This window comes from Sander vitreus, chromosome 24 (assembly GCF_031162955.1).
Source record: "Sander vitreus isolate 19-12246 chromosome 24, sanVit1, whole genome shotgun sequence".
Classification (NCBI taxonomy): Eukaryota; Metazoa; Chordata; class Actinopteri; order Perciformes; family Percidae; genus Sander; species Sander vitreus.
The window spans coordinates 12,770,477-12,824,068 of NC_135878.1; the positions used below are offsets into that span (position 1 = coordinate 12,770,477).

A 53,592-nucleotide genomic window follows, 5' to 3' on the forward strand; every position below is an offset into this window, starting at 1 on the left:
GTGAAAACGCCCTTAATTAGCTTTGTATCAACTCATTTGGCTTGAATGTTCATTAATATAAAAAAAGTTACGCACTAAAGCTTTAAGGATATTAATTCTCCCTATGAGCGATATGGGAAGGAAGCACCATCTGTCTATAGAGGAGCCAATCAAGTTTACCATAGGAGCATAATTAACCTCAGCAGTATCTCTAATGTTTGATACTTTCTTTATGCCTGGATATGTAAAGCATTCTACTATGTTGAATTGAGAAACGCGTCCAGTGTTGTTTTTTTCCTCTGATTTAAATAACATTAGTATTTTTTTATTTTCTTTATTTACTTTATATTCTGAAAGCTACGGTGGCCGACAGGGGCAAACGCCCTGCAACTTAAGAAAACACATCCAAATAGACAAAACACAAGCAAATTAAGAAAACAACTTCATTCATTTGACAACACATGCGCTGCAAATAAAAAACGATGCAAAAAAAAAATAAAGCAATTCTATGTTCCTGTTGACCTATTGATACATCAGTTATGTTTTTATAGGATCGTATGTATGTAGTATTTCTGTACCCCGGCTTCATCTGTGCCATGTGTTTTCCAAGGCAGGAGTAACTGTGTAAAAAATAAAATTGCCTCAGCCCTAAAACCGTTGAGAAAATGTTCTTAAATAAAAACGTATAAAGTAGACCATCTTCAAAATTTTACTTGTTACACAAGCACATTCCCTATCATTTGCCCCGATTAAACAACTGCCACCTTCCAGTTTTTAATTATATTGCCCCTCCTGCCTACTATGACCAAATAATGGATTCACACACATTTGTTAGCCTCATTAATTTTAAGGCAATTCGTTTATTATACAGTTATGATATACAATCATTATATACCACTAGAAAACACTATATTCATATAAATAGATTAGTCTTTGTGGAAATAGATTTTTTCTTCTCCGTTATTTCTTAGCCTTAACTGGCAAAACACAGTGTATCACAGATCACATCAGATAATCTGTAATATATCTGGTTGTTTTGCACTCGTTGACCACCAGGTGGCATTGTGAGCAAATGAAGACTTGAGAAATGAACCCTTTTGTTAACCACTGGGCTGAAAAAGCTTTAATGCTTCATGAGGCTTTATCTCTCAGGAAATAACTTGGGTGCACAATTCAAGTGACTAAGCTGTGCCACTACCACTGCAGCTGAGACAAGGGGTGTTTGTCAATCTCAAGAATGCAAAGAATGGACTTGTGTTCTTGGGGAGAACGTTCTTGCTGGTTGTTCTTGGAAGAATTAACCCGCAAGTTCACAAGCACAGAAAACGCTGTTAACAGTTAGAGACGATGCAGTCTTCCGGTTATTGCTCAACACCCCCAGCACAGAGGCTACCTGCAGGGCTCCAAAATAACAGTTACAAATAAAAACAACAATATAACCACTTTGTATTAAAATAATCCCCGGACAAGAAAACCTCATAATGCTACAACTATTGCAAAAATATTGAAAATTAAAACTTATTGAGCTTTAGTTTTATTTGTTATGGTTTAGCTCAAACACCCCTTACTTATTCAAAAGAGTGGGACGCGATCACTACTATTATTAGTGTATTAGTTTAAGTCAGTTTAAATAAAAAAATAAGTAGGCCTATGCACTGGTGTGCCCTATGTGTTCCTATTAGTGTTATGTGGAATTATTATTTCTATATTATTGTAGTGCACTGTATATGCCCAGGGACAACAGATGGAAATTATCAATTACAATTATAAAGGTTGGTGTCTCCCCTTTAGTCTACATAACATGTCATAGCATGTTACCACTTTATGTACAACTGTTAATTTATCATACAGACTGAAACTCAACTTCTAATAAATCAGAAAACAAATACACCAAAAAATTAAAAACAATTAAAATCAAAAACTAAATACTAAATCTAATGTGTAGCCTATGGCATAATTTAAACAAATCTCCCGAAGAGAAACGGGTAATTCTCTCCCCCGCCTCTGCCTGCTGCACTGCGTACGTGTGTGTGTGTGTGTGTGCGCGTGTGGAGTTCAACTCCGAAAAGGCAGTTAACCACAGGTTCCCGTTAATCCTATGATGGACATGTGTTGTGATATTTAAACAAACGATCAGTCAACGGCGAAACAAAAGCCTCTTATTTACGAGACCGGACTGAGAGACTTCCGGCTTACAGCGGGGTCTCCGAGCGTGACCGTCCGAGCGACAAGCTAGCAGCCCCGGTAGGTGCAAGCTGGCTGCCGCGTCACTTTATGGAGCTTCTCAACTCCGAAAACTTTGGAGCAAATTGTCAAAATCTAAACCGTTCATTTCTTGCCTTAAATGTTCTCAGAAGTGAATTTAGTGATGAATAAGATGGCGGAAATTGTTAAAATTGTCCCATTTTTGGTCTGTCTATGTACCAGAACCCCGACCCTCACTGAATGCCGAAATGAATGTTGGGACAATTACGTGTCAAATTGTCTGCTGGTGGACCATCCGTAATAAATGCAGACATGCATTTTTGGGATGAATACAAATCATACTGACCACATTTCCCCAAAATTCATATACAAAAGTACGTTGTATGTTTGTGTTGGGATGCGGTGCTCTGCTCACATTAAACATTATTTTCATCATTTTCATGACGTCAAAAAACAAACCACTTCAATCAAAAATACTTCGTAAAACTCTTAATAAACTACTAAAATACTCATGTCAACAGAATTTCTTTAAACTAAATAAAAACGGTTTATGTATCTATATATTCATTGTTAAACCGAGGAATGACACTGATTCAAGAGTGTTTGACAAAGATTAATGATGAAACAAAGTAGTAAAAGAAATCATAGTGACAACTTAAAGCGGTTTCATAACATAACAAAAAATAAACAAAGAGTGCAATAAATGAATTAAACCATTTTTCTCATAATTTCTCAAATAAATCTAAAAATCTCTTGGCCTCGAACCGCCGGTACTCCTTTTCCGCCTCCTCCCGGAGGAACTGGAGGACAGCACCCCGCGTTGTCCTTCACTTCTTGCTGGGACGGGGACCGGCAGAGGTGGATGGCTCATCATCTACCTCAGTGGTGAAGACACTACTTGGGCCAGGCTGTTCAGTGTCCTCTTCCTCCTCATGTGCCTGGCTACAAGTAGCAGCTTCAGCTCAGGGCGATGATGAGCCATCAGCACTGGAGGCCACGTCAGCCAGCAGCTCAACGTTTCTCCCGACACATGAGTCCATCAGGACCGGAACCGGAAGGTAACGCAGTGTGAGAGTGTAGAGGGAGAGAAGACAGACGGAGGAAAACAGTATTATTTCGAGAAAAAGTTTGTACTATTTGCTTAGTTTTTTGTTTCTTATTAGCCCCCTGGTAGCCTTTAGTCTCTAGAAAGAGCCAGCATCTATGCAAATCTATGTACCTGTGCGTGGAGGACCGCACATTTTCTACGAGTAGTAAACATTAGCTTCAGGCTAACGCCAGCTCCATGGCTACCTCCACACCTGGTGAGTCCCCATTTCCCCACAGGATTTCCTCGTTGCTTGAAAATGCAAACAAAGAAATTTCTGACCTTAGGGAAGAAGTTTGTCGGCTCTCAGAGGACTTAAAAACCAAAGATGCCTTGTTAACAGCCTACCTGGACTTTGCTCAAAATCAATCACTCCAAATCACAACTCTCTCGGCGGCTTTCCAGGATACTGCGCTTTGGGACCCATCCGCCTGCCCACATCCATCTTCTTGCTCGACACCGGCCATCAGGCCATCCTGGACTAAAGTGGTTTGTGGCCGAAAGAGAGCCTTGGGTAGGGCTCCATCGCCTCCTGCCCTCAGCCTCTCCAGACGCTTCGATGCCCTGTCGAAGCCGAATGTTCCCCCGGTAACGACCGATGTGGTTACCCAGGCTTGCCCCGCTTCAAAGCCGACTGACCAGCTGTCGTCACGAGAGAGTTCTGAGGGATGTGGTAGTCAGACGGTCCGATGGCATCCCTTGCCTGAACCGGCCAAATGACAACGTTCCTCAAAAACAATCTCCCCCACCGAATGGTAAGCAATATTCCTCTTCTTTTCCTTGTCCATCTGAAACCGATACTGCCTGTTTTGTTCCTGCCACCGGCCATTCACGCCCCCCTCCTCGTCCGCTCTTGCCCCCAACCACAATAATTATTGGTGACTCCATCACCCGGGATATACGGTTTTTTAATGCTGTCACACACTGCTTTCCTGGAGCCAAAGTTGCAGACATCCTGGCTAAAGCTGTGGACCTAATACCCTCACTCCCGACCTACTAAACGCATCGTGGTCCATTGTGGACACAACGACATGTCCTATCAGCAGAGTGAGCGCACAAAGAAAGACTTTGGTACTCTCATTGAAGCTTTAAAAAGCACTGGGAAGAAGATTTTTATTTCGGGCCCACTTCCATCTCGAGGTCGCGGAGTATGCCTTTTTAGCAGACTACTCATCCTCAACACCTGGCTCCAGCATACATGCAACATCCACAAGATAGGTTTTATTGACAATTTTAATCTGTTTTGGGAACGTGGCTCCCTGTTCAGCAGGGACGGGATTCATTCCAATAGACGCAGCAGCCAGATGCTATGTGAGAATGTGCGGCACGCCGTGCAGACCAAGACCTGGGTGCAGACCCAGACCTTAGATTGACTGTCTGCACCCGCACAAGCGCACTTCCCAGTCTCACTCTCCCATAAGCTCTCACTCCTTTACAAATAACTCTGCTAACCCACAGACCAGCTATATCATTCCAGTAAGAATCAATAATATCAGTAATCACAGGTACAGTGCTACACGCTCCTCTGTGCTTCCTTTGGAGCAGCCACCCATTCATAATCCCATAACTACTGTGTCTGTCCCCCGACTGAGATCGGTAAAATCAAACGTAAACCAACGAGGTGCTATACTTAACAACCTAATTGGAATTAAAACAACCACTGCAACAATAGAACAGAATAGGAGAATCAAATGTGGACTATTAAATATTAGATCTCTGTCTTCTAAAGCAATATTGGTAAACGATTTGATATCAGATAATCAAATTGATCTATTCTGTCTTACTGAAACATGGCTGGGACATGAAGAATATGTTAGTCTAAATGAAGCCACTCCTCCCAGTCATATTAATATTCAAATTTCTCAAGGCTCAGGCCGAGGAGGGGGAGTTGCAGCCATATTTGACTCAAACCTGTTAATCAATCCTAAACCTAAACTTAATTATAACTTATTATTATTGTTCTTAATCTTCAACATTCAATATGGAAAACATTACAGCCAATTATATTTGTTGTTGTTTACCGAGCGCCTGGCCTGTATTCTGAATTTTTATCTGAATTCTCAGAGGTTTTGTCATTTGTAGTCCTAAAATCAGATAAAATAATTATTGTAGGTGATTTTAATATTCATGTGGACGTTGACAGCAATAGCCTTAGTACTGCCTTCAACTCACTACTAGATTCAATTGGTTTCAGTCAGAGTGTGCATAAGGCCACGCACTGTTTTAACCACACACTCGACCTTGTGCTGTCATATGGCATCAAAATTGAAGATTTAATAGTATTTCCACAGAATTCCTTATTATCAGACCATTTTTTAATAACTTTCGAATTCTTACTACCCGACTATACAAAATTAAATAAAACCTACACTAGATGCCTATCTGACAGTGCTATAGCTAAATTTAAGGAAAATATTCCAACAGCATTTAACTCAATGTTGTGCTTTAATATAACAGCGTACCTTTATGTTAACTTTAGTCCCTCCCAAATTGATGATTTTGTAGACGGTGCTACGGCCTGCCTGCGGACGACTTTAGACTCTGTTGCTCCCCTCAAAAAGAAGATGATGAAGTAAAGGAAACTAGCACCTTGGTATAACTCCCAAACTCGCAAATTAAAACAAATCTCACGAAAACTTGAACGTAAATGGCGTTCCACCAAATTGGAAGAATCTCGTTTAGTTTGGCAAGACAGTATGAAAACATATAGGAAGGCCCTCAGAAATGCCGGATAAGACTATTACTCATTATTGATAGAAGAAAATAAGAACAACCCAAGGTTTCTTTTCAGCACTGTAGCCAGGCTGACTGACAGCCACAGCTCTACTGAGCCATCTATTCCCCTAGCTCTTAGTAGTGAGGACTTAATGAATTTCTTTAATGATACAATTATAACAATTAGGGATGGAATTCATCATCTTTTGCCCTTAACTTCTAACGGTTCACTTTTGAATGCAGGAGTGCTAGAAAGAACGACAGGACCTGACATATACTTAGACTGCTTTTTTCCTATAGACCTTCAACAATTAATGCTAAAGGTCTCTTCAGCAAAGCCATCTACCGGTCTATTAGACTCCATCCCAACGAGGCTACTTAATCATATCTAGTAATGAAGTGTTACACGTGGTTAACACTTCATTACTAGATATGATCAATATGTCTTTATTAACAGGTTATGTACCGCAGTCATTTAAAGTAGCTGTGATAAAACCTCTGAAAAAACCCACCCTCGATCCTGAGGTCTTAGCCAACTATAGACCTATACAGTGGGGCAAAAAAGTATTTAGTCAGCCACCAATTGTGCAAGTTCTCCCACTTAAAAAGATGAGAGAGGCCTGTAATTTTCATCATAGGTACACTTCAACTATGAGAGACAAAATGAGAAAAACAAATCCAGAAAATCACATTGTAGGATTTTTAATGAATTTATTTGCAAATTATAGTGGAAAATAAGTATTTGGTCAATAACAAAAGTTCATCTCAATACTTTGTTATATACCCTTTGTTGGCAATGACAGAGGTCAAATGTTTTCTGTAAGTCTTCACAAGGTTTTCACACACTGTTGCTGGTATTTTGGCCCATTCCTCCATGCAGATCTCCTCTAGAGCAGTGATGTTTTGGAGCTGTCGCTGGGCAACACAGACTTTAAACTCCCTCCAAAGATTTTCTATGGGGTTGAGATCTGGAGACTGGCTAGGCCACTCCAGGACCTTGAAATGCTTCTTACGAAGCCACTCCTTCGTTGCCCGAGCGGTGTGTTTGGGATCATTGTCATGCTGAAAGACCCAGCCACGTTTCATCTTCAATGCCCTTGCTGATGGAAGGAGGTTTTCACTCAAAATCTCACGATACATGGCCCCATTCATTCTTTCCTTTACACGGATCAGTTGTCCTGGTCCCTTTGCAGAAAAACAGCCCCAAAGCATGATGTTTCCACCCCCATGCTTCACAGTAGGTATGGTGTTCTTTGGATGCTACTCAGCATTCTTTCCCCTCCAAACACGACGAGTTGAGTTTTTACCAAAAAGTTCTATTTTGGTTTCATCTGACCATATGACATTCTCCCAATCCTCTTCTGGATCATCCAAATGCTCTCTAGCAAATTCCAGACGGGCCTGGACATGTATTGGCTTAAGCAGGGGGACACGTCTGGCACTGCAGGATTTGAGTCCCTGGCGGCGTAGTGTGTTACTGATGGTAGCCTTTGTTACTTTGGTCCCAGCTCTCTGCAGGTCATTCACCAGGTCCCCCCGTGTGGTTCTGGGATTTTTGCTCACCGTTTTTGTGATCATTTTGACCCCACGGGGTGAGATCTTTTCTTCACACCAAGCTGCTTACCTATTGCAGATTCAGTCTTCCCAGCCTGGTGCAGGTCTACAATTTTGTTTCTGGTGTCCTTTGACAGCTCTTTGGTCTTGGCCATAGTGGAGTTTGGAGTGTGACTGTTTGAGGTTGTGGACAGGTGTCTTTTATACTGATAACAAGTTCAAACAGGTGCCATTAATACAGGTAATGAGTGGAGGACAAAGGAGCCTCTTAAAGAAGAAGTTACAGGTCTGTGAGAGCCAGAAATCTTGCTTGTTTGTTTGTGACCAAATACTTATTTCCCCAAGGAATTTGCAAATAAATTCATTAAAAATCCTACAATGTGATTTTCTGGATTTTTTTTCTCATTTTGTCTCTCATAGTTGAAGTGTACCTATGATGAAAATTACAGGCCTCTCTCATCTTTTTAAGTGGGAGAACTTGCACAATTGGTGGCTGACTAAATACTTTTTTGCCCCACTGTATCTAACCTTCCCTTTCTCTCCAAGATCCTTGAGAAAGTAGTCGCTAATCAGTTATGTGACTTTTTACATAGGAATAGTCTATTTGAGGACTTTCAGTCAGGATTTAGAAAGCATCATAGCACAGAGACGGCATTGGTGAAAATTACTAACGACCTAATTGCTGCTGACAAAGGACTTGTCTCCATACTTGTCTTATTAGATCTTAGTGCTGCATTCGACACTATTGACAATACCATCCTTTTACAGAGACTGGAACATTTAGTTGGCATTAAAGGAATCGCACTAAGCTGGTTTAAGTCCTATTTCTCTGATCGATCTCAATTTGTAAATATCAACGATAAATCCTCCAAGTACGCTAAAGTTAGCCATGGCGTTCCTCAAGGCTCAGTGCTTGGACCAATTCTTTTCTCCTTGTATATGCTTCCTCTAGGCAATATTATTAGGAAACACTCAATTAACTTTCACTGTTATGCGGATGACACCCAATTATACTTATCAACCAAGCCAGATCGAAACATTATGCCAAGATATAATTACTCTAGGTGGCATTGCCTGGGCAGCAGACGCTGGCTCTGGGGATGTGGAATGTCACCTCTCTGTGGGGGAAGGAGCCGGAACTTGTGCGGGAGGTGGAGCGCTACCGGTTAGATCTGGTGGGGCTTACCTCCACGCACAGTCTCGGTTCTGGAACCATACTCCTGGATAGGGGTTGGACTCTTTTCTTCTCCGGAGTTGCACAGGGTGTGAGGCGCCGGGCAGGTGTGGGGATACTCACAAGCCCCCGGCTGAGCGCCGCTACGTTGGAGTTTAACCCGGTGGACGAGAGGGTCGCCTCCCTACACCTGCGGGTTGTGGGGAGGAAAACTCTGACTGTTGTTTGTGCATATTCACCAAACAAGAGTTCGGAGTATTCAGCCTTCTTGGAGACCTTGAGTCATGCATGGGGCTCCAGTCGGGGACTCCATAGTTCTGCTGGGGGACTTCAACGCGCACGTGGGCAATGATGGAGACACATGGAGAGGCGTGATTGGGAGGAACGGCCTCCCTGATCTAAACCAGAGTGGTTGTTTGTTGTTGGACTTCTGTGCTAGTCATGGATTGTCTATAACAAACACCATGTTCGAACATAGGGATGCTCATAAGTGTACTTGGTACCAGAGCACCCTAGGCCAAAGGTCAATGATCGATTTTATAATCGTTTCACCGTATGTTTTGGACACTCGGGTGAAGAGAGGGGCGGAGCTTTCAACCTATCACCATCTGGTGGTGAGTTGGGTCAAGGGGTGGGGGAAGACTCTGGACAGACCTGGTAAGCCCAAACGGGTAGTGCGGGTAAATTGGGAACGTCTGGAGGAGGCCCCTGTCTGACAGACTTTCAACTCACACCTCCGGCGGAGCTTTTCGTGCATCCCTGTGGAGGCTGGGGGCATTGAACCCGAGTGGACAATGTTCAAAATTTCCATTGCTGAAGCTGCGGTGAGGAGCTGTGGTCTTAGGGTCTTAGGTGCCTCAAGGGGCGGTAACCCACGAACACCGTGGTGGACACCGGTGGTCAGGGAAGCCGTCCGACTGAAGAAGGAGTCTTTCCCGGATATGTTATCCCAGAGGACTCCGGAGGCAGTTGCAATGTACCGAAGGGCCTGAAGGGCTGCAGCCTCTGCCGTGAAAGAGGCAAAGCAGCGGGTGTGGGAGAAGTTCGGAGAAGACATGGAGAAGGACTTTTGGTCGGCACCAAGGTGCTTCTGGAATACCGTTCGCCACCTCAGGAGGGGGAAGCGAAGAACCATCCAAGCTGTGTACAGTAAGGATGGGACGCTGTTGACCTCAACTGAGGAGGTAATAGGGCAGTGGAAGGAGCACTTTGAGGAACTCCTAAATCCGACTAATACGCCCTCTATGGTAGAAGCAGAGCTGGAGGATGATGGGGGATTGTCGTCAATTTCCCTGGTGGAGGTTGCTGAGGTAGTTAAACAACTCCACAGTGGCAAAGCCCCAGGAATTGATGAGATCCGTCCAGAAATGCTTAAAGCTCTGGGTGTGGAGGGGTTGTCTTGGTTGACACGCCTCTTCAACATTGCGTGGAAGTCTGGGACGGTGCCTAAGGAGTGGCAGACCAGGGTGGTGGTTCCCCTTTTTATAAAGGGGGACCAGAGGGTGTGTGCCAATTACAGGGGTATCACACTTCTCAGCCTCCCCGGTAAAGTCTACTCCAAGGTGCTGGAAAGGAGGGTTCGGTCGATAGTCGAACCTCAGGTTGAAGAGGAACAAGGCGGATTCCGTCCTGGTCGTGGAACAACGGACCAGATCTTTACTCTCGCAAGGATCCTGGAGGGAGCCAGGGAGTATGCCCAACCGGTCTACATGTGTTTTGTGGATCTGGAGAAGGCATATGACCAGGTGCCCCGGGAGATACTGTGGGAGGTGCTGCGGGAGTACGGGGTGAGGAGGTCCCTTCTCAGGGCCATCCAATCTCTGTACGACCAAAGCGAGAGCTGTGTCCGGGTTCTCGGCAGTAAGTCGGACTCGTTTCAGGTGAGAGTTGGCCTCCGCCAGGGCTGCGCTTTGTCACCAATCCTGTTTGTAGTATTTATGGACAGGATATCGAGGCATAGTCGGGGTGGAGAGGGGTTGCAGTTAAGTGGGCTGGGGATCTCATCGCTGCTTTTTGCAGATGATGTGGTCCTGATGGCATCATCGGCCTGTGACCTTCAGCACTCACTGGATCGGTTCGCAGTCGAGTGTGAAGCGGCTGGGATGAGGATCAGCACCTCTAAATCGGAGGCCATGGTTCTCAGCAGGAAACCGAAGGAGTGCCTTCTCCAGGTAGGGAATGAGTCCTTATCCCAAGTGAAGGAGTTCAAGTACCTTGGGGTCTTGTTCGAGAGTGAGGGGACAATGGAGTGGGAGATTGGTCGGAGAATCGGCACAGCGGGTGCGGTATTACATTCAATTTATCGCACCGTTGTGACGAAAAGAGAGCTGAGCCAGAAGGCAAAGCTCTCAATCTACCGGTCAGTTTTTGTTCCTACCCTCACCTATGGTCATGAAGGCTGGGTCATGACCGAAAGAACAAGATCCAGGGTACAAGCGGCCGAAATGGGTTTCCTCAGGAGGGTAGCTGGCGTCTCCCTTAGAGAAAGGGTGAGAAGCTCAGTTATCCGTGAGGAGCTCGGAGTAGAGCCGCTGCTCCTTCGCGTCGAAAGGAGCCAGTTGAGGTGGTTCGGGCATCTGGTAAGGATGCCCCCTGGGCGCCTCCCTAGGGAGGTGTTCCAGGCACGTCCAGCTGGGAGGAGGCCCCGGGGAAGACCCAGGACTAGGTGGAGGGATTATATCTCTAACCTGGCCTGGGAACGCCTCGGGATCCCCCAGTCGGAGCTGGTTAATGTGGCTCGGGAAAGGGAAGTTTGGGGTCCCCTGCTGGAGCTGCTACCCCCGCGACCCAACCCCGGATAAGCGGACGAAGATGGATGGAGATGGCATTGCCATGACGTCCAGCACTACTGTCAGAAATCTAGGAGTTATTTTTGATCAGGATATATCCTTTAACGCCCACTTAAAACAAACCTCTAGAACAGCCTTTTTTCACCTTCATAACATTGCCAAACTTAGGAACATCCTGTCTCAAAACGATGCTGAAAAACTAGTCCATGCATTTGTTACTTCCAGGCTGGACTGTTGTAATTCCCTATTATCAGGATGCTCAAATAAAACTCTTAGGACTCTCCAGCTGATCCAGAATGCCGCAGTGCGTGTTCTGACAAGAACTAAGAGGGGAGCTCATATTTCTCCTGTGTTGGCCTCTCTGCATTGGCTTCCTGTAAAATCCAGGATTGAATTTAAAATCCTTCTACTGACCTACAAAGCTCTAAATGGTCAAGCACCATCATATCTTGAAGAGCTCATAGTGTCATGATTGTGATGTTCTGTTTCCTGTTTTATTTTGAAGTCTGTCTTGTCTCCCTTGTCCTGTCTAGTTTACTTCCTGTCTTTTGTTTTCACGCCTGTTTGATTGTTCTGCCCTGCCCTGATTTGTTTCACCTGTTGTGTCACCTGTTTCTTGTTAGTCCTTGTTTACCTGTGTGTTTAGTCTCTGTGTTGTCTTTGTCTTGCGTGGGAGCATTAAGTTTCTGTTGCTGTTCATTCTGTTTGCCGTGTATTCTGTTGCTGTGTGTTCTGTGAGTGTGTTCGTCTATGAGTTCCAGTTTTTGAGATCCTGTTCTGTTTGTTCTGGAATTAGTTTTTGCCTGTTGCTTTCTGGACACTTTTGGTATGTACTTCATTTTTGTTTATTAAATCATCTAAACTGCATTTGGGTCCAAGCCATTCCTGACAAACCGTGACAGAATGCTCCCACCAAACATGGACCCAGCAGAGATGATTTCTGATGAACTTCATGACCTTTTGTGTGAACTTATGGAACTCAAAGCCTGGTGGAGGAAGGCTAACGATGATTGCCAGAAGGAGGCAATTTTGGCATTGGCTCGTAAGAAGGTTTTGGAAAAACCTTGGTTAAAGGACTCTATTTCTAACTGGGTTACAAGCTTCATTTTTGCTCCAGCTCCTCCACTTACTAAAGGATTGTGTTCAGTCAAACCTGTTAACTCCACCAATGCTTAACTCAGTCACGTACCAGCGCCTCATCAGATTCCAAGCCAGCTAGCACCCACTAGCCTGCCTGCTTCTAGGCCTGCTAGCATTGTGGCTACAGGTTCTCTGTTTTTGACCCCGCCTACCCCTTTGCCTGCTTCTCCCAGTCAGGAAGTTTCTCCACCTGGAGGAAAGCCAGAGACTGATATGACTTTGTTCCAGTACCTAGCTAAATGTGCTAGACGGACTGAGGAGGCCGAAGCCGCTAGATTACCAGCTGGTGATCTACGGTCCAGTTCGCCTTCATGCAGCTCCCTTGAGCAGTCTTTTGAAGGGACCCGTCTGGCCATATTTTCTGGGAACCGTGGAGGCTGCAAGTGAGGACGTGGTCGACATGGTCCCAGACGCCATGCACTTTGTTCAACCGCTCTCCAGTGGACCAGAGTCCGAGTTGTCCAGTGGACCTGAGCCCGTGCTCTCCAACGTTTCCGAGCCGAGAAGCCTTCCAGAACCTCCGCTGACGTGCAGCCTTCCAGAACCTCCGCAGATGTCCAGCCTTCCAGAACCTCCGCACAAGTCCAGCCGTCCAGAGTCTCAGCTGACGTCCAGCCGTCCAGAGTCTTCGATGACCAGCGTTCCAGAGCCAGAGCGGACCAGCGTTCCAGAGCCAGAGTGGACCAGCGTTCCATAGCCAGCGTTCCAGAGCCAGAGTGGACCAGCGTTCCAGAGCCAGAGCGGACCGTTCTACCAGAGTCATTGCTGACTGCTCTCCCAGAGTCTACGTTGACTGACCTCCCAGAGTCTACACTGACCATTCTCCTAGAGTCTTGGCTGACCGGCGCCCCAGCGACTTTGCCGGGTTGCGACGTTCCTGAGACTGTCCCTGAGATTACCCCAGTGACCATGCCCTTTCCCGGTACCCTTGAGACTTCGCCCGTCTCCAGCGTCCCAGAGACTTTGCTTTTGTCGGCGGTCCGGCCGACTCCTGCCCCCCGTGTTTTGTCGGTGGTCCGGCCGACTCCTGCCACCCGTGTTTTGTCGGCGGTCCGGCCGACTCCTGCCACCCGTGTTTTGTCGGCGGTCCGGCCGACTCCTGCCCCTCGTGTTTTGTCGGCAGTCAGGCCGACTTCTGCTCCAGTTACCCTGTCAGTGGAGTTGCCGACTTCTGATCCTGTTGCCCGTTCCTGATCCTGTTGCCTTGTTGGTGGATCCGCTTACTCCCGTTCCTGTTACCTTGTTGGCAGATACTGGCCCATCTGACTCGTCACCTCTCTCCAGCGCTGCTGACCCGTCACGTGTCCTCAGCTCAACTGACCCGTCACCTGTCTCCAGTTCAGCTGACTCGTCGCCTGTCTTCTGCCCAGCTGACCCATCGCCTGCCCAGCCCACAGAAGGGATTCGCCTTCGCCGCCGGCCTCCAGAGGGATATCGCCTTCGCCGCCAGCCACCAGAGGGATATTGCCTTCGCCGCCGGCCTCCAGAGGGATATTGCCTTCGCCACCGGCCTTCTGATGGGTTTTGCCTTCACAGCCAGCCTTCAGAGGGGTTTTGCCTCCGGCCTCCAGAGGGATATCGCCTTCACCACCGGCCTTCTGATGGGTTTTGCCTTCACAGCCAGCCTTCAGAGGGGTTTCGCCTCCGGCCTCCAGAGGGATATTGCCTTCGCCGCCGGCCTCCAGAGGGATATTGCCTTCGCCGCCGGCCTCCAGAGGGATATCGCAGTATAGAATGCCCATTCTGCTTGGAGTGGGAACAGGTCGTAGTATAGGGGCTCAGGGGGGGTATCAGCAGCTTGACAAGACCAGTAGGGGGAGCTAGTGAAGGGAATTGGATTGTGAGGATACTAGGCAAGGAAGAAGACTCTGCGGAGGGTGTGTGTGGTGTAAACAGTCAATCACATGGGGCGGATTGTACTGCGTGTTGTATGTTAGCCGCTAGAATCGAGCTGCCCAGCTTGTTTCACGGGACACCGTCGTTCCTGTAAAAGGAAGAGCGGTTCTAAAACAGGTTAAAATTGTCAAGAAATCTGAAGTTATGGGCACAGCAGGTGGACTGGAGCCGGGTGTTTAGGTTGAGTGGTCGGCTGAACGGTTATGCGCCACGGGACACCGTTGGTAGGGGACTACTGACAAACACAGATTTCCTGCAGCGCTCTAAAAGGCTAAAAAGGTCGTAAAAATCCTTCTTTGTCAGCTCAGATTCCCGACATGCCATGTCATTATTGCCCACATGAATTATCACCTGAGTTATGGAGAAGGTGAGAGACTGCAGTAGACTGGGCAGACGGAAAACAGCGTGTTATGGCATTGAAAAAGCATATGTTCCTGGTAATGCTCACAGGCCAGGGTGGATAGAGTGTTAGCAGTAGCAGTGGTAGCAGTAGCCATTGTAGCAGTAGCCATTAGTAAAGGCTTCTCTCTCTTAGACTTTTGAATACGTCCTGGGCCTGGTGGCAGCTGCTTCTGGAAACTTAGGCCTGCTGTGCTCTGCTGCTGCTAGCTAGACTATCTGTCCCCCCATGACGTCAGCTCAACGGATGCTCTGACAATAGGCCTGGTGTATGACTGTCAAACTATGCGGTTCGGATTAAATATGATTCCACACTCTGTTACTGCATCCCTATTTCTCGCCTAAAATGTTTTCAGAAACAGGTTGTAGTGGCACAGCTTAGTCACTTGAATTGTGCATTCCAGTTAATTTCCTCGTATTTTGTCAGATTTGCCTACTAACCTACTCTTCCTGTGCCATAGAATCTCTGCCTGCCTGCTCATCATAACCTTTCTCCATTGAATAATGAAATTGATCAACCTGATCTCACATAATTCCTGGAAAGGAACACGGCCCCTTAACTTAATCTGTGGCAGTTTACACACACATTACACAACTACGTGACTAAATTAAAGGGTAACTTTTTTTTTCCTTCACCTGGACCCTATTTTCCCCCATATTAGAGCAAGCTTTCGTTTCTAAACGATGGAAATGTCACATGCAACATACATACAACCTTTTACTTTCCTCCTGTGTTAGGGACATATGAGAAGTATTTTTGTTTCAGTGAGTGTCCGAAATCTTGTTTGGTCATTCCCTATATAGTTCACTTTATAAGAAACACTATATAGGGAATAGTGAGTAAATGAGTGAATGAGAGAGCGGTTTCCAACAGGTTCTGGCCAGCAGTGAGTGGTTGCTATGGTGCAGCATTGATTAGTGGATGGGTTGCAGGTGTGCAGCTGGGAGCAGGTGAACCAGCTTGGCACCAATCAGGAGCCAGGAGAGTGAGGTAATCACCATGGCAACACCACAGACACACGGAGAAAGACAGGGAAAACAGTCTGTGACATGAACACATATTGAGTACTTTTAGTACTTCAAGTACATTTTGATGTCAAAACCTTGAGCTAGTGTAATTTAATAAGGTGTTGTTACTTAGCAGAGCTCTGCTGCAAATTCTCAACATTGTGCTTTCAGAGAAATCCCCACAGACTGAAGTCAGACACTATTTACCGGTTTAAATGTGTTTAAGGGATACAGGTGGATAATGTCTGTAAAAGAAAAGCTTCTGGTATATGAGAGGAGTTGGTAACAACGGCTATGCTGCTAGCTCAACTATCTACAGACTATCTGACATCAACTGAATATAAAGGTGGGTTAAAGCCAGTGGACTCAGGAAGATGTCAATCAATCAGTCTAACCACACCTACACAGTCCTGAAAGAAGGTCCAATCAGCCACATTAACTATGAACACCTGTGTTGGTGTTCAGGGCCTTTAAATGTTTGTTTGTACCGGACTGTAATTATGTCACAAACTGTCACATTGAGTAAATTTGTCTATCAACACGTCTTAGCTTGCAATATTTTTCTAACAGAGATGAGAGGTAAGCAAACACTCTCACCCTGCTCTATGCCCCTGGGGGCTGTTTCACGAAAACAGAATTTATAAATCCATGATAACCGATAAAGCGAGGCTTGACCTCGTTTAATGCAGCGTGGCAGACGATCACGGACCGACTGAATGCGTAAGTAGCCTAAACATATACATTTACTGACGAATGCTCTGAATTCATCATCATGAAACCGTCATAATCATACCATTCAAGGATTAGGCTACTAATCATTTGTACAAAGTAACATTTGTACTCTTTGCCTTAAAAGTAAGCAGAATATGCTGCGTAAATATCTCTTTACTTTGTTTCTCCCTCTCTCTAATGGGCTATAATATAAATTACCTAAGTCATATTAACTTCCCCTGCTCGCTTTTAATGTAAAGTTTACAACTGTTCGTTTTTGCAAATGACAAGTGACTCATTGAATGGTTTCAGTTAAGAGAAGTTTCCTTCTTTACATTTTATATGCTTTGCTCCCTCGTATATATGGACATAGAAAAGAAAGACATTGACGAAATTGGACTCTAAAATCTAGAAACTATAAAGATAATGAAGTGATAAATATAATGCACACTGTAAACATGAATGTAACATGTTATTTCCCCCCAGCAAATTATAAGGTCAAAAACCATTATGTATCCTCTCCCTGTTGTTACATTAATGTAAAGTAGTCTACACTATATAGTTACATATTGGTTTAGTGAACTAAGAGTATAATTTAGGAGGATTGTACAATTTGGACATGTTATTAAAAATGTACAATCCTCCCACATTATAGTCGTTAAAGAATACAAACAAGATTAATCAATTAAAATAATGTAAACTGCATCGGTCCACAATAGAAACGCACATGTACAGCACTTTATATATCGCCCTTAGTAACAGACTTCATTTAAAACACATTTGGCAACTTTATCAGCCTTTTTTAATTATCTCAACAACTACAGTAATATATTCATCAAACTTAACAACAATATGAACAGCAGTCTTCATACAGCAATATAACAGCAACAATGACACACAAAAAAAAATAATGGTCACAACTTTAAATAATAGCAGTACTTAAATGAACAGCAACATGCACCTGTTGTATTTCATTGCAGGTTGATAACAATAAGGTAAAACCACTGCTGAGTGAACAGAAAAGGCTCCAGGATTAATAAAGCCTGGCTGTTAGCCTGGTCGTGTATAGATGTAGCATGTAGATTGATTTCAAAAATAAAATTAATTTATTCACTGCGGGCATTTCTCCATTCCTGTTTCTATTAAAGCCGGTAACATGGCAGACTCAAAAATAGTGAGTCTGCACCGAGTGAATCCACCGAACTTCCTACTACGTTAGTTGTTAGAGACAATGGGCTAGGACTGAGTTTTAGGCAATTTAGCAATACTCACTCAAGTGACTCAAGTCACTTGCACAACCCGGATCAGTTTAGTGAGTTACTCAGAATAACCCAAATCCTTAAAAGGAATCAAGTTTGCCAGGCCTAGTAGAGAATAAATCTCCATGGTAACTTAGGTGCCTCTGCTTTTGTGAAACAGAGTCAAGGCTAAATTGAGCCAGGATAACTGGGAAATCCCGGCTTAATCCCTTATCTTGGTTTTGTGAAATAGCCCTCAAGCCGACAACCGTGCAAGATATAGTCCCAAAACTTTACAGGGGTTTAGTTGACAGCTAACAGTGGACTCTTCCTTTGTGTGTCACATTTGCATAGCAATATTTTAGCTAATAAGCTGAAGGCCCACTTTTACCTAAAATTGTGTAAAAATGTGCTGAGTGTTTATACGATTTCAAGATCTGTTTATGTGTGGAGGTGGAATTGTAATTAATAACGTTAAAAGCTCTAATGTTACGCTCACTGTCCCCTGTAGACCTACTTGCTTGCTAATCTTATTGTGCAATTTAGAGATGGTTTCGTTAATCCGGGGGTTCATTTTTACCAAAACTTTTGCTGAAATATGGTGTTTGATTTTCGGTTTTAAGATCTGTTGTCTTTAAGTGTGGATTAACGTTAGTGTGATAATTGGTAAACTTGTTTGCATGCGTAATTTATGTTTGGTCTGCTGGTTGACTGCCTCATCTCTTAGAATTCCTCATGTGGGCGACAGAAACTAAGTCATTACAACAACACTGTCTGCCCATCCCCATAGTCGAATAAATGATATAGCAATAATCCCCGCTCCTGATACGTTACAAAACCCATTACTGACATGTTCCAGAGCAGTAAGGCGACATCCATTTCGCCGTCGGTCACTTTCTTTTTTCGAATTTTAGTCCTTCTGCTAAGCGTGTAGGTATTTTCTTAGCAGTGCAATCACTGACTGACTTCTTCGGGTTTTCAGCCATGCCTTCACCTGTTGCAGCAGTGCAAAGCTGAACGTTGCTGTATCCTTTCTCAGGGTTGAGGTACAACGCATCACTTGAGCTGCTGCGCGCAGCGACACCATTTTATTAACATAGCGATACTGAAAAAGTAGTTTTGTAGAGCTGATAGGCCTAATTATCTTTTCATTAACTCATGTGGCAAGGGCTTGTATAGAGGGCTTTAAATTAAACGGGTGACATTGTAAAGTTACTAGCCCATTTGGCCGGTGGTGAACGAAGTGTCTGTTTGAATCAGCCGGCTGCAGAAATCAGGGGTCAGTGTTGCCAGATTACTCACCAAGAAAATTTGGGCAGTTTTCTGTAGGTATTAAAAAACCAAAACAAAAAACGTGGAGATATTTTTCGGGAGTTAAGAAACCAGAAGCGCTAAAGAGGAAGGTTGCAGACACGGGACAATAAAGAGTTTGTACTAAAAGAGCAAGCAGCAGGAACTGAGCATTTCCAGAGTGGCACAGACTCAGAGGGTAGACTCTGAAGATGAGATTTGATAATGTTACATGATCTTTATCTTCTGTTCAGTTTGGGCATATGCACAGTCCGTGTGCATTAGGTGCACCACGGTAGCGAGGCTAACAATAGCCATGTTAGCTCAGGCTAGCTCCTAATATTAAATTTGAGTACATCGGCAAGGATATATGAAATTACTTCACTGTTTTCTGCCTACCACTTCCAACTTTAAAGGTACTTTATTGTCACATACATCTAGCGAAATTCATTCTCTGCATTTAACCCAACCCTCTAGGGAGCAGTGGGCAGCCATTTACAGTACCCGGGGACCAACTCCAGATCTGAGCCAGTGCCTTGATCAAGGACACTGACTGCAGAACCTACTACATGTTTTTTGATGGTGGGGGAAACTGGCGCACCCGGAGGAAACCCACGCAAACATGGGGAGAACATACAAACTCCACACAGAAGGGCACAGAACAACCTGCATTCGAACCCAGAACCTTTTTTGCTGTGAGGCCACAGTGCTAACCATTGGGCCACCATGCTGCAACTTTAAAGAGTGTACCAGAGGAACATGCATGCTACTCCGACAACCAGTGTTGTATTGAACTCTGTTTCCCCATCAAGATCTGTTCCCCCCCCCTTACCTAAACCTGCACTAAACCCTAACCCTAACTATGCAGCGCTGTGGAGATAGGTCCGGCAAGCAAAACTACCCTAACTACAAAACAGGGGGAATAGACTGTGACACATCCCCTGCCACTAATTGGTGTCATGGAAGTGAACAGAGCGCTTTGCCGTGGCCTCTTTGTGGCTGGCGATGATGATAAGGTAAGCTTCCATGATCTCCTAAACCCAGTGGCATGTTTGCTCCTCCTTGGCTCGAAACATAATAGGCTTGAGCTCTTAATACAGCTGCAATCATGTAATGTTTGAAAGGAGTTAGAGGGTGATACCTGTTAAATTCATAATCTTGGAAAAATAAGAGATTTTAATCTCAATGTGACCTCCTAGTTAAAGGTTATATATACTAATTATCCTTGATTTGTTTTTTTCAGGTGGATGCATACTACATTGTGTCACACTTGGCCCCAACGATGAGGGATATCGGTACACAGAAGCATACAAGAGACACACAAATTCTAAATGACTTCCAGGATATCCTAATAGAGCTGGAGGGTAAGTGTTGTTTACTCCATAAAATTAAACTGGGAGATTCTGTCTTTCCTGAGATTTGTAGTCAAATTCTTCAAAGAAGGGGGTGTAAGTGTGCTTTAGCAAAGCTCTCATACACTCTCTATTTTCTTACTTTTTAAAATGATTGTTATTGGTTCTCAGTTGTTGAAAATTTGGGAGGGACAGATTCAATTATTAGCAGTTCAAAGATATTTTATCAATATTAATAAAGTTAGGAATATTGATATCTTCATCAAATTGACAAATAATAGACGGGGCACCAACCTGGAGCCAATAACTGAACAGTGATACATTCTCAAAAGGTGGCAAATATTAATAAAATTGAAGCATAAACGGTGAAGGAGTGAAATCCAGGGGCCATCGGAGGAGTTTTGGGATCTTTAATCAAAAAAGACCTGACCCTACCTTCACCAGCAATACATTTTGGATGACCCTCCAAAATGATATGGAAAAGGGATCACCCTCCAACTATTTATTGACGCATTCTGTACTAGTTTGCGCTCGGCAAAAATATACAGATACCCTTTTTTTTTTTTTTTACAGCCATGACATATGTGATTAAACCTCTGCATTCTCATCTTATGCATCCCACTCCTCTGTTATGGTGTGGTGGCCATTTCAGTAGATTTACTCACTAACATTGTTGTGGAAACACAATTAGCATGGAAACTAAATGCACACTTACTGCATTACTTCAAATGCTAAGTTACTCATCTAGTAAACAAGTATTCACATGAAATAAAACAATAAAATATTGAGACCATTCAGCAAAGGACACTGGGAAATATCAAATTCAACACTGGTTGCTATGGGCTCGTCACCAGGCTTCCTCAGTCATTGTATATTTTAGCATATAGGTAAAGCTGCCCAAGCTGAACATTATCCAAAACTCCATTTCTCAATTTGGGGGCTTGCATGCTACCACTCGTTCCTTCTCAAATGCCTTGAAAAGGCTGTTGTTTGCACAATTTCACAAATAATCACTGGAACCGAAAGGATATTTGAGTCGGCTGCAGCCTGGAGACCTCCCGTCTCATGCATTCCCTCCCCGGCTGGTTCAGTCTGCGAGCTTCGACTGCACCCGCACCGGCAAAATAAAAGCGTTTTCGTACTTCGGTGTTTTGGATGTTTTTGAACTAAACGAACAAAAAAAGGTATGGCAATCATGCTAATGAATAAAATAATTTTTTTCATCAGATGTCTTAGTTACAACACGATGGAGCTAGCAAAGCAGTTTTGTGTTTATATGTGCGAGTGGGATTTATTCAGTTTGGGAAATCCCACGGTCTCTAAAGCTACAGCTCAAATTGTCTGGCTGACTAAACAGGGAGGGACCAATCTGCTAGCGATAGGGGCCGAGTTTGAGAGAGCTACATGGAGCTACATGGATAAATATGCACCAAACAAGCCACTTTGAAATTTTGCTGTTCTCATGAATACAAAAGTTTGGTGACCCTCCCCCTAGACTAAAAAAAATGGGATGACCCTCCTCTCAACAAAGAATAAAAAGGCATGACCCTCCCCTATTTTCCTCCGGTGGTCCATTCCATAAATACTGAACGGTCCCTTATTAAACGTAAAACAGCAGTTGTAGTTTCTCCAGCCTGCTGTCTGACCGCTCTGTAAAGGGCGTTCAGGGGCGCTGCTGAAGGATAGAAGAGAAAAAAAACACAGTTAAGATGAACAAACCGACTACACTACAATTACATTTTACCTTAACATGGTCTGTTATTAAAGGCCCGAACAGATTCTAGTCTATTAAACGAATTGGCATCCACAGTGATTCAGTATTTCAGCTTCATGTTGGCTTTACAACCAGTTCCCAGTGTTATTCCCATTATCAACCACCGAAAATAAAGCGGGGGACGGGACAGGAGCAGAGAAGCTTTAAACGGACCTTCAAATAGACCTTGTGAAATGAAGTGAGGTAGATGAACACCAATTCTGCTGATGTTAAACACACAAGTTTGAATATAATGCCGTCAGTTGAAAGCGGAACGAAAAGCGCACGCACCTCCACTGTCGGAACTTAAACAGTGTGACACCCAGCGGAAGTAAACAAACACAACACGCCCGTAGCGTTAGCTGCATGCTCGTGTTGAGTGAGCTAGAAGAGACTGTATTGTAGTCGTAGTGCAGATCATTCTATCAGCTGTAATTAAGCAACAATGTCTCCAGTCGGGTGTTTGAGAGACTTTGTCAACCAGCGACTAACTGCAGCTGCTGAAGAAATATTCAGAGTTTAAAAAAACAAAAACAAAACAAACTATCGTGGAGTACGACGAGGAGATCCGTCGTCAGCGCAGACTGTTGGATATCGTTTGGAAACACCACAACACACACAGGATAGGTGTGTATGCACTTTATTATTTTAATTATGCTTACAATAAGGTGACCAGAATTTCTGCTCAGAAGCATAAATACCTCCAAAAAAGGTAAAGTTTTTAGCTTTGTAAAACTTAAAACGGGGACACTGCCCCAGGGGCGTCACAACACAGAACATTTAGTCTATTTTAACGTTTAAATGCATCAATCTGGTGCACTTTGAAGAGAAATTCAGAGGTAAGACTTGATTATTCTTATCTATGGATGGAAATACTGTATTTGTGCTGTAGCCTGAACTATTTTGCACTTCAGGATTTTAACCATGCACACACAGGTTGAATAGTTTTTTTCTTCATATTTTTGCATTAATGTCACTAGGAAGCATACCAGTATTAATATATATTCATATTTGTAAGTGGAATATATATATAAGTAAGTGGGATTGTGGGAAGTGAATTTCACAACACTACTAATCCATAAAATCATATGAATACTCTTTAAATTGAATGTGTAATTTATTGCTGCCTTAACTCTCATCAGTTCCTGGCAGGGAGTGAAGCAGAATGACCGTAGGCTATGTACGCTGCTCAAGCAAACGCTGTTTGTTGTGGCTATCATAGCAACGTTATCCGTTTTTTTTGTACTGCGCAGAACTTGGCCGTTGGCTGTGGTCCCTGCAGTGTGTTAGAAGTGCTATTTTTTTTGGCCAAGACTACCGGCGCCGAGTGTCAACGTGAGGCGACACCACAGCCTGCCGTCGTCGCCACTAGGCCTTTACGGGGGCTGCCATCTTCCTCTATTCCGACTCATTGACAACGCTATGCAAATCGACCTCTCTTTATAATCGATAACGTCGATGAATCGTCCCAGCCCTAATTTGTAGTTAACTGCAAAACCACACGCAGACAGTGCTTGCTGCAACATAACACGACGAGCCGAAAGCTGCAGCTCTGAGACACTTGCTAATGTGCTCCAGTAACAAAACAAATCAAAACTAAATCGTGACGTTCATGGGAGCTACTGGCCACCGCATCTGAAAATAAACGGCAACTGTGAAAATACCCTAATGTTATGTTATTTGCACGGGTGCTCCTAACTATATGTAATGGTCAAACTGTCGAGCCCTGTACACTTCATTCTGTTTGTCAAAGAGGGAGGAAGGCCTGTCGCGATAGTCAATAAATCAATTAATCACACGATTAAAAAAAAAATGAGGTCGATAATTTTTCCGGCCGCGATAATTGCATTTTGCATGCTTGTTTGTTTTCCTCGTCTCTCTCTCTCTCTCTCTCTCTCTCTCTCTCTCTCTCTCTCTCTCTCTCTCTCTCTCTCTCTATACCAAAGAGACTGAATGACCACTCTTGGTTCCTTAGCGTAACGAGGAGTGAACCCTCTTGTCACATGGTCTTAGTGTTTTGGGAGACGGGACTCCTGGCGGAGACAGAGAAAATGCTAGTTGAGAGAGCAGGGTTTCCCGCAGCACTTTGCAGTTAAGGCTCCATCAAAAAAATGGGGGGGCCGGCTCGGACATACACCCCGCTGTGGACTGGTCAGTCTCGAAAGCGGTTTCAGGAAAGTGGCTGCATGTGTCCGACAATGCACATAACATTAACACCGGTACAAGCCTACAGCTGTCCGTTGTCAGTGTGTTAGAGACTCCCGGACGGTGAACTGAGACTCCGTTCCCTGCTTGTCGGTCAACGATTAATGATTGGTTATTTAATTTCACTGTGCTTTCATTTGGAAGGCTGGCTGCCAAAAATCGCCACTGAGCTAAACGCTAGCTGTCAGTAAACATAAGTGATTTGGGGGTGTGTGTGTGTGTGTGTGTGTGAAGTAGCTGCACCTTCACCAAAATGAAGACTAATGCTACGTGCTACATTGTGCACAGCTGTCAGTTTTCAGAAAAGTGTTTGTTTACATGTACCCGTGTACATATGCCGTAAAGAGCATGACCAACCTGTAGGTGGCAGTGTAACACGAAGCTCAAGCCCACGTTAGACAATCAGAATCCCGAAAATAGCAACAACCGCAACGAATCACTTCCTCTTTCTCTCTCTCTCTCTCTCGGCTGCCTAAACCTCCGTTTGTATCAGTTTACGTGCAAACATGCAAACGAAGATCTCTAAAATATCCACTCTGGCTGGAGTTTTTAGAAAGACTCGTTTTCAGAGGCGACTTCTCCGTTTGCGTGTAAACCACGCGTACAAACCAAGGGAAATGTCTCCGGTTTTCAAAATAACCATGTACGTGTGAACGGGGCCTAAAAAACTATTACTACTACTATTTTGGTACAAACATTTACTCGCCATGTGGCAGATAGCCATATAGATAGATATCATTTATTAATTGTATATTATTTCAATTTAATATTCAGTGTTTAATAAATAATTGTTAAAGGTAGTAGAGTCGGTAGTCGCACACTCGAGGAATGCTGCAAACATTTGACAGCCAGTACAAATTCCACAACAGGCAATTCCACAACTGTAGAACAGCGTGAAATACGACACACTAAAGGAGATCAAAGACATATTGTGGATTATTTAAAATGTCTTCCAGTTCCAGTGTTAAATATTCTTTAGAAATTAAAGTTTATTGATCTTTGAAAAGGTGTACCTGCATTACTATGCCATTATCATTATATTAGATGAAAATGGTCTCAGAACTACAATATTATTGTTTATCGCAATAATTTCTGGGACAATTTATCGTCCAGCAAAATTTGTTATCGTGACAGGCCTAGAGGGAGGGCCAGATCGATCAATATGCATATTGTTGTTTAACATATCAACAGAGTTATGGCTTCTTATAACTTATGACATCTGAGAAAATGTATTGATCGCCTCAGCAATTTTTTTTTTGTTTTTTTTATCCGCATCCCAAAACCGCAGAAATCGAAACGGCTTCAGAAACAAATACCTGCTTAGTGAAATCTGAAAGATTTAGTTTCGGTGTGAAGAGGCTCAGAGAGATGGACAGGTTTGAATTGTTCACGTTTGGACTTAAAAGACATTGACACTCTTCACCTTTTTTGTAAAGTCCATGTTTTTTTTCTCAAATACAGACTGGAGAGAACTGTCCTCAGACGGACGTTTGATTTTACGTATATAGAGAGTTTGGCAGTTTGCAGAGGAAAGTTCCAGAAGTCACACAAACATGGACTCGATCTACAGTGACCACACGTACTCACACTGTTTCAACCATCGAGGTAAGCTGATGATTGCTATTAGAGCTGCGTGATTATGTTTTTGCTGCGATATTGCTGTATGAAAAAATACTGTAATATTAACAAAATGGCATAAATAGCTTTAGTTGGAAATAGTGAATCATTCTCAAATTACAGCAGAAATTTCATTTTTTTCTTATGTGAACCATCCTTTCTTAAACTTTCATACTTTACAAAGACAAAAGCAAGTGAGCACTGTGACTAGTGCTGGGCGGTATGGCCAAAAATTTGGATCACGGTATTTTTTTAAGATTCTGGAGGTTTTACAGTATATCACGGTATTTTATTTCTTTTGCATGACTGGGCCTGTAGCAACCAAGGTTATTATAGTTTTGTACTTTGACTTTTTCTTTTCTATTCAGTTTAGTTAGTTTTTTAAAGCGGGTTTGGTAGTTTAGTTTTCATTTTTTGAACACACCTAAGGGCCGCCCCCAGGTCCTGGTTCGCCCGCTCGGTCTGCCCGTTGGTCTGAGGGTGGTAGCCTGACGATAAACTGATCGTGGCGCCGAGGGCTTGGCAGAAGTGAAAAAACAGAAATGATGGTAAGAAATAAAAAAATACTGTTAGTGTACAGTATAACAATACAATAGAATTTACAATTTTACAAAATATATACAAAAGAGGGAAGGAATAGTGCAATATCAGTCAATGTGTGTGTGAATACAATGACGCGTAATGAACCAAAGAAAGGAAATACTAATCTACAGAACAAATTGTATACTTACAAAATGTATTTTGAGTCACCATGATCCATGTTAAAAAGCATAAAACAAATTTTTGTTGGTCATTATGTAATGCAACCTTATTATTCCATTTTCTTTAAAAAAAAAAAAAAGCATCCTCATGTAGGTGTACCTACATGATGAGATATATGATATATATATATATATTATTTTTATTGTGACAAATCATAACAAGAGTTATCTCAGGACACTTACAGATAGAGTAGGACTAGATTGGGACACACTGATATAGATATAGAGAATTATGATTCATAATAATTATAGCAGTTTGTATATAGAACAGTGGCAATTACAGTAACAATAAAGATAATAGACAAATTTAGTTTCAAAAGAAGCTGGAGGCAGCAAAAAAAAAAAAAAACAGCTGGCTAAACTATTTAAAAATGGCGGGTTTGTTCAGGACACCCCCGTCTGTTGCTAGCAATGATGACGCAGTGATTCATGACGATTCTCTCCGACCAATCAGTAGTCTACAGGTTTTCACGTCACCTTTTGGTATCGCCTCAGCTCAGCTTGGAACCTCGACAGAGGTGATACTAAAAAAAGTACCTGTTGGCAGGTACCAGGTACTTTTTTTCATAATGGAAAACCAAAAAAGGCGAGTGGAGTCGAGCTGAGTCGAGCAGGTACCATGTAGTGGAAAAACGTCAATAGTGGCTTAAACGTCAAGCTCCTCTTCCATTGGGTGGGATTGGACCGGAGAAAGACAGGTTTTTCATAGGATTGGAGAAAGCTTAAAATCCTCACATGGATAACCACTCTCTGCACAGATTGGTATTTGTTAAGCAGACTAGGAAGACGTTGAAAAATGTCAACAACCTTGGCTTCTGAAAAAGAGTAGACAACAGCGGATCTCTTTCTAATATTTCTGACAGTTGATCTCTTACGATCAAAGTAGTTGGTTGAGCAGCCAGAAGAATGCTGAGGTAAAGCGGTTGGCAGCAGCATTCGAGCTGGTCCAGCACGGCGATTGGGGCACGACCAGCTATGCAGAAGTGAAACAGGAGGAGCTACAGACGTGCTTTCCGCTCCTCCAAAACCGAGAAACTATTTCCCAGTTGAATGGCTCAGAAAATGCGGTTATCGGTCAGAAAATGTACCGCCTCACTTTCTTCCGGCAGACAATTTGTCAACCAGCAGAACATTAGCCTAAGCATTTGCCGTGGCTACCATGCAATGGAGGAGGGCCTCAACCTTTCTGATCTGTTGCAGAAGAGTTTTCCTACCTTCCAGCATAGTAAATTTCTGACAGACTGACACAACTTTTACCGCCGGTTGGAGAGCAAAGTGGAGGCATCTTTTAAAAGTCAGCAACGAGGCAAGGGCTTAGTATTAAATGATGGACTTTGGGGATCGGCGGTAAAGCAGATGAGGTCATTACAAACCTGTGTCCTTATTGGAATCAATTTAGTAAAGTAATTTTTAAGATTCACATTAATGGCTGTTTGTGTTTCAGCTTTACCTTCAGATGTCCAGAAAGTGACTGTTGGTGAAGAACATCCGCATGAGTGGAGCCCCAGTCTGGACCAGGAGGACACAAACCCCCCACACATTAAAGAGGAACAGGAGGAACTCCGGCTCAGTCAGGGACGGAGAGCAGCTTCAAGGGCTGAAGGAGGCTGATATCACCAAGTTCCCATTCACTCTTCTCCATGTAAAGAGTGAAGATAATAAAGAGAAACCACAGTTCTTACAGCTTCATCAAAGACAAACTGTAGAGATGAAAACAGAAGCCGATGGAGAGGACTGTGGAGGATCAGAACAAGCAGGAAACGCGCATCCATATACCCATTTACAACCAGATACTGATGACAAGACGGGACACTGTTCTGAAGCTGAGACTGATGACAGTAACGATTGGAAGGAGACCAGGGTACCTCATTCAGGTACGAACTCTCTGAATAATATTGAAGACCCTGTCAGTGATTCCAGACGTAGTGCTGTTGAGAAACCATTTAGCTGCTCGGAGTGTGGGAAAAGATTTGAACGCAAGGGACATCTGAAGACACACATGAGAACCCACAGAAGAGGGAAACAATTGAACTGCTCAGTCTGTAAGAAAGCTTTTAAACACCGTGGAAATTTACAGCAACACGTGGAAACCCACACAGGACCGAAACCATTTAGCTGCTCAGTCTGTAAAAAAGCGTTTACAGTGTGTGACAGTTTAAATAAACATATGCTAATCCACAAAGGAAATAAAGTTATATTAGAGAGTGGACATTTACACAATCGCATGAGGACCCACAAAGGAGATAACCCTTTCAGCTGCAGTATCTGTGACAAAATGTTCAGCAGGCCTCGTCAGCTCAGTAAACATAAATGTGTTGGTAAGATGGAAACAGAAGCTGATGGAGAGGACTGTGGAGGGTCAGAACCTGCCAGGAACACACATCAAGATACACTATTACAACCAGATACTGATGACAAGACGCGACAGTTTTCTGAACCTGAGACTGATGACAGTAATAATTGGAAGCAGACCAGAGAACCTCAGTCAGGTTTAAACTCTTTGAATAGCAATGAAGTCCCTGTCAGTGATTCCAGATGTAGTGCTGGTGAGAAACCATTTAGCTGCTCGGAGTGTGGGAAAAGATTTGACCGCAAGATACATCTGAAGTTACACATGAGAATCCACACAAGAACTAATATACCAGTTAGCTGCTCCATCTGTAAGAAAGTTTTTACAGCCAGGGGACAATTTTACAAACACATGAGAAACCACAGAAGAGAGAAACCATTTAGCTGCTCAGTCTGTAAGAAAGCTTTTAGACAGCGTGGAAATTTACAGGAACACATGAGAACCCACACAGGAGAGAAACCGTTTAGCTGCTCAGTCTGTAAAGAAGCTTTTGCAATGCGTTACAGTTTGTATAAACACATGGCAATCCACAAAGAAAAGCAATCTTTATTAGAGAGTGGACACATGAGAACCCACATAGCAGAGAACCCTTTCAGCTGCAGTAATTGTGACAAAATGTTCAGCAGGCCACGTCAGCTCAGAAAACACAAATGTGTTGGTAAGATGGAAACAGAAGCTGATGGAGAGGACTGTGGAGGACCAGAAACAACCAGGAACACATATCAAGATACACATTTACGACCAGATACTGATGCCAAGACTGGAGACTCATCTGAACCTGAGACTGATGACAGTGAGGATTGGAAGGAGACCAGAGAAGCTCAGTCAGGTGTCAACTCTCTGATTAATGATGAAGTCCCTGTCAGTGATCCCAGATGTAGTGCTGGTGAGAAACCATTTAGCTGCTCTGAGTGTGGGAAAATATTTGGCCGCAAGATAAATCTCAAGTTACACATGACAACCCATACAAGAGAGAAACCATTTAGCTGCTCAGTCTGTATGAAAGCTTTTACAATGAGTAGAAGCTTAAAGTATCACATGACAACCCACACAGGAGAGAAACCATTTAGCTGCTCAATCTGTAAGAGAGCTTTCAAAGGGATTGGACGTTTGGTAACTCACATTAGAACCCACACAGGAAAGAAACTATATAGCTGCTCGGTCTGTGAAAAATCATTTACGCGGAGTGGATATTTAAAGAGACACATACAAATGCACACATGGGAAGGGAATCTGTTTAGCTGCTTAGTCTGTGAAGAAGCTTTTACACTGAGAGGAAATTTAAAGACGCACATGCAAATTCACACGCGGGAAGGAATTCATTTAGTTGCTCACTCTGTATGAGAGCTTTTACAGTGCAGGGGCATTAAAGAGAGAGAAGAGAATCCATTTAAGCACCATTGTGTTCATATCAATCCAGGCTAAAGTCAGATATTAATAATGCATGCATGTTGCTTCCTTTAAATTTCAGTAAACTTTCAATAAATGAACAATGATTTGGTGGGCCCCCCCTGCAATAACTCTGAGGACCCCCTAGGGGCTTCTACTCCCTGTTGAAGACCTTTTGGTCTAGCATGTAACTAACATTCGCTTTCCTAACCTGGTACCTTAACTTACACATTCATTTTAAACATTCAGACACAGACACTTTAAAAGTAAGCAAACCTCCTGTCTTACAGCCTTTGATTTGACTCGGACATAGAACCTTCTGTGAGGAGACTCAAGTCTCCCTTTTAATTGTTCTCTGTGCAATCCAAACCATGTTGCCTCAACAAGGAAGCATCCATTTTCTTTTAATCCAATGCACTGCTCCCCATGCGGTCATAGCTCCGCCATCTTTTATTAGCAGGGTACGATTTGTGAATAAAGCAGAGGGGGCAAATCGTGTGTTAGTTTCTACAACTAAAACCGCACAGATATCCTTTTCCTACTGTCAGCTTAGTTTATTTAGTTGAGTTAGATATTGTGTTTTTTTTGTTTTTTTTTTTGCTTTATTATTTTTTTTGAATAAACGCTATGGAAAATACATGTCTATGTAACTTTGTACAAAGGTGAATTTTGCCTACCTGTTCTGTGACAAGAACTCCAAATTCTTTGAACTTTTGATAGTTATCTGTATGTTAATTTTGGTTGTAGTTATGAATTTCATTATGAGTTTCAAATTGGTAGTTTTATTATTCTTTGATGGTCATTCATTACTTTTTTATATCCATTTTAATACCTTGACCCCTACATAGTTGGTACATCTGGCTGAGGCCCGGTTCCCAACATTGCTTTTATCAACTTCAGTCTCACTTTAAATGTGTTAGAATAGCTAGTTCTAGAAGTAATACGTTAAAATGATTTCTGTTAATGTTCCTTTCATCTAATAAGGTTACGTACAGTTTCAACAAGATCTGACGTGAGAACAGCGCATTTTGTGCTTGGTTAAAGCCCGTTGAAACAAATGTGACCAAATGGACCTAAAAATACTCAAATGAGGAACTTTGGGTATAAAGGCATAAAGCTGCTGTAAAGGGTCACCAGCGCACGCCTGCCATCCCCCAATATTGTTCTGTATTCATCAGCAGAATCCGGCCCCAGCGTAACTCACTCTGCATTAACAACCTTAACTCCTGCAACTTTGGCTGGACAGTGTTTGGATCTACAGCAACATTAAATCTAAAGGGGAACTAGACTTTGCACGTTTGATTTTTTTAATATTTTATCATAAAAAAACATTGTATGCATAATTACAAATATCCAGTAGTACAATAATTTAAACATACAGTGGTGCTCATAAGTTTATGAACCCATGCTATAGTTGACTAACGAGGAATAAAAAAATCATCTTTTGGAAATTGATCTTAATGCCTTAATTAAAAAAAAATAGGAAAACTCCAACCTTTAAGGATACCAATTTTCTTTGTTAATGAATAATATATTGTAAATAAATAAATGTTCATCCTTAAAATACAGGGGGCATAAGTATACACACCCCTATGTTAAATTCCCATAGAGGCAGGCAGATCTTTATTTTTAAAGGCCAGTTATTTCATGGATCCAGGATACGATACATCCTGACAAAGAGATGATGGATGATTTTATGGAAAGTACCCCATGCCAATCTCTAGGTATGGTGAAGGGTATGTGATGGTGTGGGGTTATTTTAATTCCGAAGGCCAAGGGAACTTTATCTTTGGTTTGAAATATGATAGTGTTTTATTTACAGATATTGCTATAGAAAATGGAATCTCCCATAATACTTTGATGGCTTGAACACCCCCCAACCCTGTGGTTTTGCGGCTACCTCTCTACGTCTGACCCTCAAGCCACCCCAAAACTTGTGTTCCCTGACCGGGAATCGAACCCGGGCTACGGCAGTGTGAGCACCGAACCCTAAACGCTACACCACCAGGGAATCAATCAAATCAACTGTGATGGATAAGTTGGACTCAAAATCCAAGGGGGACTCCCCATACTGGTTAAAACTGCACTCACAGCAATGGTAAAGTAATTAAGGCATTGGACTTGAAATCCAATGGTGTCACCTTATCACTTGACAGCCGGGTAGATGCTCTGTAGGTTATGTGTGCCCCTCCCCACTCCGCTGGAGTGGTTTTTGATCCGAAAATTATTGCGAGTGCTGTGGAAACCGTTGCTATGATACAACAAAAAATCGGATCAGCAGGAAAGCCCAGAGCATACGATCCATCTGCTTCACTTCCTGCCAAGGCAGCAGCGTAAGACATTAGACTCAAAATCCATTGGGGTTTCCACGCAGGTTTTAACCCTGCTTGCAGCAATTGAAGCCCTAGCAGTTTGCTTCGCCCAGCAGTTTTCCTTAGATTAGGGTGGCACCTAAATCATGGTTGCAGCTGTGGCCATGGTCCTGCTCCACGCCCTGCTATGCCCTGCTACGCTCTGCAGTGCCCTGCTATGCCCTGCAGTGCACTTCTACACCCTGAAATGCCCTACAGTGCTCTGCTATGCCATGAACTACTACAACTACTATTTCTAGTCATAGTTCCATTATCTTTATTGTGACTATTATTGCCACTGTTCATAATGTATGTCAAAATAAAGTGATCAAAACGTCATAGTATACGTCGAAAAAAGTGATAAAAATGTCATAGTATAGTATGTCAATAAATGCGTAAAAAATACACATTAAGCTGCGAGCGTTAGCTCGGTAACGTAGCGATCAGCCGGTGATTGTCAGCCAGTATACAAGCCAAATACAAGCAATAATAAATACAATCACATTCGTTTTGATGAAAATATCTAGAACCAAGCAGGAACGTATTTTTTTTCACAGGCGACAATAGGTGGCGGGAATGCTCTGCCTGCAATTCACAATTTCATAGTATATAATGTAAAAAAAGTCATAGTATGTCGAAAAAAGTGAAGTCACAGTATAGCACGTTGAAAAAAAGTAATAGAAAATAGTACAGTATTTCGAAAAAGTATAAAAAAGTCGTATAGCATGTTGAAAAAAGTCATAGTCGAAAAAAAAGTGAAAGGTTATAGTATAGGATGTCGACAAAACTCAGTCTAGTATGTTGAAAAAAAAAGATATAAAAGTCATAGTATATAGTATGTCGAAAATGAGTGATAAAAAAATGTCATAGTATAGTATGTCGAAAAAGTGACAGTATTTTATGTTGAAAAAAAGTGAAAAAGTTAAAGTGTAGCATGTCAACAAAAGTCATAGTTTAATATAAAAGGAAAAAAGTGATAGTATAGCATGTTGAAAAAGTCATAGTATTGTATGTCGGAAAAAGTAGTAGTAGTTCAGTATGTTGAAAAAAGGCATTGTATGTATGGTGAAAATAGTGATAAAAAAGTCATAGTATAGTATGTCTAAAAAAAGTCATAGTGTAGTATGTTCCAATCATTCTCTTATCACTCTAAGCTATCTGACCTGACAAAAACATCCAGGTTTTTTGGCATATTTGTCTCTTTAACCTAGTATACTGGACCTCAAAACGTAATGACATGTATAAAAATCGGACGCTCAACCGTCTGTCTTGCGATCTTTCCCTTATCGCCCTAAGCTATCTGACCTGACAAATAATTGATGTTTTGGGCATATTGGTCTCTTGCACTTGTATGTTGGACCAGAGTTTGTTTTCGTAAAAAAATCATGTTATAGTATGTCAAAAAAATTCATAACATGTCGAAAAAAAGTGAAAAAGTTATAGAATAGCAAGGCGAAAAAAAAATTCATAGTACAGTAGGTCGAAAAAAGTCATAGTATAGTACGCCGAAAAAGGTCATAGTATAGTATTCCGAAAAAGGTTATATTGTAGTATGTTGGAAACTGTGACACTCAGAGAGTTTTTGTTAGCCGAAAGAAAATATCAGTAGAAAACTGCACTTAAAAATGCAACTGTAGTTCTTTTTTTTTTAGTGCTGCCTTTTGTATTCAATTCAATGTTCAATTTGTTCAATAAAAGAAATTATTTCCTTTGATTTGTTTCAAATTCAACAAGCAGTTTGTTGTGTTTTAGCAGAAGTCAAATCCTCATTAATGTAGTGTTTCTGTGTAAAGTTAATATGCCAGGGTCCTCCTTGTTAAATTTGTTTTCTCTGCAACAACAAGGTGCTGCTGGGATTTGAACCCAGGATCTCCTGTTTACTAGACAGGCACTTTAACCAACTAAGCCACAGCACCTCCATGTGTACTGCTGTAATATTAAAACTCTACCACTCACTGTCACTGGGTGTTTGCTTTATTCTAGGTTCTTTTGGATCAAATATCTAAAGATATGACTGGAATATTTTTTCTTCTTGAATGTGCTCAGAAATATGGGAAATATTGGATAGGATAGAACAACACAATGTTATTTTGCTAAACAAAACATCACATTCATTATTAATTTCACTTGTTTTGATTTTCAACAAATTGTGTCTCCAAATACAATACACATTTTCTATAAGCTCGCAATTTGGATGGTCATCATGGAAACAGTAATTGGCCATGTGACAAGGGCTGGGAAGATTTTTTTTTTTTTTTCTTCACAGAACCGTATAAAAATAAACGATAAAGTTGCCTCAAACTTCGACGAAGAAAACCTTGCTGTACACAGTTTTAAGATGACAGGAAACCGAGAAACAGAACAGAAATAACGTGCAACACACAATTTATGTTGTACAACAAGTGCTACAACAACAAGCGGGTATGTTTCTACTTCTGAACTGGCCTCAAAAGGTTAACAAGGTACACAGCTGCCTGCTCTTATCTCTGGCTCTCCGAAGCCCTGGGCAAGGTTGTAGACAATTACCTTATATTGATGGTTCATAAAATGTACCTGAATTCATAAATATGAAGCACATTACTGCAGACAGTCCAGTAAAACTTACACTGCAACGTCTGCTATAATAGTGTGTTATGTATTATTATCAGCATGCCTATCGCAGCACGTAATCATTCATCATTGATGCTCAAATCGTTATAGTTGTCATTCTTGATCTTGAAATTGTTCTTCTACTACTTGTGCTTAAAAGCTAAACATCGTACTCAAAGGCACAACCTGGTGGTGGAAGCCATACAACACATCTACAAACATTATTACTGCATAAAATACACTGAATCCTGGAAAAAAATGTTAGATCATCATCTTAAATCTGTTAAATGGAATAACATTGAATTATGCTCAAAAATAAATTGTGGGTCCCTGATAATCAATACCAAACACTTAGCAAAAGGAAACATTAAACATAAACAATCTTGTAAACATCAATTGCTCGCTCACACATAATAAAAATAATAATAATAATAACTTAGACAATATCTGGCATGATGGCTCAGAGGAAATTACTATTAATTAGTTAATTGTTTATATTTGTTCCAATTGAGTGTAGACATACACACCAATATGTGATTATGCGCTCAAGACGATCTGAGGGGAATTTGAGCGTGTTTACACTCTGTCCTACTTTGTGATGTAAAGTCAATATAGTAAAGTATATTATGTACTGAACCAAAAGTATATGTGACTCAAAAAGGCAATGGCTGGTTAAAAATATGCTTGGCTGGAGTATTTTCTTTCCTTTCTACCAGTCCCTAAAGTTTGTTTATTAATATATATGTATGTGTTTAAATTACTTTAATACTGGATATTTGCAAGATACATGTTTTATATGATAACATGTTCTCAAACACGTTGTGCAAAGTCTAGAGCACCTCCACTTTTAATGTTGCTGTGGATCCAAACACTGTCCAGAGGTAGCTTACCTGAGTTGCAGGAGTGAACGTTGTTAAAGTAGAGTGAGTTTTTGCTGGGGCCGGACTTTGGTGACGCTCCCAATGAATACAGAACATTGGGGGATGTCAGGCATTTGCTGGTGAATTTGTGAAACCCTTCTAGGGGGGTCCGGGGTCATGCTCCCCCAGAAGAAAATTTAAAATTTTCCATATTTTAAAGCATCAATCTAATGCATTTTGAGATGCATTTTTTGCCAACCACCAGTGTAATATTGCAGGATGCACTCATTAAAGTTAATTTGACTGGCAAAACAGTTAAAGTCCTTCTGACATTACACAATAAGTCACACTTTTTATAAACTAAAAAGTTTTGGATCAATTTTTACTTCTTCCAACCATATGTTAAATAAAGAGTCAATGTGGATTTACATATTGCAATAATATCATAATCCTACAATGAATCCTTGTGAAAACTAAACTTTACTACTTTGGCCAGGTCATCATCAAAAAAAGCTAATTAGTACATTCATGATTTTGTCCATGTTGATATTAGCTGCTTTATTTACATTTATTAAATACGTTGCATTGTTTATCTTTTCATATAGCTAGACGTCTAAACTCTGGGACGTAAATACCTGCCATGCTGATTCCAAACAGACAGCTTTGTCAAGGCAGTTTGGGCTTCAGATAGCTTTTACACAGTGGCCATCGTTAATGACAAATCATGTTCCGCTATGAACGTGCACACTCGTATTGTTTGTATCACGGTCGGTCAGTGAAGGCACAGTCACAGTCGCAACGGTAGCGGTCGTTGCCGGTAACGTACTCGTATGACAGAGTGCACGGACCGGAGCTTTGTGACTAGCAAGCACTGTCTTAGCGCAGCTGCCATACAGTGTCTTCCTTGAACATGAGCTGCAGAAGCAAGCACCCGGCTCCCTCAGTTTGAGGCACCGAGTGCTAAATGGCTTCCCGTCTCCACCCTTTTCCTCTTGTCCTCTATTCATGCCCAGCGCCATTTGTTTTAACTACTTTCTCAACTAAAGCTGCCTGTATCTACATGCTCCAAGTTTGATAAACTTTGCCTCCATTTTTTTTAGCCGCGTTACCACGGAGACCACACAGGCACTGCACTCTCACATTTCGCCAAAGACCCGCCCTACTTTGCATCTGATTGGCTAGAACTCGTTTCATTGGTAGGTGGAAGTTCGATGATTGGTTAAATCCACCGCATCAAAACAAATCCCATGTGGACTTTTTAATTTATTTATTTTTTCTAAAATAGTCATATGCCAGAAATCGGTCACCAGGCCCGAGTACTTAACCCCCCCCCCTTAAACATTTTCTCATCGAATCTACACGATTCATGTAGGTCACCTATTTTGGTTTCAAAACGGCGAATTTCACCGAAAAGTGAGTGATTTTCATGGCTGTATATTTTACACATGCGGCTGGCGTTGATAAGAGAGCTAAGCTGCATCGTTTTGAATGGAACTGAACGCTCCACTGTGAAGCTAGTGCTAAAGGGATCTCTGTTTGCCGAGTTCAGGCTGTACCGGACTCTTTTTACAATAAATTTGTACCTAAAAATGCATCAGAATGCAGGAATTGAAGTATTTTACGCTCAAAACTTACTGGGGGAGAACCCCCAGACCCACCCTGTTTAATGTGCCCCCCAAAGGCCCAGTCTTAGCCAGTAAAAACCCTGTTGACTGTGTAAAGTTTGGCCATTTTGCCTGTTTGTAATGTATTGGAATCTCCACCAGGTGGTAGTGTAACCGACTATATAATGGTGTGTGACTCAATGGGCCTTTGAACAAGAATCATAAATCAGTCTTGTTTCATACCCTTGTTGTATCAAAAATTTGTGCATATATGCCAGTTTTGGAATGGGAAAATTTGCTAATAATAGACTATTCTTAATTATTGCAATACTACAACAATTGCAAGTTAGTCTGTATCCTTGACGTTCCACTTCCGGGATTGCTTCGTTGATGCCAGAAAATTTGCCGGATTTCACTCATTTAGGCTGGATATCCATTGCCGTGGGCATCCTTTGTGTTGGCATTTTAAACTCCAGTTGATATATGACAGTTCCAAGGGGTTCCAAGATGGCAGCATGTCTCTCTGTGTGTGCGTGACTGAATGACTGATATTTGTTTGTTCATGGGATAATTGCCAACTGATCACTTTGTGAGCTTTCAAACAATACTACTACTCTAATGAAGAGTCGTATTTGTCATACTCAATGGTTGTTTATGACGAAAATCCGTATAGTTTAAGTCGGGACTGACATCCCCAGTGCTCTGTAGTCCTAGCAGTGCATTCTGAAAACGCACGGTATCCGTATAATCCCTGTCTGGAAAAGTGATTACGACCATCAAGCTGGTACGGAAATTTACCTGGAAACGGTTCCAGGCTTACTTCTTTGCCGTTTCTGGAGGATCTGTTTCATGCTGACTGGTCGGTGCCTGGAGCCTGTTCACCTGCTGGAGCTCGAGTGCAGATGTGTCGCTGATTTTGATGTGCCTGATCTCTTCATGATGAAGGGAAGTGCTTTTTTCTTGTTCTTACTGCTGGTTTTAAGATATAGCCGGATGTTTTAGAGGCTGCTGGTCTTGATTTTAAGTCTTTTACCCGCAGCATTGCTTCACTCGCCAGGCTTCCTGTTTACGAGTGATGACACGCCACATCATCGGTCGCCATGGAGAAACGGAAAACCCGTACTGGATTTCTTCCGTCGCTGCCCTGGACGCTGTTATATACTTAGGCCTGTTTCTTGGCTGCCCGGGTCCCATGTAATATTCTGTCTTTTCACGTCTGGATGGGGCAACGGGCAGGGAGAAAAAGAAGTGGTTGCTCCTTGCCTCTCTATGTTTTTATTTTTCTTTGTCCTTATTTATTACTGGGGGCACCTACCACTGTAATGGCTACTCCGGTCCAGTGCTCCCAATACCGTGTGATTCATACAAGGGCACATGCGTATCTTGCTGTTCACTTAATGTCGCATCATTCCCTCTGCCCCTCTGACACTGTTGACTTGGTCTGCCTGTCCAGTATCATGACGTTATGTGACAACTTTACCACTATCTCTTGTGTGCTCCAAGATTCCAATTTTGGACGGAAAAGCAATGAGCCGTACAAGAAATCAATTAAGCACAAATATTTAATTGTTTTATTGCTCTTGATGTCAGGGAATGTGCAGCCCAACCCAGGCCCAGACACCCCTATAAGTTTTAACACTCTGGCAGATTTTAAAGAAAGATCTGGTTTTGGTTTCTTTCATTTGATTGTACGCAGTCTTGTTCCTAAAATGGACATGTTGCGTATTTGGGCTCACTCTACAGATGCTGATGTATTTGTCTTGTCTGGAACCTGGTTAAGTAAATCTGTTTCAGATGAAGAAATCAATATTAGTGGTTATAATGTTTTTAGGACTCCATCCATCCATCCATCCATCTTCATCCGCTTATCCGGGGTCGGGTCGCGGGGGTAGCAGCTCCAGCAGGGGACCCCAAACTTCCCTTTCCCGGGCCACATTAACCAGCTCCGACTGGGGGATCCTGAGGCGTTCCCAGGCCAGGTTAGAGATATAATCCCTCCACCTAGTCCTGGGTCTCCCCCGAGGCCTCCTCCCAGCTGGACGTGCCTGGAACACCTCCCTAGGGAGGCGCCCAGGGGGCATCCTTACCAGATGCCCGAACCACCTCAACTGGCTCCTTTAGACGCAAAGGAGCAGCGGATCTACACCGAGCTCCTCACGGATAACTGAGCTTCTCACCCTATCTCTAAGGGAGACGCCAGCTACCCTCCTGAGGAAACCCATTTCGGCCGCTTGTACCCTGGATCTTGTTCTTTCGGTCATGACCCAGCCTTCATGACCATAGGTGAGGGTAGGAACAAAAACTGACCGGTAGATTGAGAGCTTTGCCTTCTGGCTCAGCTCTCTTTTCGTCACAACGGTGCGATAAATTGAATGTAATACCGCACCTGCTGTGCCGATTCTCCGACCAATCTCCCACTCCATTGTCCCCTCACTCGCGAACAAGACCCCAAGGTACTTGAACTCCTTCACTTGGGGTAAGGACTCATTCCCTACCTGGATAAGGCACTCCATCGGTTTCCTGCTGAGAACCATGGCCTCCGATTTAGAGGTGCTGATCCTCATCCCAGCCGCTTCACACTCGGCTGCGAACCGATCCAGTGAGTGCTGAAGGTCACAGGCCAATGATGCCATCAGGACCACATCATCTGCAAAAAGCAGCGACGAGATCCCCAGCCCACCGAACTGCAACCCCTCTCCACCCCGACTACGCCTCGATATCCTGTCCATAAATACTACAAACAGGATTGGTGACAAAGCGCAGCCCTGGCGGAGGCCAACTCTCACCTGAAACGAGTCCGACTTACTGCCGAGAACCCGGACACAGCTCTTGCTTTGGTCGTACAGAGATTGGATGGCCCTGAGGAGGGACCCCCTCACCCCGTACTCCCGCAGCACCTCCCACAGTATCTCCCGGGGCACCCGGTCATACGCCTTCTCCAGACCCACAAAACACATGTAGACTGGTTGGGCATACTCCCTGGCTCCCTCCAGGATCCTTGCGAGAGTAAAGATCTGGTCCGTTGTTCCACAACCAGGACGGAATCCGCATTGTTCCTCTTCAACCTGAGATTCGACTATCGACCGAACCCTCCTTTCCAGCACCTTGGAGTAGACTTTACCGGGGAGGCTGAGAAGTGTGATACCCCTGTAATTGGCACACACCCTCTGGTCCCCCTTTTTAAAAAGGGGAACCACCACCCCGGTCTGCCACTCCTTAGGCACCGTCCCAGACTTTCACGCAATGTTGAAGAGGCGTGTCAACCAAGACAACCCCTCCACACCCAGAGCTTTAAGCATTTCAGGACGGATCTCATCAATTCCTGGGGCTTTGCCACTGTGGAGTTGTTTAACTACCTCAGCAACCTCCACCAGGGAAATTGATGCCAATCCCCCCCTCATCCTCCAGCTCTGCCTCTACCATAGAGGGCGTATTAGTCGGATTTAGGAGTTCCTCAAAGTGCTCCTTCCACCGCCCTATTACCTCCTCAGTTGAGGTCAACAGCATCCCATCCTTACTGTACACAGCTTGGATGGTTCCCCGCTTCCCCCTCCTGAGGTGGCGAACGGTTTTCCAGAAGTACCTTGGTGCCGACCGAAAGTCCTTCTCCATGTCTTCTCCAAACTTCTCCCACACACGCTGCTTTGCCTCTTTCACGGCAGAGGCTGCAGCCCTTCGAGCCCCTACGGTACCTTGCAACTGCCTCCTGAGTCGTCTGGGATAACATATCCCGGAAAGACTCCTTCTTCAGTCGGACGGCTTCCCTGACCACCGGTGTCCACCACGGTGTTCGTGGGTTACCGCCCCTTGAGGCACCTAAGACCCTAAGACCACAGCTCCTCACCGCAGCTTCAGCAATGGAAACTTTGAACATTGTCCACTCGGGTTCAATGCCCCCCAGCCTCCACAGGGATGCACGAAAAGCTCCGCCCGGAGGTGTGAGTTGAAAGTCTGTCGGACAGGGGGCCTCCTCAGACGTTCCCAATTTACCCGCACTACCCGTTTGGGCTTACCAGGTCTGTCCAGAGTCTTCCCCCCACCCCCTGACCCAACTCACCACCAGATGGTGATCGGTTGACAGCTCCGCCCCTCTCTTCACCCAAGTGTCCAAAACATACGGCCTCAGATCAGATGAAACGATTATAAAATCGATCATTGACCTTTGGCCTAGGGTGCTCTGGTACCAAGTACACTTATGAGCATCCCTATGTTCGAACATGGTGTTCGTTATAGACAATCCATGACTAGCACAGAAGTCCAACAACAAACAACCACTCTGGTTTAGATCAGGGAGGCCGTTCCTCCCTATCACGCCTCTCCATGTGTCTCCATCATTACCCATGTGCGCGTTGAAGTCCCCCAGTAGAACTATGGAGTCCCTGACTGGAGCCCCATGCAGGACTCCACTCAAGGTCTCCAAGAAGGCCGAATACTCTGAACTCTTGTTTGGTGCATATGCACAAACAACAGTCAGAGTTTTCCCCCCCCACAACCCGCAGGCGTAGGGAGGCGACCCTCTCGTTCACCGGGTTAAACTCCAACGTAGCGGCGCTCAGCCGGGGGCTTGTGAGTATCCCCACACCCGCCCGGCGCCTCACACCCTGGGCAACTCCGGAGAAGAAAAGAGTCCAACCCCTATCCAGAAGTATGGTTCCAGAACCAGACTTGCGTAGAGGTAAGCCCCACCAGATCTAACCGGTAGCGCTCCACCTCCCGCACAAGTTCCGGCTCCTTCCCCCACAGAGAGGTGACATTCCACGTCCCCAGAGCCAGCCTCTGCTGCCCGGGTCTGGTCCGTCGAGGCCCCTGACCTTCACTGCCACCCATGTGGCAGTGCACCCGACACCGAACCCGAACTGACGCAACAGATGAATGTTTTATCCAACCCGTTGAAAAAGTAAAAGATAGTACAAAGTACATTTTCTATGATTTTGAAACGCGTTATCACAATGGTAAACATGATAAGACATTTGTCCAAAACTGACCATGTGTGGTAGCAGAGTTCTTCTGATGTACAATACAAAACTACAACAGAGCTGGATAGATTCATTCAGTTTCCTGCCTATGGCATTAGCCAAAACACCTGCTGCAATGGGTTTCTGTAATTTGATGAAGGGATATTTTCCACATGCGTTTAACACACTATAGAACGAGAAATACAATGGTCCTTATCCTGAACTTGCACACTACGGCTATGAGGGGATATCTGACGATGCTAAAAAAAACATTCATGGAATGGTATGACATGGTTCACAATGACACATTTGATTTTCGAAAAGAGATAAGCCGTTATTGTATTAATGATGTGTCCGTCTTGCGTAAAGCATGCACAACATAACACAACACAGGTCTCGGCCTCTTTGTATTTGCAACACTTGCATCCAGTTGTACGGGAGTTTTTAAAACATTATTTACCCCCAAAGACACTGTAGCTTTAACCTATGACGGGGCATACATAACACCGAATAAAACATATTCGAATGTATCCATGCAGTGGCTCCAGTATGTAGCACACACAGAAAACATTGAAATCAGACACGCCCTTAGCAACAACGGCAAAAAGTCCTTTGGTAAATGGTTCGTTGACGGTTACTGTGCATCTACAAATACTTGTCATGAATTTGCAGGTTGTTTCGGCTGTGAAAAATGCAAAGTTCAATCCGCGATCAATGCCCGCCTTAACAAATCCTATGGCGAGCTGTACAGAGTGTTCTTTGAAAGAATACATGTGCTAGAAACTGTGTATGGTCTAAATATCATAGTGATGTGGGAATGTCAGTGGCTGTCGATAATCCGACAATCACAGAGTTTATGGCTACATATGTCATAACAGAGCGTATCAATCCTAGAAACGCCCTCTTTGGTGGCCGCACGAACGCTATGAAGTTGTACCACAAAGCCGAAAATGATGAAAAAATTTTATCCAACTGTCCAAGCCAAAAAATGCTACCCCGTAGGGCACCCCCAGATCATACGCAAGGATTTTGATGATATAGAAAATTACTTTGGAATTGTGAAATGTACAGTGTCACCACCCAGAGGACTGTATCATCCTGTATTGCCATATCGGTGCAATGACAAGCTAATGTTCCCTCTGTGTGCAACATGTGCCAAGCAAATGAATCAGACATCAGTGTATCCCATACCCACAGTGAGAGACAATTGTCAGGTGAATGGGTATCATTTGAACTTCAAAAGGCTGTTGAAAAGGAGTACAGGATAGATAGCATCGACGAGATCTGGCATTTTCCTGAAAAGACAGACACATTATTTAACGATTATGTCAAGACTTTTCTTAAATGCAAACAAGAAGCATCTGGCTACCCTGGTAATGTTAAAACTCCTGATGAACAAAAAAAGTACATTGATGACTATTTTGCGAAGGAAAACATCAGACTTGACCCTAGCAACATATGTGTTAACAAAGCAGTCAGAATTATTAATAAGTTACTTTTGAACAGTCTTTGGGGTCGCTTTTCAATGAGAACTAACATGCCAACTTGTGAGCTCATATCAGAGCTAGACAGATTCACACAGCTCATGTTTAGTGAGTCTTTCGATGTTCGACAGTTCTCGTTCATATCAGACGAGGTGGCTGTGGTGCAGTGGTGTAAGACAGAAAGTCAGGATTACAATGTAAAAGATGTAAATGTCTTCATTGGTGCAATGACTACTGCATATGCCCGACTTAACTGCAAGAGCGTGTGTTGTATTGTGATACAGATAGTGTCGTTTTCACAACCAAAGAGGGAGAGTGGATTCCCAAACTAGGGCCATATCTGGGTGATTTAATGGATGAGCTAAACACCGACCAAGTATGTGGTCTCCTTTCGGAAGACTACATCACCGAGTTCGTATCGGGGGGGCCAAAGTGTTATGCATACCGGACAGCTCACGGCAAAACAACAGTTAAATGCAAAGGTGTAATGCTCAATTCAAATAATGCACAAGTGGTCACCCATGAGTCATTAATATGTCTGGTAAAAGCATTTGTGGCCAATCAGCATTCTACAGACCATCTGACTACTGTAACACACACCATCAGATGCGATAAAAAGAAGTTTCATCTAAAAAACGCTACAGTTCACAAGAATGTGAAGGAGGTGTACAATAAGCGACAGATACTTGCCGACTATAACACATTACCATATGGATTCTAATAATCAATGCGTTGCAGGATTTGATGGCAGGTTTCAACACCCTTTTAGTGTTCATGCGGTCCATCGAATTGCGGAAAAACATTTTGTCACAGACATTATTGAAAATTTATCGTCTGTTGTTTCACACAAAATTGGTAACATTGTATACATTTATTCGTGTTGGCAACCTTTATATGATCAACTACTTAAGACTGAATATCAATTTTGTTAATGGCATACCTGAATCACTTTGCGACAACACCCTTCTGCCACCCGATAAGAATAATTTACTCATTATAGATGATTAGATGAACGACAGATCAACAGATCAACAGGTTGTGTTTTTTCGGTATGTACACAACCTGTTGATCTGTTGTTAACTGTTGTTTTGCCGTGAGCTGTCCGTTATGCATAACACTTTGGCCCCCCCGATACGAACCCTGGTGATGTAGTCTTCCGAAAGGAGATCACATACTTGGTCGGTGTTTAGCTCATCCGTTAAATCACCCAGATATGGCCCTAGTTTGGGAATCCACTCTCCCTCTTTGGTTGTGAAAACTATCTGTATCACAATACAACACACGCTCTTGCAGTTTATCTAGCAAATCATAAAGCTCAAGTCAGGCATATGCAGTAGTCATTGCACCAATGAAGACATTTACATCTTTTACATTGTATTCCTGACTTTCTGTCTTACACCACTGCACCACAGCAACCTCGTCTGATATGAACGAGAACTGTCAAACATCAAAAGACTCACTAAACATGAGCTGTGTGAATCTGTCTAGCTCTGATATGAGCTCACAAGTTGGCATGTTATTTCTCATTGAAAAGCGACCCCAAAGACTGTTCAAAAGTAACTTATTAATGTTTCGGACTGCTTTGTTAACACATATTTTGCTAGGGTCAAGTCTGATGTTTTCCTTCGCAAAATAGTTGTCAATGTACTTTTTTTGTTCATCATGAGTTTTAACATTACTAGGGTAGCCAGATGCTTCTTGTTTGCATTTAAGAAAAGTCTTGACATAATCGTTAAATAATGTGTCTGTCTTTTCAGGAAAATGCCAGATCTCGTCGATGCAATCTATCCTGTACCCCTTTTCAACAGCCTTTTGAAGTTCAAATGACAATTGTCTCTCACTGTTGGTATGGGAGCACACTGATGTCTGATTCATTTGCTCGGCACATGTTGCACACAGAGGGAACATTAGCTTGTCATTGCACCGATATGGCAATACAGGATGATACAGTCCTCTGGGTGGTGACACTGTACATTTCACAATTCCAAAGTAATTTTCTATATCATCAAAATCCTTACGTATGATCTGGGGGTGCCCTACGGGGTAGCATTTTTTGGCTTGGACAGTTGGATACAAACTTGTGAAATCATAGTAGCGAATTTTTTCATCATTTTCGGCTTTGTGGTACAACTTCATAGCGTTTGTGCGGTCACCAAAGAGGGCATTTCTAGGATTGATACGCTCTGTTATGACATATGTAGCCATAAACTCTTTGACTGTCGGATTATCCAGCACTTCCGACAGCCACTGACATTCCCACATCACTATGACATTTAGACCATACACAGTTTCTAGCACATGTATTCTTTCGCAGAACACTCTGTATAGCTCGCCATAGGATTTGTTAAGGCGGGCATTGATCGTGGATTGCAACTTTGCATTTTTCACAGCTGTGAAAGAAACAACCTGCAAATTCATAACAAATATCCGTAAATGCACATTAACCGTCGATGAACCATTTACCAAAGGACTTTTTGCCGTTGTTGCTAAGGGCGTGTCTGATTTCAATGTTTTCTGTGTGTGCTACATACTGGAGCCACTGCATGGATACATTTGAATATGTTTTATTCTGTGTTATGTAGCAAAATGTAACTGTCAAACCCTGATGCATTGTGAGCAATGAATGTATAATCACCGTTTTTTACCGTACGGTATGTCAATTTACAGTCCTCACAATATTTGATCCTGTCGCATGGGATGACTTTGTGTGATGTCCCCACTAGTTTTTGCTGATCAAAACAATGTTTGGAATTGCATATGCGTTTACATTCGGGACACTTTATAGTATTACCAGGAAACACATGACATGCTGTAAAACACACTTTACGTCGTTGACTGCATAGGAGAGACAGTGGCTTATTGTACGTCAAGTAACATGCATCACACACATACGAAGCACCGAAAAACCCTGTTTTGTTTTTAATAAGACAATAATGTTCATGATGTAAGTATAACCATACCGTTTTCACATGCAGTTCATTGTGTGTTTTGAAAATGTGTAGATTTTTATGACCAGATCAGTGATGAAATATTACAATTTTCACATTCAAATGGTTCTGAAATTTGTCAACATCTGAGAATGAAACCTCATGCGAATATTCATACCCCAGATCACTATGAAGTTTTTTAGCATAGTTTATTTTGTCACTTTGAGACATGCTTGGATTAACATAATATGCCAGACAGATTGCGAAACACAGATTGTCAACCTCATTCTCGGTGTTCTTTGGATTGTACAAGTGATTTCCCTTATTGCATAACATTTCATCATAAGGTACACTACCTAATTTTAGACGCGTACCTCCACTCATGTTTCTAGCTACGGTTACGATGAATTCTAGTGAGTCATCCGTCATTGAAGTATCGTTACTTTGTAAAACTTGGGAAATATGCTCCAAAAATAAGTCTGCATTATACTGATCATTTGCATGCAATACAGCATGAATATCATCAAGTAGCGATGCCCCCCTTAGGGAGACATTTAAGATACTATCTTGACTGGCGTTCTCTAATGCTCTATCGATGATCGTTAATGTATTACGCACCTGGTGGGGGACACTGCCTATGTCATACAAATCAATGTTTCGCAAATCTAACCTCTGACGCAATACAGATGCATTAAAGTCAGGAATCTCCCTGGTAACGATTTCAGTTGTCACCCTAGAGGAACTACCCTCCCCAGACTGTGAATTTACATGCATGTTATCTGGTGATTGTACAAATGTGTTAGCTGCATTACTGGTACTGGGTTGTAAATCTACGTTATCATGGTTAGGGTTTGATGGTAAGACAGGTACAATACGAGGGGATTCTTGTTCTTGTGGTGGTTCTTGTTCAGCTGTACGATTATTGTTGGCAATACGTAATCTACGTAGTACTGCCTCAAACCATTTTCTCTGGTTTACACACAATCATACTTGTACATTGGGGTCGTTTCTTGCACTGTCAAAGTCTTCCCCACACAGTGGCTCTAACCCATCATCATCATCATCATCATTGTCTGTGTCTGTGTCATGTTCATATACACCCTGACAGGGGTGTTCAGATTTTTGTTTTTTGCGTGGGGGGGACATTTTCAATTAATATTTTTTACCAACACAATAGACATTACATATATATTACATATTTACGATTATCTGTTCAAAAAGTTTCATTATGGGCTCAAAAAGGATTTTTATCTCTAGAAATCTTTGTTGCAAGCGCTCCTCATCACACAGATGAGCTCTGGCTTGACTGGCCAACTCTGTGCTCAGAGATATGGAAATGTCTAATAGCTGCTTGTTAGTGGTTTGCAATTCGTTTACTTTATTCTTGAGTAAACCAAGTCTGTTATAAAGGGCATCACACGGTATGCTAGCAATTGGATCAGCCACAAGCGGTATGCTAGGTATATCTGGACTGGAACCACCCCAATATTGATTAAATCCTTGTAAATTTGCTTGCTGTTTCAACTGATGTATGTTTATGCTAGCATCATGTGCTTCACTGCCAGATGGATCAACCGGCACAAAGGAACAATTCTCAATCAGATCAAACAGGTCATCAGAACAATATTGATCACGTGTAGTGTAATATGGATGTTGTAGAAAGTCCTCCTGATTTGATGGTAAACTGGAGTCTTCACTTTCTATCACTTCTAGTGATGTCTATGAAATGATTACAGTGTTGTTAATAATAATAATAATAATAATAATAATAATAATATTTCTCTCACACACACACACACACACACAGTTACACAGTCTGGGGGAATCTCTCACCTCTGGAGGTATCAACGGGGCATTATAGGTATGGCTTGTTGGTGTTTCATTCACATGGACCGAACCCTCTAGATGTGAGATTATACCCTCAGGAGGTGTCACATATTCTAACAACTCACTTACAGCCTTGACAAACTAAAAAGACAGAAAATAGAAAGTTTTAATATATATATATATATATATATATATATATATATATATATATATATATATATATATATATATGCATACATAGTGATTATAATTATAATTATAATGGTTTGTAACCTCTATATGTTACCGTGATGGCTCATCTAACAAATATGGTATTGAAGATACCAGATTCCCTGAAGAACATGATAGCGGAATCTTTGGTTTGTCAGGTAGGGCCTTGATGCTCTGAAAAACACATACACATTACATTCACATAAATTACCCCTTTTTTATTTTATTTTAAAAAAAAGCAAACCTATTTTTTTTTTTTTTTTTTTTTTAAACTCACCTGTGAATAGGACCCTAAACTGGCGCTCTTCAGCTTTCTCCTGTAGTACTCTGGCACTAAACTGGTGCTCTTCAGAATTTTCCTGTAGCAATCAGACAACACACACACAGAGACAGAGACAGATAATAGAAAATGAGTATAGTTAGAACACACATTTGACTAAAATAAATTATAAAAACAAGTAAGGATGCATGTACAAACATCAACAACAACAAAAAACACATACCTGTTTCCAGATCCCGAGAGTACAGTATCTGATTCAGAACTAGGATTCACTTTCCTCTTTCTTTTTAAGTTTTTATTTTTATTTAAATTCTTCACAACATCTAGTATAGACCCTTTAAAAGAAAGAAAAAATACATCAAGTCAACTATATAACATAAAAATCACATTATACTGAAATATGGGTATAAATGATTTACCGTGTATCTGTATAATAACTCCATCAGAAGCAACAGCTGGCATATCCGGTGAAGAAACCCCTATTAATAGAATCTTATAAACAAACATGGTACAAAAAAAATTTTTTTGTTTTTACTCTTGAATGAATGTAACAGAATAATGTTTAAGCAAGACATTTGATTTTAAATTTACTCTCCAGGGCTAGCCATGACTGAAGAGTTGTTCAAGTCAATCCCTGCTCCAACAACGATTTAAGATTTTGACGTTGCTCTTTTAGTGATGAAAAAAAATAAACTAAACTAAATTAATAGCAGGAAAAAACAATCCTCTAACTAGCAAAGCATACAAGCAAGCACTGGCAGAGACCCCCAAAAAGTGAACTACCTTTACAAAATCCAAATCCCCCTTTTAAACCCATACAAAGACACACCCATTAGTAGAGTGTGACAAGTTTAACTAGTTTTAACTCAACCTCTGTTTCCGGCTTCATGGACACACCCAATTCCGGTTTCTGATTTCCGTTTCCGGCTTTATGGACACACCCAATTCCTGTTTCTGATTTCTGGTTCCCGGATATAATGATTTTCTGATTTCCTGTTTCTGGCTCTTTCTTATTCATAGACACGCCCACTTCCGGTACTACTTCCGGTTCCTGTTTCATAGATACGCCCACTTCCGCCCGCTATTTTAGGTGCAGTATATAATTACTGACGGTCGATCAATCGGGGCTAGACTGTCGGTGTAAAGCCTAGACTAACATCAACTTAGCAGTGTGGCTAATCAATAACATTACTAAACAAACATAACAATGTAGGTCTAGATTGCATTAAATCAAATCAATGCATGTACATTAACAGAAGTTACTTAGCAGCTGTTGCTATGCTAATGCTAGCCAAGTTGGTTGCATTACCATAGGAAGAAACCCTTTGTTACATCATTGTGGGAAAGCTGGGCTGGTAGAATTGTGGTTCATAGATCAAATGACGCAGTCTCTGTTGTGCTGTATTCCAATCCTGCAGGCTGGATGAAGCTGGTAGCTTTAGTCCTTGGAGTTAGCTTGGTACTAGATTTTGTCTGTCTGTGATGCTAACTGGTTTACTCCAAGCAGGCACTCATGCCATCTGTTAGAGAAAAGTTTCTGTGTCTGGCTACTTTCAGTAGGTCATGCTTTAGTTGAGAGCTGATCTGGAACCACTGCTGGGAGATGCAGTAGAGTTGTAGGGGGGGTCATAAGGATGGTGATGTCACAGCACTTTAAATGTAGGTGTGAAGACTGGGGAGTCTGCTGGGAGACTGAGCTTTTTTTGTGACTACAGAAGAGCTGCCATTTTGGAGTGGGCTGGGGTTTCATGGACTGTCTGTTTGTTGCATTTCCCAACAAGTCCAGTTTAAGTTTCAAAAATGAACAAGGTCATCTTTGGAGTTTCATAGATCTTAACAGTAACTTCATAATCCAATCAATATATACAGTGGTGTGAAAAAGTGTTTGCCCCCTTCCTCATTTCCTGTTCCTTTGCATGTTTGTCACACTTAAGTGTTTCGGAACATCAAACCAATTTAAACAATAGTCAAGGACAACACAAGTAAACACAAAATGCAATTTGTAAATGAAGGTGTTAATTATTAAAGGTGAAAAAAAATCCAAACCATCATGGCCCTGTGTGAAAAAGTGATTGCCCCCTAAACCTAATAACTGGTTGGGCCACCCTTAGCAGCAACAACTGCAACCAAGCGTTTGCGATAACGTGCAATGAGGCTTTTACAGCGTCCTGGAGGAATTTTGGCCCACTCATCTTTGCAGAATTGTCCTAATTCAGTTACATTAGAGGGTTTTCGAGCATGAACGGCCTTTTTAAGGTCATACCACAACATCTCAATAGGATTCAGGTCAGGACTTTGGCTAAGCCACTCCAAAGTCTTCATTTAGTTTTTCTTCAGCCATTCGGTGGTGGACTTGCTGGTGTGTTTAGGATCATTGTCCTGCTGCAGAACCCAAGTTCGTTTCAGCTTGAGTACACGAACAGATGGTCGGACATTCTCCTTCAGGATCTCTTGGTAGACAGCAGAATTCATAGTTCCTTTTATCACGGCAAGTCTTCCAGGTCCTGAAGCAGCAAAACAGCCCCCAGACCATCACAATACCACCACCATATTTTACAGTTGGTATAATGTTCTTTTTATGAAATGCAGTGTTCCTTCTACGCCAGATATACTTGGACACACACCTTCCAAAGAGTTCCACTTTTGTCTCATCGGTCCACAGAATGTTGTCCCAAAAGTCTTGGGGATCATCAAGATGTGTTCTGGAGAAATTGAGACGAGCTTTGATGTTCTTTTTGCTCAGCAGTGGTTTTCTCCTTGGAACTCTGCCATGCAGGCCATTTTTGCCCAGTCTTTTCCTGATGGTGGAGGCATGAACGCTGACCTTAACTGAGGCAAGTGAGGCCTGCAGTTCTTTGGACGTTGTTGTGGGGTCTTTTGTGACCTCTTGGATGAGTCGTCGCTGCGCTCTTGGGGGTAATTTTGGGCGGCCGGCCACTCCTGGGAAGGTTCACCACTGTTCCATGTCTTCGCCATTTGTGGATAATGGCTCTCACTGTGGTTCGCTGGATTCCCAAAGCTTTGGAAATGGCTTTATAACCCTTTCCAGACTGATAGATCTCAATTACTTTCTTTCTCAATTGTTCCTGAATTTCTTTGGGTCTCGGCATGATGTGTAGCTTTTAAGGATCTTCTGGTGGACCTTACTGTGTCAAGCAGCTCCTATTTAAGTGATGCCTTGATTGTGAACAGGTGTGGCAATAATCAGGCCTGGGTATGGCTAGAGAAATTGAACTCAGGTGTGGACAACCACAGTTATAGTATGTTTTAACAAGGGGGGCAATCACTTTTTCACACAGGGCCATGATGGTTTGGATTTTTTTTCTCCTTTAATAATAAACACCTTCATTTACAAATTGCATTTTGTGTTTACTTGTGTTGTCCTTGACTTTTGTTTAAATTGGTTTGATGTTCCGAAACACTTAAGTGTGACAAACATGCAAAGGAACAGGAAATGAGGAAGGGGGCAAACACTTTTTCACACCACTGTAAGACCTGTCAAAATTAGGGATGCACCAAATCCAGGATTCGGCTTGGGATTCGGCCGAATATTGGGCTTTTTGACGGGGTTCAGTTTCTGCCGAACACTACGCGCGCTGCGCTGGTCGACGTAACGACGCCACTGTTGATTACGGGAAGGTGTTTACGTAGGTGGATCGCTCAATGCAGTAGGCTGTGAGAAAGTGAAAATGGAACTCGTGAGCAGAAAAAGTGTTGTTTGGCAGTACTTTCAGACAAAAGAAGGCGATTCAAGTCGATCTACATGTTCAATTTGCAATGCCGATTTATCTCGTGGTGGCAAGGACCGCAAACAATACACAACATCACCGCTGTTAAAACATTTGCGTATGCAACATCCAAAAGAATATGAGTTGTGCATGAAGGAATCTACA

General features: G+C 42.6%; 1 long non-coding RNA gene and 1 other non-coding gene across 2 annotated transcripts; one reads left to right on the top strand and one right to left on the bottom strand.

The window, feature by feature from the left end:
- Positions 1-22,641: 22,641 nt before the first annotated feature.
- LOC144512839 (uncharacterized) lies at positions 22,642-34,884 on the top strand. The gene is made up of 3 exons (XR_013501045.1): positions 22,642-22,917; positions 25,957-26,100; positions 28,318-34,884. It is a non-coding gene; the product is annotated as an uncharacterized LOC144512839 (long non-coding RNA).
- On the bottom strand, positions 34,806-34,879 carry trnat-agu (transfer RNA threonine (anticodon AGU)). Its single transcript has one exon. It is a non-coding gene; the product is annotated as a tRNA-Thr (tRNA).
- Positions 34,885-53,592: the final 18,708 nt, after the last annotated feature.